This window comes from Pagrus pagrus, assembly GCF_965226575.1.
Source record: "Pagrus pagrus genome assembly, chromosome: 4".
NCBI lineage: Eukaryota > Metazoa > Chordata > Actinopteri > Spariformes > Sparidae > Pagrus > Pagrus pagrus.
The window spans coordinates 35351853-35423941 of NC_140188.1; the positions used below are offsets into that span (position 1 = coordinate 35351853).

General features: G+C 41.7%; 3 protein-coding genes across 5 annotated transcripts; 2 read left to right on the forward strand and 1 right to left on the reverse strand.

Moving 5' to 3' along the window:
• Positions 1–9575: 9575 nt before the first annotated feature.
• On the reverse strand, positions 9576–20829 carry LOC311255661 (uncharacterized protein). 2 transcript variants are annotated; one of them, XR_014622398.1, is made up of 3 exons: positions 20802–20829; positions 20386–20473; positions 9576–9927 (listed from the first exon to the last, which is right to left on the reverse strand). XR_014622398.1 is itself a non-coding variant. In XM_084350309.1 (2 exons), the coding sequence occupies exons 1-2, from the start codon at positions 13138–13140 to the stop codon at positions 9779–9781; spliced, it is 438 nt and encodes a 145-aa protein (XP_084206435.1). In that variant the 5' UTR covers positions 13141–13325; the 3' UTR covers positions 9576–9778. The 2 variants fall into 2 exon arrangements, 1 of the variants encoding a protein (XP_084206435.1); XM_084350309.1 differs by lacking the exons at positions 20386–20473; positions 20802–20829 and adding an exon at positions 12852–13325.
• Positions 20830–21559: 730 nt separating this feature from the next.
• mrps23 (mitochondrial ribosomal protein S23) lies at positions 21560–38136 on the forward strand. Of its 2 annotated transcripts, XM_084350307.1 has the most exons (5): positions 21569–21723; positions 24790–24969; positions 27067–27144; positions 27422–27545; positions 37597–38136. In XM_084350307.1, exons 1-5 carry the CDS (start codon positions 21680–21682, stop codon positions 37720–37722), a joined length of 552 nt encoding a protein of 183 aa, XP_084206433.1. In that variant the 5' UTR covers positions 21569–21679; the 3' UTR covers positions 37723–38136. The 2 variants fall into 2 exon arrangements, with proteins under 2 accessions (XP_084206434.1, XP_084206433.1); XM_084350308.1 differs by lacking the exon at positions 27067–27144 and having other exon boundaries at positions 21560–21723.
• A 20363-nt stretch (positions 38137–58499) lies between these two features.
• LOC311256156 (gap junction delta-2 protein-like) lies at positions 58500–61532 on the forward strand. Its single transcript, XM_084350998.1, has one exon. The coding sequence runs from the start codon at positions 58502–58504 to the stop codon at positions 59603–59605; it is 1104 nt and encodes a 367-aa protein (XP_084207124.1). The 5' UTR covers positions 58500–58501; the 3' UTR covers positions 59606–61532.
• Positions 61533–72089: the final 10557 nt, after the last annotated feature.

Below are 72089 nucleotides of genomic sequence, written 5' to 3' on the forward strand. Positions count from 1 at the left end.
TATCCTCAGTACCTGTTGAATATTAGTTGTAGATTTTAAGTTCAAATTTAAGATATCATAAAACCTTAACTAGAAGCCTTGCCTCAAATAGAAACAGGTCCTGGGGTGGGTACTGGTGTAAACAAATAAAGACCTGTCTCAATTGCAAGTCTGGGGGGTATTCCACAAAGGAGGTTCCACAAACTCTGAGTCTATCCCTGAACTCTGAGTTGACTTACTCTGTTAAGTGAAACTCTGAGTTTTCAGTTCCAGAACAGCTGATCTGAGTTAGGTAAGTCGACTCTGAGTATGTTGAGCTCGTGCCTGACGACTAGTAAAAAGCCATCATCAATGGAGCTCCAATATTGTGATTCACCATGGAAACAGGGGAGAAAAGAAAACAGGAAGCAGACATGTTCTGAAAAAAAAAGTAACATGGGCACGGCTGTGGCCGTAAGAATCACTGATTGAGTTTTAGATGTGGTCGTCTTTTCATTTTAATTTTAACATCACTTTCTTTTAATATTGAGGAAGTGGTTGGATGTTGCTCGATGTTTTGTTTTATTTTATGGTACCGGTATTTTATTTTATTTTATTTTATTTAATAATAATAATACATAGGTTTTATATAGCGCTTTTCTGGGTACCCAAAGACGCTTTCCAAAAAAAAATACAAAACAAACAGACAATACATACATACACATACAGGGACTCAAACAAAGGTAGATAAACAGCAATACAAAAAAAATAAATAAATAAATAAATTTAAAAAATAAAAAATAAAAAGAGTAGACAGGAAAAATAAGAAGAAAGATGGTGGAAGATGATTTTGTCAGGTCTTGTAAGTGATGTTGAAGAGATGGGTTTTGAGATGACTTTTGAAAGATGGCAGTGAATCAGAGTTACGGATGGCCAGGGGGAGGGAATTCCAGAGGGTAGGGGCAGCAATGGCGAAGGCTCTGTCTCCTATGGTGCGGTATTTGGTCCTGGTGATGGGGGTGAGGGTGTTAGTATCTGCAGAGCGTAGTCGGCGAGGGGGAATGTGGCGATGGAGGAGGTCTGTCAGGTATGAAGGGGCAAGATTGTTTAGGGCTTTGTAGGTGATGAGGAGGATCTTGAAATGTATGCGTTGTTTTACGGGAAGCCAGTGAAGTTGGTGGAGGATAGGTGTGATGTGATCTCTGGAGTGGGAGCGGGTGAGCAGTCGGGCAGCGGAGTTTTGAACATATTGCAGCTTTTGAAGAATAGAGGAGGGGAGACCATACAGGATGCTTTTGCAGTAGTCGAGTCTGGAGGTGATGAATGCATGAATTAGTGTTTCGGCGGCCAGGAAGGAGAGGGTGGGTCGGAGGCGTGCTCCTCCTATGTTCCGGAGGTAGAAGAAGGATGTCTTGGTGACATGGTTTATATGTGACTTGAAGGAAAGTGTGGGGTCCATGTAGATGCCAAGGTTTCTGACCAGGGGGGAGGGAGTGACAGAGTGGCCATCGATGCAGAGTGAGAAGTTCTGGGAGGTGGGGAGGGTGGATTTTGGGCCAAAGACTATAATTTCTGTTTTATTGCTGTTGAGTTTGAGGAAGTTGTGGTTCATCCAGGTTTTTATGTCGGTAAGGCAGTTAGTGAGGGTGGAGAGAATGGCTGGAGCGATGGTTTTGGTGGTGATGTAGAGTTGAGTGTCGTCGGCGTAGCAGTGAAAGTGAAGTCCATGGCGGCGGATGATGTGACCAAGTGGGAGCATGTAGAGGATGAAGAGGATGGGGCCAAGCACTGAGCCTTGGGGGACTCCGTGTGAGACAGGGGTGGTGTGGGATTTGTGATTGTTTATGGCAATGTAGTGAGATCTTTCAGACAGGTATGAGTTGAACCAGGAGAGGGCGGTGTCAATTTAGGCTAAATGCAATCAGCTGAAAATTAAATATAAAAACAGTCTCGTGTTGCTCCTCACTTTGGTTGTATTCATATTCAAAGTAAAAGTTCATACAGTGGATATTTCAATGTGTATGTAACCTGCAAAGTGACAGATTTAAAAAAAAAAAAATAAATACCAAGAGGATCTGATAGCACGTCAGCGGTGATATTCGATGAGCGGCCGGAGAAGCGGAAACGTTCGGCTCAGGGAACGAGAGCTTGTCTAAATGAATTTAAATTTTGCCCCTGTTGTAAAACTGTGTGAATAATTTCTGCTTCAACATGATCGGACTGAGAAGGAAAGGACAGTCCCGTTGGACAGCTCCGTCAGACTCAGGGTTTCTTCAGGTAAACCTGGCAGTCAGCAGGTTATGTTCACAGAGTCAGTTACCGCAGTAACAGATCCAGAGGTTCAGTTACCTCTCTTCCTGGAACTGAAAACTCAGAGTTTCCCTCATCTCAGGGTTCACTTACTCTGAGTTTTCACATAACCCACTTTCTGGAATATCCCCCTTGTTTCTTTATTACGAAAAAATAAAAACAAAACATGGTCATATGGTTGGAATACTCGGTCAGTGTGAATGCCTTCTACAATCCTACCTAATTATTAATAAGTTATCATAAATGTACTTGAAAGGCCACACCATGAAGAGATGCTTCTATGCAAAGTCCTACAAAAAATATACAAATATAAATATTCTTACAGAATGAGACAGCAGCTGCTGGAACAGTAGCAGTCTGTTTGCATCCTTCTTTGGCATTGAAATGTACCGCTCCAGGCAGAGGTTGTTGACTCGCAAGGAGTCCTCCTTGCTCCAATCATCCTTCAGCAACTTAATCAAAGTAGAATCAGTATAAATTAGTATACACACACATTTGTGGACATGAAAACACTGATGATCAATTTTCAACTGGCCCATGCCTAAATTCTAGCACAGTGCTTGGAACATTAGGGGTCTATGATCTTGCAAAAAAGAGTTATTTTTGTTTGCTCACTAGACTGATCAATCAATCAATCAAACTTTATTTCTATAGCACATTTCATACAAATCAATGTAACACAATGTGCTTTATACATAGCGACAACATGATTACAAGACAAGTGCAGAAAGTCTGTGCAATTATACAAAGAACCAGCGCATGCAGCTTTTACAAATCTTACAATATACAGAACAGACACATGCATGCGCACACACACACACACACACACACACACACACACAGAAACTTAGTCATAAACTTTAGAAAAAAGGAAGGTTTTTAACCTGCTTTTAAAAATGCTCAGTGTAGGAGCGTCTCTGATGATGAGACTGATGGTTTCCCTGTGTTCAATTTCTGGGCAGTCTTCCAGACAGAGCTTTGCTGTGGCCGTTTCCTTAGCCCCACATGTCAGGGCATCTATCACAGCTGGACTAAGCCCTGACAGAGTAGGACCACCATGAATGGCAGAATGGCCGACCATCCTTCCAGCCATCATGAACAGATCACACTCCAGTAGTGCTGCAGACAAACTGGGAACAAGATGGTCTGTCTGTCCTTCTGTAGTGTAATATAACCATATAACCATATATAAGTAGTTAGTGGATAGTGACAACTGGTAATATAAAACTGAGATGTTAAAGAAACTAATCAAAATGGGAAGGAATCGTAAATGAATGGTTAAGACATATACTACTCAGCACTAGTTGATTAAACATGCACCTATTGATTGAATTGATGATTAAACTACTGTATTGTGTTAACTTGGAATAAAATGTAACCACACATGTAAGTTTTTAAAAAACCAAGATGAGCTAATGGTATCAGGCACGTCCACAGCACGGCCAGGTGCAGTGGAAAAGTTTGGGACTTTCCATAGAAAAAACCCAGTGTCAGCAGAAACGTGCAAGAGTAGGGATTGGTTGAGGCCAAAAGGCCCAGCCCCCTCTTTAGTGAATAAAAGGAGTATGTTTTGCATTGAGAAGTTGGGTCTTATCAGATGAACTTTTGTCTGTATGATCTCATGCTTAATTGTCGACAATTAAACATTATTTGCACTCAGCTTTTGAGGACTCCTGGAGATTATTTCATTTTATTGGCATCTTTTTGAAACTCTGAAAAACCATTTTGAACAAACAAAGAAGAAGAAGTCGACACGACACTTCAAATAGCGCAGTTACGGCTGCATTTCCTGAACAATTAGACAAAATACCCAAGTACAGATTGAGATTATTTAAATCATAATTTCAGTCTCATTTTCATACATAGTTTATGTGCTTATGTTTCAACTATGCCTGATTCAACTGTCTTTCCACATATGACATTTTGGCCTTGGTCACAATTCATCTGTATTTCACAAAAATTACTATCAGGGTAAGTGAAGTACATCATGGAGGTAGATACATTTTATATAGCACATTGAGAATGACAGATTCAGGTTCAGGACATTTTTTTTACAGTAGTACCCATGTCTCTCACCAGCCTATAAGTTTGCTAGAAATTAATGTACAAACCCATGTTCTTCTTAAATCCATGTTTTAGTTTTGACATAGATGAGGACAGAATGTGCCTCATCACACCAACAACAACTGCAGCGTCCCCTAAAATGAAATTATTATATTAATAAAGACATCTCATCACATTTTAACCCCCACTGTCAATATGTTCAACTTAAATTTTCTCATGAATATGTTTTTTTGTGTGGAATACAATACCTAAAATGCGACAATTGAAAGGTGCAGCCCAGATGCTCTTGTCTCTCCTTTCTTTGTAGAAGCAAATCAGGGCGCTGTCCCGCTCCTCATCAGTATCTCCTGAATCCAAAGACAACTGCAGAGGTGGCAGATGTTTCCCTCCCTCCCTTGCTCCATCAAAGAACTTTTTCATTGCTTCAATTGGGGTTTCTGCATTTTTCCAGTCTGTATGGCACAAATGAGGAATATGAGTAATTAAAGTTCTCTGTGAAATAGTAATTATCCAGTTTCAAAAGAGCCTCACTGTCATCCTAATCCACAAATTATGTGTAGTATGTCACCTGTTGCTACACACTGGGGTGGGCGACTCAATGTAGAATGAGCTGATGATGGTCCTGGGACCTCCATATCAGGGTCCCTAATTGTGTCATTTCTTAAGGATCTTACAACATAAATACAACAAAAAATTAAAGCTGCAAGCAGCGATGAACGGGCCCTCGCAGTCCACGTACGTTGGGCTGTGGCGCCGTCGGAGGCCTGTGCGCCCAGTTGTGTGCTTGCCCGTTGCCTGTGGAAATGTCGTACCTAATGTAAATGGGATCCGTGTCACACAAAACACAACAATGACATCTTCAGTGACTTCCTGTGTCCAGAGGGTGGCGCTATAGATATGACACAGTATTGATGCAGAGTTGTGTTCAGGGCGAGCCCCTCTACATGTGTGAGCAATTTGATGCCGATGGGAAATTGTATGTTGAAGTTATCAGGACTTCCTGCTTGATGGCGAAGGATTGAATTTGAAGGAAAATGGTGGACTTCCTGTTGGACTGAGGGTATGTGTCCAGGAGGGTTTTTTGTGCGTCTGGTGATGATACATAAGCCTACCGAATTTTGTTCATGTACGTGCATGTAGGAGGCAGGGCTTCAATTTTGAAATATTCCAGGGGGCGCTATGGAGCCATTTAGCGCCACCTGCTGGTCATTTTTGGTGTGTGAGTTACAGGGGCCAGTATATACCACCCCAATGAATTTCATATCCATAAGTGTTATGGTGTTGGCACAGTGCCAAATCTAAGATGAAACTGCCACCAGAGCGCCACCTAGTGTGGGATCGGTAACACATTCGTCAGCTATCCTCTGGAGGGCACTGGAAATGAGTGTACCAAGTTTTGTGTTAATCACAGTAAACGATGTGGAGATATAAAAATCTTCAATTTAAAGAGCGCCACCTAGTGGTCATGTCCCAAAATTTTGCACAGAGCCTTAGGGGCTCATGGGGAAGTAGTATCTTGAGTTGCATGTCATTCAGAAGAACCAATGTGGAGATATGCAACACGTCCTGTTTTGAACAAAATCTGCAGGAAGTTGTTATGTAATAACTTGAGTATTCTTTGGCATATCAAAATTCTTTTTGTCAGGAGGGTCCACAGATGGTGCGTGCAAAGTTTTGTGCAAATTGGTGAAATTGCCTGGGAGGAGTTCGAAAAAGTAGGTTTGCGACATTTTGCGAGCTAGCAAAAAAAAACGGTAGGCGGAAATGGGCGTGGCCTATATCAGGATATTCAGCACAATTCACTGAACGCGTGGATATAAGGTTTTTGAATGTGCGACAAAGTATGTGGGAGTTATTAGCCAAAATGCATTTTCCTTGATTATAGCGCCACCTACTGGTGGAAATTCACAACAATGACAGATTATAAAATTTTTCGCCAGGAGTGACGTATGTTCCAAGTTTGGTGACTTTTGTGGTATGTTGCGGCCACCAAAAATGCGATTTTGGGGATGGAACAATAATAATAATAATCCGAGCAAATCCAATAGGTCCTCGCACGAGATTCATGCTCGGGCCCTAATAAGCAGAACCATTTTTTAAAATGCATTTTAAATGCATACCATCTACTGTAATTTGCTGCTTGGGTGTCCTGATTAATTATTAATGGGCAGAGAAAACTCAACTCATAATCCCTTACTTAATTTACCTGTCTGCACACAAACTGCCATGATGTGGGAGTTCTGTAGTGGGAAATTTTTTCTGGCATACACGACAAACCTGTACAAAAGAAAATATAGACTCAATAAAACTACGTATTGAGCATCACATATAATAGAGGGGGAAAATGATATACTGAACACAGAAAACATAAGAACAAATAAAATAAAACATTTTAAATCCAGGCCTGCTTTCTTTCAAATAGGTCTCTATTAATTTACAATTACCCCTTGCTCCTCTGATGTGCCAACAGCATCCTCGGCATCATCCTTGGCATCATCTATGGTCACCACATCCTCTTGCTCCTGTTAGATTTTTTAGTAGATATCACACCACACAAAAATTTGTATTTACATGCATAAGTTATTGATTTGTATGCCACAACTTCATAACTAGGCTACAGCCACCATAGTAACTCTGCTCAATATTGTATTTTGCTACAATACTAGGTGAGGGTACTTTCCAAAGTGCCCACCCCACCGCAAAGTAAACGTATGCCTATCGAGAGTAATCACTCTTTGCCCAAAGTAAAAGAATCAGATCAGGATCACAACTTCATATCATGATGTCAAATCACACAGTATAACACTTACATCTTCTGTTAGTTGGCATTTCTCCGCATGCAATGTCAACATTTGCAAGGGAATGGTGGCATTGCAAATATGGCAGGCCACCTGTGGCATTCGGGCAAATTCTGTAGAATTGTAAGGCAGTGGCTTTGTGTCCAGCTCCTCTTGTATAGGAACCAAAAAAAGAATGCTTTTTCCATTGTTGGATGCAGCTCTAAGCTGCTGGCCAGAGTAACCCTCGGCATCAAGCGGCACTACTGTCAGTCTCCTTCGGCCACTGCCTCCTAAATCAAAAAAAGATGTCAATACAATAAGACTAGTCGAGAAGTGGAGAACATTAAATCAGTCAATCAATTAGGAATATAGAGTCTATCTGTATAGATTCTGTGATCAGTACCTGTTGCCTTGTAAAACATCCAGCGACCATGTAAAGGCTGTAGTTTGGTGAATTGATTTTCCATCAGTGACACAATCTAAAGATATAATAATAAGGGTGATGAGTATCCAACTGAGTGGCAATGTCAGCAATGGACCAGCTAGAAATTGTTATTGTAAATTGTAATTGGTATTTAAAAACTAAAACCTCTGAATGATTGCTGTCCTCCAACACAGTGATCACCTTTCGACCTAACCCTGCACGGGAGAACTCAAGTTCTTTTCCTCCCTTTGGTGTCACACTTGTGGGCCCAGGTAATGCAAAAATTGTGATGGCAGTGTTCTTGACAGGAGCAGGGCTCCTTGCGGGACTGAAAAACCTGCCTTTTCCTCGCTTGACCTCCCTTTGCTGGAACATCCCAGTAAACTGCCTTCAAAGTGTGAGACACAAAACATACACAACACAAGGGAACTATCAGTATCATTCATAAATAAATAATTTCACAGTGGTTAAAACTTTGAAGGTTGTTATAAAAACTTGCAATTGTAGCCTACCTCTTTACAGACACATTAACCCGACTTGCCAAGTCAGATGCAGTAGTGGCAGTGGCCATGGGGATAGGGGTAACAGTGGGGGCAGGGGTAGCTGTGGTGGCATTGGTAGCTGTGGTGGCATTGGAGGTAGCCCTCGCTAGTGCGCCCAGTAACGCATGGGCCATACTCTCAATTGTTTTCTGTAATTGTTCTGTAGTTGTCATGTTACTATTTCCACTCAGAAAATACACTTATTCTCATCATCATTTCATTAATCATCATTTTTTAAGAGTTTATGACTCTCTGGCTTTGACCCTGAGAGAACAATTAGTTGGCGCATGGCATTTGTTTACAATTTTGAACCGCTTGGGACTGTTACCTTGTGAACACAAAATACCCAAAAGAGAAATGCAACAATTGTATCGTTTAAACTCTCTGGTTTTGTTCATTCACAAGAACAGAGACCACGGCGTCTGTAGACTCGGCTAACCAAACGGGCACAGTCACGGCATTATTGTTTTCATTTTATTTTCACGGTATAGGTCTTAATGTAGGTAGGGCAAGGAAAATCATTTGTAGGCTACTTACAGAGGATGATGGCTGTTCTCCTTCAGCCATGGTTTTACAGCGAAGTGAAAGTCCACTTAAGCACTATGCAAACCGGTAAATGCATAGAACAACACTGCCACCTAGTGGTGGGGAGGGTGGGCCATTTGTGAATCACGACCTATTTGTTTCAGTCAGGACCACTTTGTCAAAATAATCTTTATTTATTGCACAAGTTTCATTTGGCGGTATGGTACTGTTCTGGGACCCCCTGCTCTTCCACGCGCTTGCGTGGAAAGCCTGAGGCAGGAAGAGCACACCTTCCTGCCCTTCACGAGCCATCATGAACGGCATAAGCAGGGAGCGCAGCAGCAAAGAAAAACCCAGACAGAGCAAGATACAATACAGATACAGATACATACATCTTACAATGGTAAGATCATAATAGATGACGGGAGGCGCTGGGGTGGAGGTGGGTTGCAGAAAGCCAGCAGAGGAAGCAGCAAGTGAGGTCGGGCTAGAGCAGTTTAAATAGTGCGCTCTGAATGCAATTTCCCAATGGAAGTGGGCACAGGGAGTCAGCTGAGCCGTCAGCTGATCTGCTCCGTGTGACAGCTACGCTGTTGATGCTGATTAGAGCTTGACGTCGTGACCTGCCAGAACTAACGCTACGCTTGATTTCAGTCAGGACCACTTTGTCAAAATAATCTTTATTTATTGCACAAGTTTCATTTGGCGGTATGGTACTGTTCTGGGACCCCCTGCTCTTCCACGCGCTTGCGTGGAAAGCCTGAGGCAGGAAGAGCACACCTTCCTGCCCTTCACGAGCCATCATGAACGGCATAAGCAGGGAGCGCAGCAGCAAAGAAAAACCCCCAAAACGACCACACCGGCAAATCCTTGGACCCTCTTGCTACAAGAAATGTTAGGAGGCTATCTGAGTTGAGAATAAGTAGCCCATTAACTAACAAATAAGCCAATTCATTACTCCTCGGCTTGAACAATAAAGAGAGCCAGACGTATCCTATCATGCCTATATGTTTTATTATCCTGATATAATTACAATAATTGGCTCATGGCTTTTTGAGCATCTAGGATGGCTCCATCTCCAGGACGCAGATAACGTTCATAAGCAGACGAGGACCATCTGCCCATGGCTTTTAGGGTGGACACGGGAACGACCATTGCTGCTGTTGTTGCTGCTCCTATGCGGAACGAATGAGCCGTGTAGCGTTCTGGAGGGAAACCACAGAATTGGCAGAGGAGACGGAGGCGAGAGGTGAACCAGGCTCGTGACAGGGGTTCCCCTCCCTCCGCGATGAACAGCGGTTCCTGTGGGCTGGCTGGAGCACGGCTTTTCAGATGGCGGACCATAGAAGACAATGGACAAAAATCAGAATTAGTTTGCGAAATTGGGACTGATATTCCCCTTCTGTCTCTATCAGTTTTTGAACGTTTCAAGAAAACACAAAAGTAATGGCTGTGGACTGTTACATCGCCTATGGTGAGGTCTTGAGAGGGATCAAAAGATTGTGAGCGTGTGGTGAATTCTCCACACCTTAAAAACCCATAAAAGGCTGTGAGGAAGACAGTTTCTAACAGTGAGTCTGTATATGGACCAAAGCACCCGTTCCTTAAGTGAGTGATTAATTTGTGCAAAAGTGGAGGAGTGAAAGGGAGACGAATGTCATTGCCTTGTGGTTTCTCTCTTTTAAAGCCGTTTAGCAGGAGCTTAATGGATGGGTTCTCTAGCAAGCTGTTGGTGGATGGATCCAAGCAGCGCAGGTGAAACTGAACACCTGCGAGGAGGCCTTTGATGGAGGACGGCTGCAGTTTGCGGGACTCAAAACAGTGAACCAGAAAAGCACATACAGTGGGAATACTTATAGGAAGAATTGCAACAGAAAAAGTGGAACAAAATGCGGTGAAATAGGACCATGCAGAGTCATACGATTTTAATGTAGATTTTGCTAAACCATTACGCATGTAGTGAGCAGCTGACAGCATGTATGACTGCATGGAGGTGTCTAATCTAGCACCGTATGGCGGAAAGGAGGGCAAGGCAGGCTGGATGGCGCTGCTTCTGGACACAGTCTGTGGAATTTCTGAAATTCAAAACGAGACAGTGCATCAGCAATCTTATTATCCAATCCTGGGATGTGAGCTGCTTTAATGATGAAGTTCCCCAGCACGGATGCCCAAGTAAGGCGTCTTACAAATCTGTTAATTAATGGTATGGAGGAACGTCCTTTGTTAATGATGTGGACAGCTGCTTCATTGTCACAAAAAAATATTATTTTCTTCCTGGACCAGTGTTTCCCCCAGAGAAGACAAGCTACTACGATTGGGTATATTTCCATTAGGGCAGAAGAAGAAGCACTGGCTGGTAGGGATGACAATTCTTTTGGCCACGCATCAGCAAACCACTGGTTATTAAAGAAACCCCCAAAACCCACGGAAGGAGCTGCGTCGGTGAATAACCTAATGGCCAAAGAGGATTCGGTGTTGTCATTATAGAAAAAGGAAATGCCGTTCCATTTTTCAAGCAGCAAAGACCAGAACCGGAGCTCTGATCTGCACCCTTCATCAAAAGTTACTGTGTCGTGTAGATTTTCAACTGTTTTTGAGAGGTCGAGAAGCCTGGATATGAAAGAGCGGCCCTGAGGAATCACGCGCATGGCGAAATTGAGATGACCTAGCAGGGAGAGCAGATCTCTTTTTGAGATGGTTTTTGAAAACTGTTCCTTTATTATTTCCCTAATGCGATTTAATTTCTCGAGAGGCAGGGAAGCTTGCATGAAAATGCTGTCCAATTTAATACCCAGAAATTCAATGGCTTGGAAGGGACCTGCAGTTTTTTCCTCGGACAAGGGGACTCCTAGATTTTTAAAGGTATCTTTAAGTGTGGTGATAGCATGATCTGGCTTGGCATGAGCGTAATCTACGAGCAGAAAATCATCTAACAGGTGAAGCACGAATGGCAGCTTACAGTTATTTAACAGGATCCAGCAAAGGGCTTCTGACAACGTGTCAAAGATTTTTGGACTGCTGCGACACCCGAAGGTGAGCCTAACTGCAAAATACAGTTTCTCTCTCCATTTAACGCCGAACAGATGCCATTGAGAGGGGTGTAAGGGCATAACCTTAAAAGCGTCTGTGATGTCGGCCTTTGATAACCACGCACCTCTACCTGCTTGTTTGATGAGCTTAATGGCATCGTCGATTGAGGCATAATACAGAGAGAAAGGCAGTAGTGGAATGAGGCTGTTAACGCTTTGGACTCCACCCTGATGAGGAGCGGATAAATCAATGATGAGACGCTTTTTGCCGGAATATTTCCGGGTAGCAACACCTATGGGGTTGATGCGCGATACAGGAAAAGGTGATTTATCCAGAGGTCCGATCATGAAACCTTTCCTAACTTCTTTCTCCAGTAAAGTGTCTACTATTTCAGGCTCTTTCAGAGCAGACTGCAGATTACTACATGTATGAGACACTTTAGGCAACCACAACAGACCAGCCATGAACCCTTGAACCAGTCCAGTTAACAAATAATTGACAAAGCAGCGGTTTGGATGCTTCCTTAAAGCCTTCCCCAGCTCAGCCACGTTGACTGGGGTTGAAGGTTTTATTTTCTCTTTTCCTTCCTCAGGAGGCGGGTACGTCTGGGGCACACTGACTTTGGATGCCCGTCCCCACAATAGCTGCAAGCATGGATATATTTACAGTTGACAAATTTGCATACATTTTCATTGAAATTATGGCACATTGGAGTCCAGAAAGGTGTCACCTTATCCTCATCGGTTTTTGAGCCTGCCGGCGGATGGGCTATGGCCACAGCTTTGGGGCACATGTTGGATGAGTGCGAGAAAGAACAGCAAATGGAGCAAGAAAGAGCTTGGCGGCCAGTGCAGTGCCTACTGATTAGCGCCAGGTCGACCACAGACCAGTCCAGCCTTTGGTTGAACCTCTGAATGAACATAGCAGCCCTGGCAGAGAATGATTTATGGTATTCGTAGAACAGAGTTCCACCGTATGACATGGCAAGATCGGCAATGATGGAGAGATAAGTGTCCAGCTCAGCTCGACGGGATGGATAGACTTCACAGATAACATCTCTGAATACACCAAAAGCAACAGTGAATTCTGCTAGTGTCAGAGTCTTTGCAAGTCTAGGATCGCTATCCTTCAACATCACAGACACATCACCACAATCTACCACACGCTTATCACTTACATCTGAGCACAGCAGGATTTTGACAAGATTGACGTCATTACCTGCGAGGATTTGGCTTCTCAGGTTGCAGGAGATGGCAGCAGCAGGAGGGTAGAATGGGACACCGCTGGAGATTGGGACTGCACTTCCCAGAGTTCTGCGCGGGATTGAGATGCCGTCGAGAGGTGTAGGAGTGACGTCATCGGCCCGCGTCGAGGAGGAAGCAGCCGGTTCCCGGGGTGTAAACACGGCGGCCTGGAGAGGAGAGCATGAAGCGGTCGCGGCCTCTAAGGTCTGGATCCTGGAGTTCATGCTGGAAAGGGACGTCTGAATTGAAGACAGCGCTGCCATGATGGCCTCGTTTGCCGGAGCTGCAGAGGCGACTGCCGAAGTCGGGGCTCTAGCTCTTTTGGCCGGCGGGGCAGCGGCTGGCGTCGGAGTGACTGCTGAGTTCCGGGAGCTGTGATTGCGTTTAGCTGTGGCTTTTCGAGGAGCGGAGACAGGATGCTGATCGAGGGGTGGAGGTTGAAACCCAGCGCAATTTAGGAATAAAGCGAACAGTTCCTGGTGTGACGCTCCGACCGGAGCGGTAACATTGTTGGCAAACAGAAACTCCAGCAGCTTTGGAATCGGCCAGTCGTGGATCAGTGGAGCATCTGTGGCGTTACCTTTGCCTGCCAGGCGAGAGCTTCGACGGAGAGAAGGAGCCCTCTCATCGTCGTCGATGGCTTCCTCTCTTTCAAAGTTTTGCTGAGCCTCCAAGATACCGTCACTTTGCCACGGGTCCTCATCATGGACGGAGGGCGACGACATCGGGAGCAGCAGGGTGAGTAAGAACACGAACAGCGATGTTTTCTTCATACGGTTGTTTGCAGAAAGCCAGCAGAGGAAGCAGCAAGTGAGGTCGGGCTAGAGCAGTTTAAATAGTGCGCTCTGAATGCAATTTCCCAATGGAAGTGGGCACAGGGAGTCAGCTGAGCCGTCAGCTGATCTGCTCCGTGTGACAGCTACGCTGTTGATGCTGATTAGAGCTTGACGTCGTGACCTGCCAGAACTAACGCTACGCTTGATTTGTGGATCTGTGTGGATTTCGACAAGAACGTCTCAGAAATATGTCATCGAGGAGAGAGATGCGTGTGTGCGATTGGTGATCCACAAATGCTGAATCACACTTCACAAGCAGAATTTTCCGTTTCACAAATGGAAAATTATATATTTACAAATACACATTTTATTTACAAATACACATGTATTTGTAAAAAACAAAATACAAGTTACAAATTAGAAATTTGTACTTGTGGATAGCAAAACACATGTGCAAACCAAGGAATATTTGTAGATCACCCTCTGTGCGTTTACAAATATATATGAGACAAAAATAACTCCATAATGGACAGATTAGTGCTATTCTTAGCGTATGTCATCAACTGTTCAGAGCAAGCAAAAACCAAGACAGAGAAAATCAAAATAATAGTTAAGACTAGATTATGAAAGACCTAAACATGAAAGATTTATCATGGGAAAAGATACAGGCTGACCTTAGCCTAGGAGAAGGGACCTCGGAGGCAGCTTTGCAAATCATAACATAATGTTGATACTTCAATGGAACACTAGGAGTCTGATAGCGAATGGACAGGAGTTTAAAGGATATATTGATAATTTAAAAAGGAAACCAGACATCATATGCATTCAGGAAACATGGCTCAAATCAACTCTGGATTTCATTATTAAGGGGTATGCTGTTATATGCAAAGATAGAAACAATGGTAATGGAGAGGGATGTGCAATATTTATTAAAGAAGGTATACATTATAGACAGTTAGATACAATACAAGAGTTAGAGGTAATAGTTATTGAAATATGGAGTAAGAATGGTAGTATGAAAATAGTAAATTTTTATAACCCGTGCAAAAAGTTAGAAAAAGGAAAACAAGGGTTAAGATTGGAACACTGAAGAGGTAATAATATCTGGTGTGGGGATTTTAATGCATATAGCACAGTGTGGGGGGAAAAAGAAGATTTAAATGGAAAGATTTTAGAGGAACTAATAGATGAGAAGGATTTGGTGTGTTTAAATGATGGAGCAGGCACAAGGCTTAATTTGGGGAAAGGTACAGAGTCAGTAGTAGACCTTACTTTGGTATCACAGTCCCTGGTTGGGAAGAGTTAAGTATTTAAAGGAAGCACTATAGGGAGCGATCACTATCCAATATTCACAGGTGTTGGAGTTGAAAGGGAGATGAAACAGGACGAGAGAGAAGGAAGATGGAAATTTGAAGAAGCAAATTGGAACAAGTATAGATTATTAGCTGAAGGAAAATTAAAAGAGATCAATATAAACCAGACAATTGAAGATCTCAATGCAGAAATAAGCTGTATTATTCTAGGAGCAGCAAAAGAGTCAATACCAAAAAGAAGTGGGAATAAAAGGAAAAGGATAGTTCCATGGTGGACGCAAGAATGCACTAAAGAAATTAAAAATAAAAATAAAGCGTTTAAAGTCTTGAAAAAAACGTATAATTTTCAGAATTTAATTGAATATAGAAGGAAGCTGGCAGTAGTTAGAAAGACAATAAAAGAAGTTAAAAGGAACTTTTGGAGGAAGTATTGTGATTCACTAGGAAGAACTACACCATTAGACCGAGTGGGGTATGATTAAGAGAATGTCTGGAAATAGGAAAGAGTGTGGTTATCCTGTAATGAAAGATGGAGGGAAAATAAGGATAAAGCGGAAGTACTAGCAAGGACCTTTGTGAAGATACATAGCAATGAAAATTTGAGTAATGAGGAAAAGAGACAGAGGGAGAGAACAATAGGGAAAAATGTAGAGGCACTGCAGGATGTTAGGGAGGATGGAAGTACCATAAATATGAAATTTACAATAGGAGAGCTAAATAATGTTTTCAGGAAATCTGGGAAGACAACGCCAGGGAAAGACCAAATAAATTATTGTATGCTAAAAGACTTAAGTGAAAGGAGTAAAGAAATATTATTAAGATTATATAATAAGATATGGGAAGTGGGGTATCTGCCAAAAAAATGGAAAGAATCAGTTATTGTCCCTATATGTAAGCCAGGTAAAGATCCAAGTTAAGCAGAAAGCTTAATTGCTTTAACTTGTAGGGAAAACATGTAGGGAAAACTTTGGAAAAAATAATAAATTAAAGATTATGGTATTATCTAGAGACCAATGAGCTACTGAAGGATTACCAGAGTGGATTCAGAAAGGGAAGAAGTACAATAGATCCGGCATCATGTTTAGAAAATTAAATTAGAAAAGCCCAGATTAATAAAGAAAGTTTAATTGCTGTATTTTTTGATGTTGAGAAGGTATATGACGTGTTGTGGAAACAAGGACGAATGATCAAATTATATCAGATGGGAAAAAAAGGGAAAAAGTATAACTAGATTAAAAACGTTTTAATGGATAGGTTGATAACAGTAAGAATATGGAAAGAGTATAGTAACAAATATGTAGTGGAAAATGGAACTCCTCAAGGAAGTATAGTTAGTCCAGTGCTGTTTTCAGTTATGATTAATGAAGTGTTTAACAGTGTAGATAGGTCTATTGGTGTTGCGTTATTTGCAGATAACTGAGTAATGTGGAAAAGGGGAAGGAATATAGAGTATATGGTCTGTTTCACAAAAACGAAAATTCAGGATCAGATTCAACTTAAAATGTATGGAGAAAATTTAGAGAGAGTAGAATGTTTCAAATACCTAGGTATCTGGTTCGACAAGAATCTTACTTGGAAAATTCATGTAGGGAAAATTGTAAAAAAGTACTGAATGTTGTTAGATGTTTGAGGGGTAAAGAGTGGGGAGCAAATACAGTTTCTCTGAAAGCTGTTTACATCAAAGTTTTGAACTTTAGACGCTTGCTGTAGCACCACCATCAGGACTATTGGCTTGGGTTTACAGCTGAGGTAATCTGGCATGAGACTGGACCTTTGTGCAAAATTTGGTTAGCTTTCATCCATGGTCCAGTCCAAGCTATTTGTTTGTATTTAATTTATGTCTGTCATGCCACCATCAGGACAATTGTCTTGTGTTTCATGTTGAGGACATCTGACATTTTGATCTGTCATCATCATGATCATCATCCTTGCTGGGTCTTGAACCAACAACCCCTGACAACAAGCACCAGCTCCTACCTCACTGAGCTAATTGGCTGGAAGTGAGACCTGCTGTGTAGCTTCCTTTGTCGACTCAGGGAGTCACTGTCCGGGCAGCTGTTGTCAAGGCAGATTTCAAAAATGGTCAAAATGTCAGAAATTCTGTTACCTGAACAAAAATCTGATAATACATAAATTGCATCTTGACAGCATGGAAATGTTGGTGATTTGTTTTTAACTTAAAGTGTTTTGCTTCATAAGAGAAAATCTGATGTTTAAAAATGCCACTCTTACATTGACTCCAGTTGTTCCCATGAGAGCAGAATTCAAAATGTTCTCAAAAATTCAGTTTTTTAAATAAAATTCTGATATTTGCCAAACTCCATCACAATGACTCCAAAATATTCTCAGTTTTTTTCAAGAAGATTGAAAATGTATTTAGCAAGAATTTGATAGTATATGTTTACAGTACTGTTTACAGTCAAACATTTTGATGCACTGGAGGCTTAATTTTTGATCAATCAAAAATCCGAGTTTTGTGGAGGACGGTCTGAAGATGCTCTCGAGCAAATTTGGTGACAATTGAGCAAAAATTGTGGGAGGAGATAGGTTTTATAAGTTTTACAGGTTTTGAAAAAAACTGAGTGATGGACTTCATAATTTGTTATGAGTTTTCGCCCTTGGGAAGTATGACTTCCTCGGAAGAAAGAAGAAAGAATTCCTAGGAATACAATAGTGTCCTGGCAGCTTGGCTGCCCGGACCCTAATAAGAAGAAATCAGATTTCACTAACATACTAGGCAAAACTAAAGGGCCATAAGGAGAGTCACCCCACTCAGAAGGTGTTACAGCTGTGTCAAGAGAAGGAAAGAAGACAGTTGAAGAGCTTTGGTTGGATGATGGGGGATGCAGTAAAAGAAATAGGGATAGGGGATTTAGTGTTAAGCCCCACTATACCATTCGCCACTGTCCCACCTTGGCTATTAGGGGAGATAGAGGTAATAATAATAATAACTTTATTTATATAGCACCTTTCAAAAGCAAGTTACAAAGTGCTTTACAATAAAACAGATAATATAATGAGTTAAAATCCAAACACAAGATAAAAACATGATAAAATAATTTGAATAAGTTACAACACTTGCCAATAATTAAGAAAAGGCCTTAAAGTGTAACTCTGGCCAAAATGCAGCCTAGGCTTTTTTTGTGAATGTACCTGAGTCAAACCTTCGTGTAAAAGCATAAACACGACGAAAAAGCCACTTTTAAGATTTACCGTATTTTAGTTTTCGGGTCAAAATTATTTTCAATTGCGTGCTAGGGGCAACTGTATGGTAGTTAAGAAGCATCGATCCCCGAGTGCGGCGTAACATGGAGGAGAGTAAAGGTGGAAAGCTGTTACGGTGGACGGTGGTGAGCAGAGCAAGCGATTGCTAACGTAAGTTGTTCAAAAACCTTTTTAGTAAACTCTGTGTACACAAACAATGTTCTCAATGCTCGTGTTCATGTGTAGAGACCCTGGTGATACTACAAGCAAAGTTTCATGTTGTGTCGAGTCTTCTCAGTGTTTTAAAAATAGCGATTTTGATGCTACCATACAGTTGCCCCTAGCACGCAATTTGGGACCCAAAATAGACTCCTGAGGGACCCCACAGAAGAGAGGAGCACAAGAAGAGGAGGCTTCTCCAAGCATTACAGAAAATGACCTGTTGGACAGATAGGAGATGAACCAATCCAGAGCCACATCACTGATACCAACATAATACTTCAGACGGCTGATTAAGACATTATGGTCCACTGTGTCAAAAGCTGAGCTGAGGTCAAGGAGAATTAATATTGAGTACAGGCCTGTGTCGGCTGCAAGCAGTAAATCATTGGCGACCTTGACCAGTGCAGTCTCAGTGCTGTAAAGTGAGCTGAAACCTGATTGAAATTTTTCAAAAATATGATTGTCATTCATGAAGGAAATCAATTGAGTGGAGACAATTTTTTCTAAAATCTTGGATAAAAAAGACAGCTTTGAGATTGGTCTAACATTACTTAAAAGAGAGGGATCTAGAGAGGGTTTCTTTAAAAGAGGGTAAACAGTGGCATGTTTAAAATAGGAGGGTAAAGTACCAGTAGACAGAGAGCAGTTAATAATGGCTGAGATGTCTGGATCAACCGTCTGAAATACAGCTTTTAAAAACCAAGTGGGAATGCAGTCTGAAAGGCAGGTGGTTGATTTTGAAAGTGCAATAGTATGTTCCAGGGTAGACAGCGAGAATTCACTGAAGTTGGTTAACGTTGGGAGTGGGCAGAAGTCATCTACCATCTCTCTGAAATCAGTGTTAAAATGCTGCCGAATCTCCACTTTTTTGTGAAAAAAAGTGATCAAGAAATTCTTCACATTTATCTGGGGCGGATTCAACTGGCTGGCTAGGAGGGGGACAATCAACTCAGAAAAATAGTTGTTTGTTGCTTCTCTGATAAACACTGATAAGTGTTAGCTGTTTTATAGCTGTTTTAGAGAAGCAAGGGAGACACTGAGTTGATCCTTTTTCCATTTCCTCTCTGCCATCCTGCATTGTCTCTTCAAAATCCTTATTTCTTTGTTCAGCCATGGCAGAGAATGAGGTTTCAGGTTTTTAAGTCTGACTGGAGCTATAGAGTCTAAAATATTTGTGCAAGAGCTGTTAAAACCACTGACAAGTTCATCTATGGTGAGGCCATGTTGTTCACCTGTATTAAGAACCGTGCTTGAGGACATAAAAGCTTGGCAGAAGCGAGGAACGGAGAGTGAATTAAGGGGGTGGGAGTGAATCAGTGTGGGGGGTTTGGGGTCAGGAGGGAGGAGCGGAACCTGGAAAAGCACTGCCTTGTGATCAGAAACGGCAAAATCAATCAAGTTCACCTTATCCACACAGAAACCATGGGAGAGCACAAGGTCAAGTGTGTGCCCTTTGTCATGGCTGGACTGCTTCACATATTGGGTCAAATTAAAAGAATCTAAAAGTTTCATAAAATCAGAGGTAAACGAGGAGGAAGAAGGGCAACAGACATGGATATTAAAATCACCAAGAATGAGATCTCTGTCATATTGTAACATGATGACTGATAAAAGGTCTGAAAACTCCTGAATAAAACCAGAAATTAGTTTACGGGGTCGGTATATTAAGACACATAAAATAGGCAATATTATTATATTATTTGCAAGGGACCTTACATTGAGTAAACAGAAATTAGCTGATATAAAAGCAGGGATTAAAGAAGTGGTTTTAACTGTGATAGGGTTGTTTCTGTGTGGACTTCGAGTGGATGTTGGCAGTACACACTGCTTTGCAGTGATTCTTACAGGAATCCTAACCGGAATAAGTGATTTGATGAAACCAGCACCACCAGAAATAACAACAGGAATCGGACTCCAGTTAGTTACAGCAGTGGAGGTAGCTTTATGACAGTGGATCATGGTATGGGTGTTGAGCCATGGAGAGTGTCAGTACCTGGGTTGGTCACCAGGGGGAGCTTGTGAGAAACACAGTACTGTGTGCTGCAAGAGTAGGTGGAGAGGAAGAAGGCTCCAGGTGGGATCTGTTAGAAAGGAAGAGAAAAGTATAGGAATCAGGTTAATAGATATACAGAGGAACATTATTCAACATTTACTAAAGTATATACTGATGCATCAAAGACAACTAACAACAGAGTAGTAGTCAAATAAAAGAATCAGTAACAAACTATCGGTATTTACATGAGAAATGGTAGCTATTCATTTAGCACTTGAGTGGGTGGAAAGAAATAAACCAAACAAAGTACTAATAAGATCAGATTCAAGCAGTGCATTAACCAGTCTCAAAAACATGCAATCAGAAACAAGACAAGATATTCTGGTGAAAATAGGTCAAACTGTGTATAGAATTACCAAAGCAGGAGTAAATGTGAAGTTCACTTGGATTCCAGCCCATATACAGTAGGTGTAGACGGAAATGAAATGGCAGAAAGACGCAACAAAAAAAGTAGAAGTAAATATGACAGTTAACTATAGTAAGGCGGAAGTTAAAAGCATAATCAAAGTAGAAATGAAGAAGAAGTGGCAGGAGGGTTGGAACAAGGAAAATAAAGGTAGAGTGTTCTACAGTATCCAAAGGGAGGTAGAAAGATGAGAGAAAATAGTAGAACAAGTAAAAAGGAAGAAGATATAATATCAAGAATGAGATTTGGGCACACTGGACTAAACAGTACGATGAAAGTAATTGGGAAACATGAAACTGGTATGTGTGAACAGTGTAATTATCAAGAAACGGTTGAACATGTAATTATAAATTGTCCTAAGTATCAGTGGCAAAGGAGGATTCTAAAAGACAGACTCAGTAGGGAGCAGATCAAATTTAGTATTACAGAAATATTACAACTGAACTCAGGGCAGGTGGGGTATAAGGCAATATTTATGTTTTTGGAAAAGACTGGACTTATTAAAAGAATATAGGTATTATAATTATTATTATTAGTAGTAGTAGTAGTAGTAGTAGTAGTATTTTCCTTGTTTATTTATTAATTATGATTATTATAATTATTATTTTATTTTTTGTATTGATCCTCTACCAGTAGTAGTATTCCATCCTGATCAACACTCCAGTTCAGAAGGTGGCGGTAATGCGCACCTAAAAGTTGTTTGCCAACCGCCATAAAGAAGAAGAAGAAGATTACGGTGGAGCCTGTCGAAACGACCTTCGAAGAAGAAGAAGAAGAAGAAGAAGAAGCAATCCCTTTCTGCCGCTGCTGTCGATTAATGAACGCCAAATGGCTGGCAGCAGGCTAGAGAGGTTTGGAACTGTATTCACCCGGTAAGAGAGCTTCAGTTAACACCGCCTGTAAGCGTTCGGTAGCTAGGCAGCGAGTATTGACTAAACAACAGCATTGAATATTAACGATACTGTATTGGGCTTCAAGGATATCACATTGACGCTTTTGAAAGCCATCTGATCAAAGGCAATAATAACATTTCATCAGATGGCTTACTTGTTGGTTATTTGGAATACGCCATGCTGTTTTAATCATAATGAGGGGTCTTCATCAACAATTTAACTTGAAGTAAATAGGTTGTCCCTGCAGCAGCGATTGGATCAGTAGCTGTCGTTCATCTACGTCATCATCATGATGTCCGACTGCTAATCTCGCAACAATGGGACGATAATTAAATACAAGTGTTACCAGATGGTCAAAACAAGACTGAAATGAACACATGGTCAATTAGAATGGCACTCAGTAGAGCGCAGACCTCCGCCAAGGCCTAACAGTGTCCTTTAATTCAATCAAGTGTCATCCAATATCGTCAACTTTTCTGGCAGAGGCCTCCTCCAAGTTTAGTGAAAACCTGTTAGATAGTTTTAGCATAATCCTGCTGACAAACCAACAAACATGAGGCATTCGTAAAACACTGACCATGAGGAACTGAAGAAAATTTAAAAAAAAAAAAAAAAAGATAAATGTGGAGGCAGCTGTGGAGGAGAGGACAAGACAGAGTGATACAAAAACGTTCTAAATCCAATGTTGCTTTACAAAGTATCAGTGACAATTGACTCATGTGAACCAAGTCCAATGTGGGTTTTAATGCACATCAGTTTAGCAGGTACACTATATAGGCTATGTCTTGTGTATTACACAGCTGTATCCTCACTATACTGCCCTAAACTATGATATCTGGTCATGGGTCACCACTCGCCCACGCAAAAAAAATGACAGCTGGTAACCACAGGGTTGTCGGAGGAAAGATCACATGTAATATCCTGCCATTGTGTCCTCAGGCCCCTCCAGTTTTATGGATGTGTGTTTGTCTTTAGATGGGTTGATTCTGGGGCTTGTTGCACTAACAGGGTTTACACCTGGTCTTAAGTCAGTCATAACTTGGCATTCTAAGTCTGACCTGATATTTACGCCGGTTGCAGCACCTGGGCCTTAGTCTTCTTCTTGCTAAGACTCGTAACAATCTAATGCCTGGTCAGGAGAAGGCATAAAGTGCAAATTGAGGCTGTGAGGTGTGTTCAACTGTGCAGCTGATCAGCTGTTAACAAGGTATATAATTCATCTAGTCACAGAGTAGCTGTCATAATGGTACAAAAAGGATAAATAATCAGAGTTTTGTCATGTTTCAGTTAATCAAATTTACCCTAACTCAACAACTCTCAAAGGTCCATCATTTTATAAAGGAGTCTGGGATTGGACTGCTTGGCATTCAGTGTTTTCTTGTGATGGCTATACAACACTCTTGATTCCATGGAAATGCGTTTTTCTTTTTCTTTGATCATTCATATATTAGATATCCTAATTTACACACTGAGATTGTTAACAGTGTGTCTTCACTTTTACAGTAACTGTGACACAACACATGGGAGATTAAGCCTAGTTTGGTCTTGAGAAGCTGCAGCTTTTACTCACTGACAGACTATGATATTCACTGTACATTTACTCTTAAAATGACAACTTGCTGCTAACTTTTCTTGTCTGCACTGCTCGTTTTCTCTCGCTCCACCACAGATATGTTATTCACACACATTACGTGCTGCTTTATTGCTTAAAGGAGCTATGCCACTCCTATAACAAATGTATCCTACTAACACTCGCTGTTGCTAGGCAACAGCCATAGTCACGTAGTATTCACATGAGCGTAGATCACTAGCCCCCTTCAGACTACCCTTTCAGTGTGGGAATCATGCGCCAATTCATTTCGCTGCAGCTCTGATGTGCCTCTGGATATGTAGTATTAGAGCCGCAGCAGAGGTGAGCCAGCATCTTTTTGAATGGATAAGCCAGAGGCACAGATCAGGGGTGTGTCGATCTGATGGTGTTCACAGTCTGACAGCTAAACAGATCTTCACTCATCAAATAATGTCATCCCGTAGGTCCTAATGACTCTACGTCACATTTCTGCCTAAAAAACAGTCTTGAAAAATATCACTGCGACGGTCAGCCCTCCTGACCGAGACTTCAGTGAACTTTCCCCCAGAAAACAGCATCCCTCCCCACAACTGAGAGAGTCAGACAGCGTTCTGTTTACTGATGGTGATTGGGCAATTATATAATTTAGAGTGAAAAACATAACTTTGTCGCTATCGGAATGTTTAGATTAACAGGTGGACACCGGGGGAAACACTTTCCGTGTGAAAAGGGCTACTGAGACCAGGTGTAGTCAAGACTAGGCTTAAGTTCTGTTGATGCAACCGACTTAGAGTCCATCCTTATGACTGGTTTTAACTAAGACCAACTTAGCAGTTACAACCAGTCTAGTAAAGACCAGTCAGTGCAACCAGCTCCTCAATCAACCTTTATTTGTATAGTGCCAGTTAACAACAAAAGTCATCCCGTGACACTTTGAGCAGGTCTAAACCATATTCCTGATGAACGTTGACTGAATCACAACCTCACTTTCAATTTGGTTAAGTTACACTATCAGAAGTGTTGCTTCCCTCCTCTGATCTTTTTTGTCTAAGATTTAATACTTAGCAAGAAAGCTCATTCAGAATTAGTTTAAAGTTATTGGAAATTTGTGAATGCGCCCTGGCGAAGACAGAACATAGAACAATCACATGCTGCTGATGGAAGGTCTGACCTAGGAAGGTCTGCAAGATGGCGGGCAAGAACAACTTCTGGTTCAAGTGAGAAAATATCAAATGACCGAATTAAGATTTACGTTGGTGTGTACAATAAAGGACCTCAACGAAACTTTGATTTAAGTCTCAAGAAGTGATTAGTGTTCTATATGAGACTGCACAATAACAGAACTTTCAGAATTTTTGCACACCTGAGACCAAATTTGTTCTTATTTATCTGTGTGTAAATTTCAGGTTTAGAATTGATGACACTGTTGTCAAATGCCACTTTAATCATCAGCTGTGTAATGGCTTCATCAACAGGGTTCGCAATCTGATGCACTCTGGTGTCATAAAGCCGCCGGAAAAACCCATCTGGTATGATGTATACGAGGCTTTTCCACCAAAGAGGGTCCCACTTCATGTGAAGCCACATACTAGACCCTTTACCAAGAAACGGGAGACTGTGCCTGAGGTCTTCTACAAAGAGGATGACATTAGAGCGTAAGTCAAGTACTCAAAATGGTGACAATGGTAACTGTGCTTCCATACCATCATTGTGAAAATAACACATGGATCAAAAGTGCTTTGTTATTTGTTAGTGGTAATTCATTAAGTGCAACATGGCCTCTGCTGTCTTGTTTGAGAGGTTTTATTTTTGACTCTCTCCACTGATATTCAGTTTCGATTGTGACACTGACTTGCAGATGTGCTGCATTATAGCTGTAATTTAAAAAAAGGTCACTTCAGGTCGGACGTCTGGCATTTTATTTAATGTGTGATTTTTCAAGCATAAATTTGCCCGGAATCACCTGTTCTGGCACCTGAATTTATTAGAACACTGGTTAATTTGGCATCTTTTTGGGTTTTGTTTGATGGCAGCTCATTGATGTTCTTTTAGAACGGTTTATGGATTGACTGTAGTGCCTGCTGATACCTTAGAGGCACTAAAGTCACCACAGTGGTGGCACTACTGGAGAACAGTGCCCAGTTGAAGAGAAATTAAATCAAGAAAGAATACTGACCTCAGTTCTCTCACAGAGTCTGTCTATCTCTGTCCTGAACATCATTGCTAGAGGAAGCTTGACTCCCACTTCTCCTACTGAAGCAACATTGTAGACCTTTTTAAAGAATGGCTTGTTATGGCATCATCACTTTATTTATTAAAAAGGACACAAAACAGATCCTTTTTACAGTTTGGAATCAAACAAGCATGAAAAGCACTGTGGTAATTACTGATTTAATACCTACAGATGAATCACAATACAGATGAAAGATTGAACACATAATATGTCTTTTCTTGTGTTATCTAGCACATTTTTTGTTATATTTCATACAGTTTACAGTGTCCTATAGTCATACAGGCTATATATTAGTGACTTCTTACAAGTTAAAATGATCTCTCTCATAATAAAGAATCACACATAAACAGTCATAGTGGAACCATTGCTAACATTCTTAACTCACTACTTTCATCACAATTTATTAAGTGATTTACAGTAATTATAAGTTTATGAAATGTTAAATTTCCCTTTATTAACCCCTTTAATTATTATTTTTTTTTTTTTTTACAGTTTTTTGTTTTTTACACACACAGGCCTGAAATGCACACATGCACATTAGGGCTGTCAAAATTGCTCCAAAATGACGTTCGAATATTTGATCTAAAAAAACCAGTTTTAACACGTCTTTGAAAACATACCTACACATTACAAAATAAGTAAATGAACTAATGGCCTATACCGTAAAACTTTTAGGACCGTGGACCTCTCTCTCGCTCGCCCCCCTCTCTCTCTATGCGCAAACTCCCCTCATGTTGCGAGTGGTGGAATGGTAAGCTAACTGTAGCTTACACAGCTAGCATACACCTTTATCTTTAGGCTCTGCATTTTTGCTGTCTACTGACCAAAATCTAAAGTATTTCCAAACGGGGTTTTTGAGGTTGCTTGGAGTCCAAACCAATCTGCTGCCGAGTTGGGCTCTGAACTTTCTGCCGATTCGTTTTTCTCTCTGCCATCTGCGTCTGCCACGGTTTTTGTCGCATCTCACTTTCAGCAGGGAGTGACGCTGTGCAAGTGACCTGTCCCTGACCCGTCATGCAGTGGGCCCACTCGCAAAGCAGCCGCTGATGTTTTTTTTTTTCCACAGTCGAATATTAATTTTTACAATCGAATCTCCATATTCGAACATATATTCGAATTTAGAATATTCGTTGACAGCCATAATGCACATACAGGATTGATGCACATGCATCCATTAATGTATGGAGTGATGTCGGAGCAAGGGGGCTGCGCTGTTATTAGGCACTCCGAGCAGATAGGGGTTTGGTGCCTTGCTCAATGGCACCTTGGCATTGCCAAGAAGATGAACTGGCATTTCTCCAGCTACCAGTCCATACTCTGTACTGACTGTGCAGGTCTTGAACCGACCACGTTTTAGTCCCCAAGCCAAGTCCCCACAGACTGAGCTACTGCTGCCCCTCAGCTCACCTGGATTTACAAATAAAATATGCCTGGATAGAAATCAACTTTTTTCATGTCATCAAAAATGTTGTAAGATGTTTTTGCATGCTCAACTCACCTATGACTGTGTGCCTTTCAGGAAGTTCTATGAGCACTATGGGACAGGTCCTCTGCCTTTTGATCTGTCCAAATCAAACTTTGCCTCTACATGTCAGAGGTATGTTTTTTCACTCCTGGTTCAGTGTTTTATGAAAAGATCATATACAAGCCTAAAAACAAATGCCAGAAGAGAAGAGGGGCTTTACATTTAAAGTGTGATCTAAATTATTTGGTAGAGGAGATGGTTTTTGGAATGCCAGAATCTTTTGGTAAAGTTTGGTTGAAATAAATAAATTAATAAAAATGGATTGTACACTCTGTTGCAAAATACATGAAACAAATTATTTCCATTCCAGTGTTCCCTAATTGTTGTTATTCTCTCGTTGATCCTGCAGGTTTGTAGACAAGTACACAGAGATCAAGCGCAGCAATGAGCTGGATGACGCTGCTGCATTTGAGGAGACAGGAAAGGCTTTACTTGCCGAGCGCATTGTGCTGAGAAGGAGAGGAGCTCGTTCTGTAAGAGTCTTCGTAAAGTACTGACTAAGGCTGCCACCTATTAATGATTTAAATCATCAGTCAAGGAGCTCTAAATCCAAACTCATGTTGTTAGTGAAATCATCCGCCTTTGTTGCTAAATTATTGTACTTAAAGCAACACAATTTCAAATAAGGGTGTGAAACTTTGGCAATCTCACGATCTGATTCGATTTAAATTTTTGGGTGTACGATCTGATTCAGAATTGATTTTCTATTCAGAACGAATTGATTGAAGATTGATTGTTGATTTAATGAATAGAAAAGGGGGCACCATTTTTTTAGTCATCACGTCCAGTTTATTGTGTGCTAAACCATTAATTGGGGTCAGAAAACTACTAAAATACAATATGAGACACAACTGGAAATTAAGATAAATGATCTGCAGCCTTTTTATTTTAAAAATTAAATAGCATTATGTAATTATTGAAATAATGAGAAAGCATGCATGAGTGTATGTGGACAACAAAATTTAGGGGGGTGCTCTGCTGTGTTATTTACAATATGAGTCCAGGAGTGAGAGCAGCCTCTCACTGCTAGACTCATGTTGTCTCATATTGTACTTTTTTAGAAGCAGGGTTTTTGAGCTAAAACACAATGAGCGGTTATTTTCTTGACCACAGTTTCTTTAACATGTTGAATGCTGCGGTGCGTGTTTGTTAGCTTGTTAGCAGTTGTTAGCTAGTCTTGTTTGTTACTGCAGACAGCTGCTCTGCTCCATTAATGCTATGTTGTAACATCTCGTGACGGCATAAAAAGTCATCACAAACATGTTGCCTGCTTAATGTTGGTCTTGCAAAGGTGATTATCCAGTGTGATGGCCCTAGGCCTTGAGCCAGTCTCTGTTGTCCTTTTCCTGTCTGTGCTCCTCTGTTCAGGTTCTCCCTGGTAGAGGGATTGGTGTCACCTGAGCCTTTATAAGCCAGGTGATTCCAAGATCGCTCGCTCTCTCTCCCCCCTGGAAGGCTGGTGCCTGCCTGGGCACTTCATTTGGTTTTGTGTAAGGTTTTGATTATGTTTAGTTTGCTTCGGTTAAATTCCCTTTTTAATAAATGATTTTGAGTTACTTAAGAAGTTACTGTGTGGACCTCCCTTCTTTGTTGTGCGCCACACTGAGCCGGGCATAACAAGTGGGGGCTCGTCCAATTTTGAACCAGAAACATGTCAATTTTTTGAGTGAGTTTGAGTGGTGTAATGGTGTTGGGAGGCCCACAGTGACAGTTTGTTGGTGGTAAGTTGAGCATGTAGGGGTTGAGACAGTGTATGCTGTTAAGATGCATGTAAGCTGGGTACCCAAGGAGAACGGTGAGTGTGGGTTATGCAGTATATGGCTGTGTGGATGATTGTAGCTGGATGGCTGTGCCATATGTGCTGTCTGGCTGGAGCATTTATTGTTTCCCCCAGGTAGGCTGTAGCAGCAGTCATCTCACAAGGAGAGGTTGCTGAGTTTTTGTTTTCTGGGCTGTTTGTTATTTTTGTGTGTTGTAGCATTTTGCTCGGGAGCCCCCCGAAGTATTGGCTGGGGCAGTTGGTCTCCCCCAATGCAGACGGTTTGTAGGTGCATAAATCCCCACCGCCAGTACTCACATGAAGACTAGGGTGATGTTAGTCAGTTTGGGCTAGGCAGTTAGGAGGGGGCGCTCTATGATCACTCAGTCTCCCTGTGGTTGTGTATTGGGTGACTCAGACTACCTTATATTGTTCCTTTGGATGTGTTTAATGTATTTAACTCTGGCTGTTTATCAATGTGACAGTATTGAACATGGAGATGGAGCATAGTAACACAACACTGGTCTTAGAGCTTCTAAAAAGACCATCTCGTAGCACTTTGACTCAGTTTGCAAAGGCAGATTTGATTGATTTGGCAACATATTTGGGCTGGTCAAGAATGGAAAAGGTGCCAAAGAAGGCTGAGCTAAGGGCTATTGTGGAGGGGCTAGCCATTTCTGCCAAGCTTTTGGAGGGAGTTCAGACTCCAGGGGCTCAAAGAGGTTCTGAACTTTTTGGTGGGACTTTATCATTTGAACAGTATATGCAACTAGAGCAAGAAAAGGCAAAAATGGAGGAGGGGAGATTACAGTTTGAGTTGGCGCGTGAGAGCCGTTCTAAAAGCATATGAACTAGCTCCTGAGGCATATAGGCAGAGATGTAGGAATTGGAAGAAAGGGGACAAGCAAACCCATGTTGAATATGTACAAGATATTTTGACTAATTTCACTCACTGGTGCTCTGCTTCGGAGGTAGACAATTATGACGACTTGTGTGATTTAATTGTGTTAGAACAGTTTAAGGTCAAATAGACAACAAATAGAGACAGGCGAGACAGACAGAACCATACGTGACAACAAAGTGAGAGAGATATGTAATCACCTGTCTCTCTCAGAAGAGTGTATTCAAGAGCAAGTTGCAGATCCCACGGTGAAACCTTTGTTTGAGTTGGTCTGTCCAGAAAGGGAGCTCAAGTGTGTTCCTAGTGGCTACTTTATTAATGAAGGATTGCTGTTAAGGAAGTAGGCTCATGTAGTGAACGGTGTGCAGGTAGACAGGGTTGTTCAGGTTGTGGTGCCCTCAAAATTTAGACACCTTGTGTTGAGCACATCACATGATGGAGTTGCAGGTCATCTTGGGGTGAAAAAAAACTTATGACAGAGTGCTCCGCCATTTCTTCTGGCCTTGTCTGAAAAGGGATGTAGCGATGTTTTGTAAAACTTGCAACACCTGTCAGTTAACTGGAAAACCCAACCAACAGATTAAGCCAGCTCCATTGTATCCAATTCCAGTAGTGGAGAAGCTGTTTGAATATCTGCTGCTTGATTGTGTGGGTCCACTTCCAAAGAATTAAGGCTGGGAGTAAGTACTTGTTGACAGTAATGTGTAAAAGTGATCGCTATCCCGCTGCTTTTCCCTTGCACTCTATTAAAACGAAGCCGGTACTGAAAGCATTGACTTCCTTTTTGACTACCTTTGGCATCCCAAAGGTGGTGCAGACTGACCAGAGGAGTAATTTTATGTCTCACACTTTTTCCCAACTGGCGAAACAGCTAAAGGTTAAACATCAGGTGTCCAGTGCACACCATCCAGAGTCTCAGGGAGCCCTTGAGCGTTTTCTTCAGACAATGAAGTCAATGTTGCGTTCTTATTGTACAGAACTATCTCAGGATTGGGAGGAGGGCCTGCCATGGTTGATGCTTGCAATACGGGAGGTGTCACAAGAGAGCGCAGGTTTCAGTCATAAGGAACTGGTGTTTGGCCACACAGTTCGGGGTCCACTAGCTGTGTTGGGTGACAAGTTGAAGAATGCTGAGCTGCCTGATAATGTTTTGAACTATGTTAATGGTTTTTGCCGCCGACTTCATATTTCCTGTGCCACTGCTCACAGAAACCTTTTGTGGTACACAGAAAAAGTATTAGGAGTATTTCGATCGCAAAGCCGAAACCTGTCTGTTTGAGTCAGGGGATCAAGTTTTGGCTTTGTTGGCCATGATAGGTTCACCATTACAGGCAAAGTTTAGTGGGCCTTACACAGTAAAAAGCCATATGTCAGACAGGGACTAATTAGTATACACAACAGAGAGAAAGTGCAGTGGTGTTGTGTAAACTTATTGAAGCCCTATCATTCAGTTCACTCTACTTCAGGGGTAAAAGATGACTCGCTTTCCACAGACAGTCTCTCAGTGGGGTCTGTAAGGTCAAAAGCCACAGTTGGAGTCAGGCCTTCAGAGGATTTTGATGTTCCATCTGAGCCTATTCTTGCAGGGAGACTCAACAATTCTGAGTACCTGAACCATCTAGGCAGTCAGTTGGGATATCTGCCAGACACTCAGCAGGCGGAGCTAGTGAAGTTGCTCAATTGTCATTTGTCCCTCTTCTCAGATACACCTACACACACCAACCTGATTGAGCATGACATAGATGTGGGGATGCTCAACCAGTGAGACAGTGTTCCTACTGGCTGCCAATAGGGAAGCGCAAGTGGATGGAAAAGGAGGTTGAGTTTATGTTAGAACAGGGAATAGCAGAGCCAGCATGCTCTAGCTGGGCCTCTCCATGTCTGTTGGCAAATAAGGCTGATGGGTCAGATAGATTTTGCACAGATTTTAGGAAGGTTAATGCTTTCACCAAACTGGACTGTTATCCAATGCCTTATATGGAGGATTGCATTGATCAGGTTGTGAGTGCAAAATTTGTGACAAAGCTAGACCTTTTGAAAGGGTATTGGCAGGTGCCACTAATGGTAAGAGCCATGGAAATTTCATCTTTCATCACACCATGGGGGTTGTTTTCCTATTCTGTAATGCCTTTTGGGCTGAGAAATGCTCCAGCAACATTTCAGCGCCTTATGAACAGGGTGTTTGGTAGGCCGATCAGATCGGCGGAAATGGTAGGCTTTCCGCTGATCTGATCGGCTATATGAGATCGGTCTATATTTTGCATTTTATGCAATTTGTGAAATTGGCTGTAATGTCTTAATTCGCCAATCCGATCAATGACGTCATTGTCGTGCTGAAACTCCCCGCAGATGCTCCCATTTCATAGATTGCAGACGGCCTGTGTCCCACCCATCCCACCCACTCCGAAGAAGCTCCACACCACCGACACGCCTGCCCGAACCCGACAGCCAGTTTTGAGCCCTGTCACGATGTGATGGACAATAAAGTTTTTTTAATCTTGAATCATTGGCTGTCGGATTCAAACAAACACGCCGGCGGTGCAGGACCCCCCGAAAGCGAACGAGACAGACAAAACCCAAGCCACCAGCAATCCGTGCAACACTAGAGTACCTCGTGGGGGAGCATCTGGAAAATGCCCCAACACGAAAAATTTAATCAGGCACCTGGATAAGGAACACAAGGAGGAACATGCTGAGTTCAAGAAACAGAGCATGGAAAAAGAACAACAAACACCGAAACAGATGCTAAAGCAAACTACTTTAGACAGTACCTGTCCATATAGCCGTGACAGTGAGAAGGCAAGGGGTGGCACAAGGAAACTTATGGAGTTTATCGTGCTGGCCGACCTGCCATTTAATATTGTGGAGAGAGAACCCCGCATTTCAACGTTTGCTGGCATACTTTGATCCACGCAGTAAGTTGTTGCGCCCATTATTTCTGTCTCAAGTTATTTTGGTTTGACCTGACTGAACTTTGAACTTATGTCTGTCCAGTCCTTGAATGCCCTCTAGAGGTCATTGATGTTTTACCCTTGCATCTCTGTCAGTTTGGGGTATGGCAAAGATTGTTAAACATTGGCAAAAATGCTTGAATACTTTTGTTGATACTCAGTAAACAGTACATAAGTATATTCAGTAAGTTATTTAAATACACATATTGCTCCCTCACGTGATCGGATCGGTGATCGGTTTATTTTAACTCTCTGATCGGTGATCGGCCCCAAAAATCCTGATCATGTAAAGGCTAGTTAGTGGGTCTAACGGGGTGTGCGGTTTATTTGGATGATGTCGTGGTGTTCAGTGACATGTGGGATGTTCAACGTTTGCAGGCAGTGTTTGACCGGCTGGTAGAAGCAAATTTGACTGTCAACCTAGCAAAGTGTGAGTTTGCCAAAGCGACAGTGACGTATCTGGGTAAGGTTGTAGGCCAGGGTGAAGTTCGTCCAGTGCAGGCTAAGGTGGAGGCCATTGATAAATATCCTGTGCCAACATCCATAAAGGAACTGATGCGGTTCCTGGGGCTCGTAGGGTATTACCGCAGTTTTTGCCACAATTTTACCACTGTGGTGGCTCTGGTCTTTCCACTGTCAAGCTGCTTTCACTTGTGTAAGAAAGCTGATCTGTTCTTCTCCTGTTCTTGCAGCTCCTTATTTTGAAAAACCTTTTAAGATACAGGTGGATGCAAGTGAAATTGGTGCTGGAGCTATCCCCCTACAGGAAGGGGAAGGGGGAATTGATCCTGTCTGCTCCTTCTCACGTTTAATCGTCACCAGTTAAATTAATCAGTTGTTGAGAAGGAGACATTGGTGTTGATTTGGGCACTTAAGTTTTTTAAAGTGTATGTTGGACCATCATTGCAAGTTACAGTTTACACTGATCACAACCCTTTGACTTTCCTGTCCAGTGTGCAGAATAGCAACCAGAGACTTATGCGTTGGTTACTGTTTCTTCAGCCTTGTACACTAGACATACGTCACATTAAAGGTCGGGAAAATGTAATGGCCGACGCACTTTCTTGAGCTCCATGTTGAGATCACGAAGGGGGTCTTCGTTTTATGGGGCGGGGGGCGACGGCCCTTGGCCTTGGGCCAGTCTCTGTTGTCCTTTGCCTGTCTGTGCTCCTCGTTTTAGGTTCTCCCTGGTATGGCCCCACCCACATCGTCGAGGGATTGGTGTCACCTGAGCCTTCATCCACCTTATTCCTAGCCCCCATGATGCCTTGCGTGAATTATGGCCGCGATTTCCGGTGAGAACCGGAAGTCGCGTCTGTTTACATGGTAATGGTAGACGCTAATCCGGTTTTTATGAGGGTTAGAGAGGTAAAACATGTGGGAACACCAGCTGTCAGAGCTTAAACGAGACAACATTACAATCCCATTGCCTACTCATATAGAGGGGTGGGAGGATGACATGAAGAAGTGGCCTTAGATAACATACAGCTGCATTTTTAGCTACTTTCTTAACTCTGTCGCTTCGGACGGGGAGGCAATGAATAATCTGAAAAGTATCAGTATCTGCACAGTAATAAGCTTGGTCCCGTTTTGCTATAAGAGGTCGTGGGACACAATCTTATTTACCGTAAGGCAGACGTAGCGCCCAGCCAAAGCCTTAAAGTCCCTCATCACCGAGCCTGGGTGTCAGTGTCAGCATCAGGTGAAATCCAAATTGCAGGGTGTTCATGAATTGCAGGTAAAGGCAGATCTTGCAGCCATGCTGCTGCCATCCTTTGGAAGGTAAATGTTGATTGGTCTGGTAGTTTTTAACCCTCTGGGACCCTTTAATAAAAAATTTTAAAAAACTCCCACTTGTATCCTTAGGGACAACAACGGTTTCATTCCCACCGCAGTAACTATCTTGAACTCTGTACACTGAGGAACAAGCATGGCCCTACATGAACTGTAATTGTAATTGTATGTTTGACTATATATTAGGGGTGTAACAATACATGTATTTGTATTGAATTGTTTCGGTACAGGACGTTCGGTTCGGTACAGGGCTGTGCACGGGTGAGTTTCCAGAACGGAAGTTGCGTGTGTTTATTTTCTGCCTGTAGCTACACGTGCAGCCCGTTTACATCATGGCTAACGCTAGCGAGAAACCAGAGCTTGAAGACCCCCCTTGTTGCTTAAGTCTCCTGCTTGGGAACACTTCGGCTTCCTGTTTAAATATTGCAACAGAGAAAGACGAGTCCGGCACGGTGCAGTTCCGCCGAACAGCTGGAGAAACGAAACCGAGGAATTCCCGTGATAATTACATAATCACACACGACTGCAGTTATACGTGTTATAAACATAACACAAAGTGTAGAAGAAGAGCGCGTATTTGTCTCTTTTTTTGAGGTTTTTGTGCTTGTATCAACGCGGAGTGTTTTATTTTGAAAATCAACCGGATGTGTTGTTGTTGTTTCGTGTCAGACTTCCTGTCTGCTCTGTGCTAAATTCGGCTGAATTTCTGCGTTGTGCCGCCGCACTTGAAACGGCACCACCCGAGTGTGAATATCACTGCTACAAGAAAAAAAAATTACCTTAGTGCAAACGCAGCTGACTTTGGCAATCAAGCAGCCTCTCCCTAGCAACTCAGCCCGTATGAACAACACACCAGTGCAAACCTGGCAGAGGAACTTAAAGAGACAGTGAAAATAATTCATTTAACTTATTACCAGGCAGCACTTCACAACAGTATTCTATTTTTTTTTTTATTTTCATATTTTGTATAATGTTACAATAATTGTTGGTTTACAAAATTTCCGAATAAACAACAAGCAAATTTATGTTTTGCATTTTGTTCCCGTACTGTACCGAAAATGAACCGAACTGTGACCTCAAAACCGAGGTACGTATCGAACCGTGATTTTTGTGTATTGTTACACCCCTACTATATATGTTATATGTCTGGAACCTGTACCAATGAGCTGTACTGGAAGCAAATTCCACCAGCCTGGCTGTGTGGTCATTAAAAGAATCAATCAATCAATCAATCAAATGACGCCTGTAAAAATGTATCAGATAAATATTTCTTTTTTCCTGCTCAGATCTTTTCAACCTCAGTCCTTATCAAAACTGCCAAATATTGTTTTGTTTTTTTTCTCTGCATTTCCTTGTGTCTGGGTCATTCCAGTGTGTGGCCTAGTGTCCCTCCTGAGCTCTCTATTAATCCATCGGATCAAATTTCATTCTGTCTTTGTGGCCATCCAGCTCTCCATGATGGAAACGATTACCACGCACAAAACCCTCATTTAAATACTGCGGTTTGCGCGTGCTGTCATTTGTCATTGTCATTTTTTCGTGCGCTAACCAAACACGCAACATTTCACCAGCACGCAATTTAGCGCCCCTTAACTGGGATCTTAGTAGATCAGGCCCTTAGTGGATAGGCCTGGATAATAGGTAAATGACGTCATCTGATGATCAACAATAAAAATGATCAATTTTACCTCTTTCCAACCAGGGAGGGCACCGACATTGCAGAATGCACGATTATATCCTATTATAGCTTTGCAATGAAAAAATGCGGTTAATGTCAGTCTATGGGACAAAAACGTCCACTTAGAGTACATTAAGGTGAAACATTTTAATCCGATACTAAACAAAAGCTAATACTGCATCAAAATATTTTTTTTTTTAACTAATCTTTGACATATCCAAGGCTGTGATAACACGTAAAAAATCTCCGGTCTCAGTTATTATATTGAAAATCTGTCATTTTGTGTCAAGTCAGTTACACCCTACATTGTCATTTAAAATACTGAAATCCTAATATATCTAGAAAAGAAAACGGTAAACTTTCAAATAAACCGCTAGCAAACAATGGCTCATTGCTACTTCCGGTGAGAACCGGAAGTTGCACCCATAATCGTTTCTACAGCAACGACCCCAGGAATAAGGTGGATAAGCCCCCCCCCCCCCCCCCCGGAAGGCTGGTGCCTGCCTGGGCTCTTCATTTGGTTTTGTTTAAGGTTTTGATTATGTTTAGTTTGCTTCGGTTAAATTCCCTTTTAATAAATGATTTTGAGTTACTTAAGAAGTAACTGTGTGGACCTCCCTTCTTTGTTGTGCGCCACACTGAGCCGGGCATGACCAGTCATTAAATAAAAGAAACGCTTGCAACTGCTGCCTTGTTTGAAGATGAACTTCAACATAACCCTAGCATGTGTACTCTGTAATTTTTTTGGGTGCTGCACCACCCTTGCAATTTTGTTCCGTTGTTCTCGCTCCATCAACATCATGCTACTAATTAACATTTGGAAAGATTTTTGACATCCATGAACAGATGCTGAATTGTGGGAGACGAGAATAGCGAGTCAAATTGAATTGATTTTTACCCACCCCTAATTTTAAAGCATGGCAAGCTACAAAATCTTTCAAACCAAGCAAGTCTCAAAACAAGCAAACTGCAAACCTAACTATGTTAGCAAATATCATACTTTATTCAAATTCAAAGTATGGATAGATACAGGTAGTGGGTGTAGTCAACCTACGAACTCCCATTATAACTGTAGCTGCAGCACCTTTCAAATATTTTCCATGCCCAAAATGACAAACAGTTCAGAGGCCAAATGCATGGCTAACAGCCTTAACGATAATTTAATATAAGGTTATGTCTCCCCTTATATTTTATGTCCACCTCATCATTTCATCTGCAGCTATCTCTAGAAAACCTTGTGTATGCATTGTGTGAAGTATGCATGAGGAAGGTGCCTTCTCACCCTACAGTCTTCTTTTATACCAGTTTATATGTGGGATAAGGCATCAAATGATTTTTGGGTGCACACATCATTTATACATCTGTCCCCAGCTGTGACAAAACATATAGCCCCAGATGGCAGTTTTGAAAACTTGATCACAGCACCATTTTTATCCTGCAGGTTTCAGCAGAATCCAGGGATCCAGTGCTTGAGTTGAAGCTAACGGACATGTTGGCAGAGCAGCAGTCAGTCAGCGCTTCCAGCGAGGAGACGATGGGGTACACCATGCACACACAAGCGCCATAGACTTTCAACGGCTCAAGGACCATCTGATAAGCTGCAGATTCAGGACTTTAAGAAGCTGTAGTTCTGTTTGCCTCTCCTCTCTCATGATGATCATCTTCAGATAATGGTTTTATTTCGACCACCAAGTCTTGACATGTTATGTCAGGGATCCCAACATCAGAAACTTCCGTGTGGACTGTTGGCATGCCAGCTTCATGTTTCCTAGGTTGATGTCACTCAAATACAAATTTCCACGGTCCACTGCACCACCAGCAGGATGTTGTCATTAAAGGATCAAAACAGCTACAAATCAGGCTTTATTGCAATGGAAAATGGTTCCCCAAAGAATGGAAATTGTCCTTACATGCATCGGTAGAATTCTGTAACTGTGTTGAAATTAATTGTGAAATTAAAGTTACTCTTAATAACTTATAATGGTTTAATAAGTGTTTTACTTTTCCAGTAGTGGCATACATTGTGTAGACTGAAGAACTTATGTCACTGCATGGCTGGAGCATCGTCAGTCTTTATGTCCAGTTGTCTATGGTCTAAGCAAATCCTCTCAAATAAGTTGCTGGGAGTAATCAACACTCTGTTGTGTAATTTCCCTCAATCAGTTAGGAGACTAGTGATGGGAATTCCGGCTCTTTTAAGAGAGCTGGTTCTTATGGGTCGGCCCACTAAAAAGAGCCAACTCTTTTGGCTTCCAAGTGGCTCCTCAGATTTTTTGTTGCTTAAATTAATTTATTACCAAAAATAATGTAAAATGATGTGTAAATTTAATTACTAATGTACAAAACATACATTATATCAAATGTTTATTATTTATATGGCTTATTATACTCAACATGGAACAGAGTGCTCCAAAAAATACTTTCTAAGTACATGGCCTTTTGCACAAACTGTCATAGAGCTCTGGGTTGTAGGTCTAGGTGGTTGTGGTGGTGTACTGTAGGCACTGCAGCAGCAGCAATCGTTGCAGTAGACAAACTGGCACGTTCATTAGTTGCAGGTTCACTTGCTTGTCTTTTTTCTTCCAACTTCACTGTTGAATGTACAGTTCTAATGTGCCTGTGTAGGTTATTTGTAGAGCCTGCTCGATATCAGATTTTAACCTTGCATACGCTACACTCGTTTTACTGCGCTTCCTGCCGTCACTCATTTTCTCACCTTTCCAATTAAATTTTTTTCAATTCAAAGGGGGCTTTATTGGCATGAAAGTTTTAACAACAATGTTGCCAAAGCATCTGTCCAACACTCGGACAAAACACAACAAATAACAACATGAACAGCAACACAACACCAAGTGTGTGGGGGTGTGTGTGTGTGTGGGGGGGGGGGTCGGTCGGTCATTCGCTGTCCCTCAGGTTGTGGCATGTTGACACATACTGGGCAGCAAGATATGCCCTGTCTCCTTCTCCCAGGAGTATTTTTAATTTTGAGAGGTCATTCAGCTCTTTGAAATCTGAGATCGCAGAATTGAACTTGTTAAGATAAATGTTCCTCGTTTCGTTGAATGTTTTACATTGTAGGAGAAAGTGCATTTCTGTCTCAAACTCACCTGTCGAGCAGTGACCACATGTTCTGTTTTCTTTTGGATGCCATGATTTTTTGTGTCTTCCTGTTTGGATTGTCAGTTTGTGGTCACTGAGCCTGTACTTGGTTTGGATCTGTCTCTGCTTTCTATCTCTGACAGTGGAGAGATATTCTGCTAATTCATAATCTCTTTTTAGGGCTAGATAACATTATAATCTACTTTGGCTTTTAGTTTCTTCTTTCCAATGTTCCAGATAGGTTTCTTTACATTGTGTAATTTGTAGGGCCGGGACTTTAACGCTTTAATTAAGATTAATTAATTACACAAAATTTAATGCGTTAAAAAAATTAACGCATTTAAATCGCACTTATTTTTGCACCGCGGAACGTTTCTCACTGGATGAGTTTCAGGCGTACCGATTATACTGGAGCACAATTATTTAACGAGTTAAAAAGTCGACACTGATCACTGCCCATGGATCTATAAAGTTTTAATGTAGCCTGAACGCAGCTCAAACCGACCCGGTGCCTCAGCACTGCGACCAAGCTTTGATAAACACACCGGATCTGCGCCAGTTTACAGGATCCTCCTGTAGTTTAGCTGGTCGCTACTGTTTAAAAAGCGCTCGTCGCAGTGGAGCTGAGAACAGCGGAGTTTCCTCTGCTGCAGCTGAACAGCTGACATGTGGTCAAGACGTAGGTAGCCTACAGACCTGTCACTGTCTCACGTTGCATAAGACTTCAACCTCAGTGCTCTCTGTCTTCAGACTGTCCTGACCTGTCCCTGAACATCACACAGGGAAAACATAGAGCTGCCTGTGTTTTATTAATGTTTACATCAGGCTGACTTCAACAAATCAGTTTATGCTACTGTGATTTAAGTAGTTAAATACAGTAATCATAGTGTAGTGGAAGGAAAGACCATTTACCAAATAACGTGTTACTTAAACATTTTTCATTGTGCTGTGCTCTAAAAATAAACTAACAAACTAGTGTAGAGTCCTGTATAAGGAATGTTCAGCTTAAGTTTTCCCCTTAAATTTAGGTTCTCAGGAAAATCGCATCTTATCAGGTAATCGTTAATCGATCGATAAGGTCCATCAACTAACGATTAATGAATTAATCGATAATTTGCATCCCTAGTCGGTTGGTCTTGGTTAAGTACCACCTTGAAAAAAAAATAAACAATGTTTTGTTGCTTAAGCTTATGTATTCAGTCATTATTCAATGGTATACTAAAACCCATATGAAAAAAAGTGCTTCTCACTGTTCTCAGGTCAAATATTTATATGCGATTAAAAATGCGATTAATTTCGATTAATTAATTACAAAGCCTCTAATTAATTAGATTAATTTAATCGAGTCCCGGCCCTAGTAATTTGCTTTACTCTGATTGGTGTTTGGAGAGCAGTGTAATTGTGAGGCTGGTCAGACTGTCTGAGAGGGGGCAGTTAGCCTCAGTACCAACTGACACAGGGGACTCTTTTCTGGGCTCAGCTCTTGAGTTTGGAGTGCTTTGGAGTTGAGTTCAGGTGGTTAAAAAAGTTGAGCGTTCTCTTTTGAATGTTAATTATCAGTGGGTATCTGCCTAATTCTGCTTGTTGGTGTGTTTCTGTGTACGTGTAAAATGTGTCTGCAGAATTCTGCATATAAAGATTCTGTTGGATATTTGACCCAACGGGTATAGCTCTGATGACTGAGTGGACCCCATACTTCACTACCGTACAGTGCAATGGGCTGGATGACACTATCAAATATTTTAAGCCAGATTTTGACTGGAATTTGGAAATTATAAAATTTTCTCTTAATTCCATGTAGGGCTCTTCGAGCTTTTTCTTTTAGTGCATTCACTGTCATGTTGAAACTCCCTGATGCTGTAATGGTTATACCAAGGTAGGTATAACTCATGCAATGTGCAATGATATGATTATTTATGGTAAATTATTTATGGTAAATCGGTTCTCCTGACATCTGGGGCGTTTTTGAATGACATTAGTTTTTTTCATGTTTACTGCCAGGGCCCAGTTCTTACAGTACTTTTCTACTATGTCCAGCTGCTGCTGTAGTCCTTGTTCATTAGGAGACAGTAGAACAAGGTCATCAGCATAAAACAGACTTCACCTCTCTATCTAGGAGGGAGAGGCCAGGAGCAGCACATTGATCCAACTCAACAGCAAGTTCATTTATATACACGTTAAATAAAGTTGGACTTAAATTGCAACCCTGGCGTACACCTCTTCTTTGGGTGAAGAATTTAGTTTGTTTGTCTCCAATTTTAACAGCACACATATTTTCCAAATACATTGATTTAACCAGATCATACATTTTGCCCCCTATACAACAGTGTAGAAGCCTGTAATAGAGCCCGTCATGCCAAATAGAGTCGAAAGCTTTCTTGAAATCACTGAAACAAGTGAATATCTTACCATTTTTTGTTTGGTGTACATGTTTGTTAATTAAAGTGTGAAGGGTATATACATGGTCAGTCGTGCTGTGTTTTGGGAGGAAGCCAATTTGACTTTTACTCAAGATGGAGTGTTCCTCAAGGAAATCTAGTATTCTTTTATTTAGAATACTACAGAATAATTTACCTAGACAGCTGCTGACACAGATGCCATGGTAGTTATTAGGGTCTGATTTGTCCCCACTCTTATGAATGGGGGAAATGAGCCCTTTGCACCAGATGTCAGGAAAGCATCCAGACTGTAATACAATATTAAACAACTTTAACACTGCACCCTGCATCTCTTCCCAAGTAATTGGGAAATCAAGGGGTATTGGTTGTCTTTAATTGTTTCTTGTTTGGAGTTTTTCTTGTATAATACATTGATCTGAATTGATTTGATTTATTGGTATATCTTTGTACAGATTTTCAAAATGTGCTCTCCAGATGTCACCATCCCCCCCCCCCCCCCCCCTGCCGAGCTGAAGTCAATGATGTACCCGTTGTTATTCTCGAGGTTTGGGAAGACTGAGTGGAGGGCAGTGGATATGGCATCCCCTGTAGATCTGCTGGTTTTGAAAGCACACTGGTGAGGGTCCAGGCTAGCAGGAATGTTGTTTTTGAAGTGCTGGAGACACAGTTTCTCAAAACACTTACCACAATAGTGGTTAGACTATACACACACACACAGCATACTTTTTTTGGTACAAATCATCAACATATTGGACTAAAAAGCTATGTTTAGGGAAAACTTAACTGGACAAAATTTCTTGCAAACTGCTATTACAAATAACCCTGTGGACATAGGGTCTACTTTTTAAATTTAAAGATAAAAGTAAACCAGTATTGTTATGCCGGGTCAACATGAATGCTAAAGAAAGCATTGGCCAATCTATCATCATTAACCACTTGCCCACAGTTTTTCAGGAACCCCCTCCAATGCAGGATGGGCTCTTCATCACAAAATTATGGTCCATAGAGGGAAATTAATCAGAATCTGTCAATTTAACTGTTCTGTGGGCACTCAATGCACAGCGAAAAGGGTAAATGGTGGCTCCCCAGTCTTTGACCTTGTGACTAGTGACAAAGTTTAAGGTGGTCCCAACAGACATCTATCGACAAATGTGCTAACGTTGTAAAATGTGATGTCAGCTCTATTCCTGGGGGGTGCAACAGCAACAACATAATATGATATTCCTACAATTCTGTTGTCTTCAAGAAGATGAAACTTGGCACATGGGTCCTCTATGACCATGTGCATGTCATAATGAAGTATGGTACCAGCAGCGCTACCAGACACATTTCTTCTCTGCTGCCAGCTATGCCTTTTGATGCTCATCTGTTGTTATAAGTAATCACTGGCTGTGGTTCAGTGTCAGAGAAAACTGACCATTTTCAGAAGGTTGGTGGTTTGAGCCCTGGCTCCTCCAGTACAAGTTCTTAAGTGCACAAGCTGCAAGAAAACAGCAGCTTTCAGCAATCACATCTGGTCCACTTCTTCTCCTACATTTTTGCAGATAGACACATCATTCCAGTTTTCATATGTCAAGTGTATTTGTGTCATTGTGGCTTATTACTTTTTTTAGAGAATATATATTATGGTTATAGATATATATGAATTTGTTATTTAATATTTTTGTGAAAGGCTGTCTTTGGAGTCATATCTTCAACAATATCTCTGACTATATTTACTACAGTAATCATAGTCTACTTGGCACACAGATGTCCTATGAAGATATGCTCAATATATTAAAGTATTTATTCAATAGCACCACCAGGTTTCTCAGTTATTAAGCAATTTGGGTTTTTGCTAATAACTCACGTACTATTTGGAGTAGAAGAAAGATTTTTCTGCAATGGGTTTCTTGAATTTTTGATATCAGTCACTGTTTGTCTGTAACTGGATATATCAAACTTTTGAGGGTGTGGCCTGATGAACTTGACAGGCCTTCAATAGTATTTCTGATCAGTATCAAATTTGGGAATGCAGGTACAACCACACTGCATGAGTATGTAAAATATTGTACAAATCTACATGCAGGGGGTGCTACAGTATCAACAAGGTACGATATTCTTGCAAATCTGATGCAGCAATCCCACACATTTTCTTAAGAAAATGCAAATTTTTCTAGTTTCTATTAATATTTTATCTACTTGCTACCCATATTCTTTTTATTTCTAATTAAATAATCAAATATATTATGTATGTTAGCATTGTTACTGACTATTAATACTGTTGATGATAATGGTAGTGGTATTATTTTCATGATTTGTTTTCACTGTGTTTTTATTATATGGCCTTTACCAACATCATACTAGCTACATTTGCTTAATGGAAGTAAATAATTTTCTAGCCATGGAAGAATTTAGTATGTGTTTTAGCAGTTTTTCAACTGCAGTTCACACATAGAAGGGATTCCCATACCCACGTCGACACATTTGTTTGTTTGAGTCCCAGACAGCAGGTAAAGAGCACTTGTCAAAGTGGATAGTGGAGGCTATCACCTTGGCTTACTCTGTAACAAGACAGTTGCCCTCAGAGGGCCTGTTACAAGGCATCACAGTGGAGGATGTGTGTGTGCTGCTGCCTCTCAGGCCACCCCACATACCTTTGTGAGGTTTTAAAGCATTGATATGAGAGAGTCAGTGGTAGCTCATTTAGTTTTGAATGCTGCTAGACATTAGTTTATAGGTATTATTGCTGGTTTCACGACTACTTATTTTTACTAGTGTTGTGATAGACTACTCACGATGTGTTTATGATCTAACTTGTGCAACAAACCGGATACCTTCACTGCAACTCTGTAGCTGTCTGTAGCTCCGCTACTTTTTATTTCCGTTCCTTAGGCAACAGTAACCATAGATATATATTTGTTACATTCTACTCCGGTACTGGAGTTTCAGAATAAAAGCATACATGGAACATCATAGAATATTACATCTCCTTTCAACGGAAAAAATAAGCTGTGCTTATGCAAGTCACAGATAACAAATAATTAAATACTTTGACAGTCCGTTGGAGTCCAGAACATCAAATAACACAATATGCTGCTGTCTTAAGTTCCATAGTGCAAACAATTTTTTTTTTCAAAGATAAGTCTCAAAAATAATTAACAGTCTCCTGTTGATTCAGTACATATATGTAAATATTTCCAAACATGGCAATAGAACATTTTTAAATAAATGTGTCTTATTCTTTCAAGAACTTTTTTTTTTTTTTTAACACAAGTCAAATTCAATTTTCATTCAAACACCTATTCAAACTCAATTTTCATTTAAAATGCAATATTCAGTTTTCACAGCAGCATGACATACATTTTTTTTTTTTTTTTTTTCATAAGGAAGTTATAAGTCAAAGGCTTTCCTTGACTTAATCACACGGCCATATCTGGTACGATAAGGCCCAGAGTGATCTGGCTCACTCACAGACACAGGTTGTTGCTGGTCATTTTCTGTGTCTCGTCCAGCGTCATTCTCACTGATCTCTGGCTGTTGTATGACAGATATGTGGTTGCTGATCAGATGACGTTGGTTGCGCCTGAAAGTCAAATTAAATCAAATCAAATCAAATTTTATTTGTATAGCCCAAATTCACAAATCACAGTTTGCCTCAGAGGGCTTTACAATCTGTACAGAGACGACACCCTCTGTCCTTCGACCCTCGATTCGAGTGAGGAAAAACTTGCCCCAAAAAAGGCCCTTTTAACAGGGAAAAAAATGCGGAAGAAACCTCAGGGAGAGCCACAGAGGAGGGATCCCTCTCCCAGGACGGACAGACGTGCAATAGATGTCGCATGTACAGTGCAGATCAACGAGATCACAATGTATTCAATTATAAGCGATGGTTGACAGGAGTGAAAGTACATAAAGATGTATTACAGCAATAATAATGAAATGCACATGGAAATGTGATTACTAGTGATAACAGTAGTAGTGATTAATGGTAAGGATAGTATGTAGTAATGCATTACAATAATAGTAGTGGAACGTATGTAACAGATGTGACTAATATTAGCGACAGTAGTGGTGGGTGTCAGGCAGGGTCATGGCAGTAGGCGCATCCACGATCCGGCAGGGTCATAGCAGTAGGCGCATCCACGATCAGGCAGGGCCATAGCAGTGGGCGCATCCACGATCAGGCAGGGCCATTGCAGTGGGCGCATCCACGATCCACGACCCGGGCGCAGGATCCATGGGAGCCTGTAGGACTAGAAAGCACAAGGACTCCGGGGAAGAAGTAAGTCAGTGACATGCAGAGATGGGGCATGTATACAGGCATAATGTATACAGATGGAGAGGAGAGGAGAGGGGAGGAGAGAGAAGCTCAGTGTGTCATTGTCCCCCGGACTAGGCCTATAGCAGCATAACTAAGAGCTGGTCCAGGACAGGCCTGGGCCTGTACTGGCCCAGCCCTAACTATAAGCTCTATTGAGGAGGAAGGTCTTAAGTCTACTCTTAAAGGTAGAGAGGGTGTCCGCCTCCCGGACCAAAACAGGAAGATGGTTCCACAGAAGAGGAGCTTGATAGCTGAAGGCTCTGGCTCCCATTCTACTTTTGGAGACTTTAGGAACTACAAGTAATCCTGCGTTCTGGGAGCGTAATGCTCTAGTTGGGTGATAGGGTAGTATGAGCTCCTGGAGATATGATGGTGCCTGACCATTAACAGCTTTGTAAGTTAGGAGAAGGATTTTAAACTCTATTCTTGATTTTACAGGGAGCCAGTGCAGAGAGGCCAATACAGGAGTAATATGATCTCTTTTCTTAGTTCCTGTCAGTACACGTGCTGCAGCATTCTGGACCAGCTGGAGACTCTTTAGAGACTTGTTAGGGCAGCCTGATAATAGAGAATTACAATAGTCCAGCCTGGAAGTAACAAATGCATGGACTAGCTTTTCTGCGTCTTTTTGAGACAGGATGGGCCTGATTTTTGCAATGTTACGTAGATGAAAAAATGCAGACCTTGAAATTTGTTTTATGTGGGAGTTGAAGGACATATCTTGATCAAAGATAACTCCCAGATTCCTGACGGTGGTGCTGGAGGCCAAGTTAATGCAATCCAAACTCGCTATATCATTAGATAATGCATCTCTAAGGTGTTTAGGACCAAGTACTATAACTTCGGTTTTATCTGAGAAACAGACTGAGAAAGTCTGTCCATCGCCAGTTCTGATGTGGTAGCTACGTGGTGTTTCAGCTGGTTGGATGACTGTTGCTGGTTTTCATGTGCCATCTCCTTGCTGGAAACTGATGGGTGCCCCGGCATGTAGCAGTGATAGGGGTTTTGTAGATCTGCTGTAGTGCTCTTTTTGGCGCTGTTGGCAGCTCTCTCTCCTTGCTCGTACAGTGTCCTGGGGGGTTACCTGAGGTCGTAGTTGTAGAGTTGTGTTGGGCAGGATGGAGCGCAGCCTGCGACTCATCAGGATTTGAGCTGGTGATTTGAGTCCATCAACTGGAGTGTTTCTGTACTCCAGCAGGCTGAGGTACGGGTCTCTCTTGTCCTCCTTGGCCTTGGTGAAGATCCGCTTTGCAGTCTGAACTGTCTTTTCTGCAAGGCCGTTGCTCTGCGGATAATGTGGGCTTGAGGTGACATGCTGGAATCCTCACGAGTCTGCAAACTGTTTAAACTCATGTGAGCGGTAGCATGGCCCGTTGTCACTAACCACTTTTTTTGGGATGCCATGCCTTGCAAATACTGCTTTCATTCTGTGAGTGACAGCAGTGGTGGTGATGTGTTGCAGGCATTCCACCTCAAAGTACCTGCTGAGGTAGTCACAGATAAAAATATAGTTCTCTGAGTTCCATGAAAATAGGTCTGTTCCTACAGTCTCCCACGGGTTCTCTGGGATCTCATGTGAAAGCATGGGCTCTTTTGTGTTGGCACTGCGATGTGTTTGGCAGATGTCACATTGTTTAACCATTTCCTCTATCTGCTGACTCATGCCTGGCCAAAACATAGCGTCCCGTGCTCTGTGCTTAATTTTCTCCACTCCAAAGTGTCCAGTGTGTATGCAGCGTAGCATATGAGGTCTGAGGCTGTGTGGAATGATTATCTTCTCACCTTTTAGAAGGATGCCATCAGCCTCAGTGATTTCATCACGGTGGTTCCGATATTCACTGACGTGTGGGTGACAGTTTTTTCTTGTCTCCGGCCAGCCTGACCAGATGACCTGCTTGAGAGTGGACAGTTGCTCGTCTTGAGCAGTTGCTGTTCTAATGTCGTTCATCCTGTCTGCGCTTACAGGTGCTGCACTGATCACTGTGTGTATCTGAGTCTCCATAGCTTCAGATAGTGAGCTGTCCTCATCATCCATGGACTTCCTGGACAACGCGTCAACCACCGGGATTTCCTTGCCCGGCTTGTGGATGAGAGTGATGCTGTATTTCTGCAGTGCCAGCATCATGCGCTGTAAACGTGGTGGTCGGAGTATGGCCTCCAGTGGTTTGTGGTCTGACTCCACAGTAACATTTCGCCCATCGAGGTACTCATGAAACCTCCTACACCCAAATAAGACTGCATACAGTTCCTTCTCTATTTGGGTGTAATTCTGCTCTGTCTTATTAAGCAGTTTTGATGCATATGTAACTGGCCTGCCTTCCTGCATGATGGTTGCACCCAGGCCATTTTTTGATGCATCTACTTGCAGTGTCACTTCTTTTCAGGATCAAAGTAGGCCAACACCGGCCCTGGCTCCGCTGTGATGATCTCCTTCATCTGCTGAAATGCACTCTTGTGTGTGTTGTTCCACTTGAATTCTGTGTCCTTCTTTAGTAGCTGTCTTAGTGGTGCTGTTACCTCAGATAGATTGGGAGCGAACCTAGCTAAGTAAGTCACCATACCAAGAACAGTGTCCAACTCTCCCTCACTTTTGGGCGGTGGCATCTCTCTGATTGCTTTCACCTTAAGTGGGTCTGGTTTTAGGCCGTCTGCTGTGAGCCTATGTCCAAAGTAGCTCACTTCAGGCACGCAGATGCGACACTTTTCAGGGTTCGGCTTCATCCCTCGCTCTCTGGTCCTGCTGAGCATTGTTCTGAGGTTGCGGTCGTGCTCCTCCTTTGTTTTTCCAAAAACAACGATGTAATCAACTATCCCAGCCACACCACTAAGGCCTTCATATGTCTCATCTACTCTCCTCTGAAACTCATCTTGGGCTGATACAATGCCAAAGGGTAGCCTGAGAAAGCGGTATCTACCAAACGTAGTGTTAAATGTGGTGAGTAGCAACGACTCCTCGCTTAACTTAGCCCAATAGCCAGATCTTGCATCTAAGATGCTGAAAAATTTTGCCCCTGCTAACTTGGATGTTACATCCTCAAGTGTGGGTAGGGGGTAATGTGGCTTCATTATTGCCTTATTTAAGGGTCTTGGGTCTAGGCATATTCTAAGCTTGCCTGTCTTTGGTTTCTCACATACTACTAGGGCATTAACCCACTGTGTAGGCTCAGTTACTTTACAGATTATGCCTTCCCTCTCTATGTTGTCTAACTCTGTTCTTAGACGATCTTTTAATGCAAATGGGACCCTGCGTGGTGGACAAACCACTGGTGCTACCTCTGCGTCAATAGTGAAACTACATTCACCTGGGAATGTGCCGATGCCTTTAAAAACATCTGCATACTCACTTAAAATGTTGTCTGACTGAGTGGTTCTCTCTTTCTCACTGCTGACGGCATATATTACTTTAATAATCCCTAGCGCTTTACATGCTCTGAAGCCTAGGATAGGGGGGCCATTACAGTTCACTACATAGAACTTCTGGATGGTTGACCTCTCTTTATACCTCCCTTCTATGTTGCAGTAACCTCTCACTTCAAGTGAGTGTCCCCCATAGCCTGTTAACCTATGATCTGGGGCTTTCAACTGTGTTTTGGGCATGAGTGTGGCAAAGGCAGTGGCAGGGATTATGCTGGCTTGAGCTCCAGTATCCAGCTTGAACTTCAGCTGTCGGTTCTGTGGTCCCAGTCCGATGTCTGCATATGCACTTTCCTAATCCTCTCCTTCTGCAGTAACAGTGTCCACATACCGTTCAGAATCATAGTCCTCATCGACCCCTTCAACGGTGTGTACAGTCTTGTATCTCACTCTATTCTGAGTCTGAGGCTTTGTTTTACACACTCTTGCATAGTGGTTGAACTTCATACATTGCTTGCCTTTTGCAGGGCATTCTGTTGTGTAGTTATGGTTTCCTCCACACATACTACAGGCTCTCTCCTGATTCTTCTGGTGGTCATTTGGCTTATTACTAGCACCTCTCCTGGCGCCTGGCTTTACAATCTTGTGGTGGACTGCATGCACTTGACATTCATTTGCAATAGCCTTTAACTGTGCTTGTGATAGTTCATGGGAGCGCGCTATATCTATTGCTTTCTCCAGCGTCAGCTCCGGTCCGTTGCTAAGCAACTTCTTTCGCACTCTAGGTGAGTTGGTGGCGAACACTATACTGTCCCTGACCATTTCAACACTGTTTGTGTAGCCACAGTCCTTCACAAGCAACTTCAATTCAGTCACAAAATGTTCAAAAGACTCACTGCTTCCTTGTGTCTTTTCATGAAACTTGTACCTGGCAAAGATGGGGTTTGCTTTAGGGGTGAGGTACTCCGTGAATCTGTCGTAATACGTTTTTAACGTCTTTGCCTCGTCAGCCGTTAGTGTCCAAGTGTTGCTGATGTCGCGTCCTTTATCACCGATCCACAGCAGAAGAAAGCTGCATTTCTCCTCTTCTGACTTTGCTTTAAGTGGTCCAGTAAACATGAGCTCGACATGTTGTTGAAATCTCTGCCATCCATCCATTAAATTGGTCGAGTCCCAATCCATTTTGGGGGTAGGAACACCAAAGGCTTCCATTTCTTCTTACCATTGTTTTTTTTTCTTTTCAGCGAAACACTTTCTCCGACACTTTCTCACGTCTTCCTTTCTCTTTGTTTTACGTGGCGGGTCCGTAGTCTAATGACTAATCTCTGACACCATGTTGTGATAGAGTACTCATGATGTGTTTATAATCTAACTTGTGCGACAAACCGGATACCTTCACTGCAACTCTGTAGCTGTCTGTAGCTCCGCTACTTTTTATTTCCAACAGTAATCATAGATATACATTTGTTACATTCTACTCCGGTACTGGAGTTTCAGAATAAAAGCATACATGGAACATCATAGAATATAACAACTAGCTGCCAAGTTTGTCATAATAGCAGTCAAGTAGTCTTTATGTAAGGAAGACAGAGAGAAGAGTAACAGTAAAAAAAATAAAAATTGTGTTTTGTAAAGCAGAGTTCAGGCACCCTACTGGGACATGTCCACTATGTAGGATCAGGATGCCATGACAACAGACGTAAACACATGATAGCCTCACATTGCATATTTTCGCACCTTATATCTATATCTGGCATGGTATATGAAGTTACATTTAACACTGGAACAGTGAACAACAGCATTTACACTACATCCTCTATTTTTAGTGGATGCAATTTTGCAACGAATTTGCAACACAAACTGGACCCAAAATGGGTAGCTTAAACACCACAGCCACACACACCATAGGACTCAGTTAGCAACTGGTGAGCGCTAGTTACAACGACTGGGTAGCCAACGACTAGGTAGCCAGTCGCTCACCAGTTGCTAACTGTTCACTCTCCTCTTATCAATATCAATATGGATTTTAAGTGTCCTCTTGGTTAAGCCAGTACAACCTATTTTGGAGGTCCTGCCAGGAGGCCATTTGTGACTGAGGGGATAGATGGGCTGGTACCATAATAGTTTCTCGTACATTAGGTCTCGTGCTGAGTAGCCAGCCAGTCGTTGTAACTAGCGCTGACACAGCACTGTGTAGAGAGCAATATGGTAACAACGTGAGAATACTCACTCTGTCGTAGTGAGAAGTAGTCCATTAATTTTATCATTTGGGATTGTCTGTTTGTAATAGGTACTTTTTCTGTCATCCCATGGGGGGAGGACGATGCAGCGGCATTTGTTTTGAGCCCTACAGCTTGGGAGATAACAGCTAACGGAGCTAATAGTTGACTTAGTTAGTCAACAGCTTACAGCTAATGGAGCTAATAGCTTACAGCAGTGCTTTGCATACAGCAAGACTGAGTTTCTGTTCAGAGGAACATGAAGTGTTCTATATACATCCGTGTACATTTTATCAATTAACCAGGTACAAGCAGTGACTTGGTGGAGGAGTGGCTTAAGGGCACAAAGACCTCAGTACAAAGGTGGAGACAACTGAGACTGAGACACAGAATTATTCCCAAATTCTATGACAAATTGAATTAGTCATTAATCTCTTTTTACAGTTAAGAGATAACTTTCCATTTTGTTTCAAACCTATTACTTTAGATTGATGTAAAACATAATTATTTATTTTGTCAACATTTTAATGGTTATTTTACACAACAACTACATGACAATTAAGTTTAAAATCGTCCCTTTTGATCGGTGATCAGTATCAGCTGATACTGCTTTCTGGTCTGTGATCTGTCCCAAAAATTCCGATCAGAGTACCCCTAGCCCAGCTGCATTGTTTTATTTACATATTTACTATGATTATTCATCCTAAAAAGTGGACTGGATTCCTGGAGGCAACTTTTCTGCAACCTGCTCAGTACCAATAATGAGTCTGTCCTATATTATATTATATTATATTATATATATATATATATATATATATATATATATATATATATATATATATATATTTTGACTGACTCTATCCAGGATTTTTACATCAATTGAGCCACTGTATGTTGGACAGAGAGCTACACTTAGTCTAGCTGAATTCTGCTATCATTGCCCTGTGCTCTGTTTTGAAAGTATTTGAGGCACCATCTGCAAAACAAAGGAAAGGTTGAATAATTTATTCATCTTTTAACTTCCTTCCTTTTCTAGCTGGCTAAATACAGAACCTTTTCATAAGCCTGCATTGTGTTCCCCTTGCTAGCATGTTCCATACGCTTTTTGTTTGACTGTTCCCGGCTGTTCAGAAAAGGAGCCCCCCCCCGTTGTGTTTTCAAATCTTTGTTGAACTGTACATTGCCAGCCTTTGTAGCCACATAGCACAACACCAGTTTCAGAAAGACTGGCTCATTATGTTTGGTAAGCCCATTCTCTCTTGCCATGCTCAACAGGACTCATTTCATCAATGCTTAAAAATTGAAAATAGCCATGCAAAGTGCATGGCAAAGGCAATTTTGTAAGGATTTATTCTGGAAGGCTCAAGGTTACATTAAGGTGAGTTCACATTATATTATTTTACCATTCATTTTCATGTACATTCTCTACAAGGTCTATATTATATATATTATATATGTCTACATATATCATCTGACCGACTGTCTTCAGTCAGATGATAACATGACAGATTAACTTAATGACAGATGTTTTATACTTCGGTCACATGATAACAGAACCCCAGTCCTTGACAACTGGAAATTCCATTTGCTGATGAAGGCAGAAGAAAGCTAAGGTAAAAAGGTCTAGAAGAAGCTAATTAGAGGACCTTGAGTTAAAAATATTTAGTAAAACTACTATAGGTCAAGAATGGACTTTCAGGCTGTTGGAACTAAGTCCCACAGCAGCATGCAGAGTGACCATGAAATGAACTACACAGAGGAAAAGTGGTGCTGATTAAGGGGTCTGAGCAAATAATCTTCTCTAAGTATTTACCTTAAGATACTGGTATTTGAAAGTAGAGTAAATGGATAGAAGCAACTTATGACTTGTAACATACACCAATCAGCCACAACATTAAAACACCTGCTTTATATTTTACAAGTTCCTCTTGTGTCGCCAGAAAAGGTCTGATCCATCGAGGCACAGACACAAGATTTCTGGGGGTGTCCTTTGGTGTCTGGCATTAGGATGTTGGCAGTGGATCCTTTAAGTCCTGTGGGTTGGGGGGGTGGGGCTTCCATGGATCAGATTTGTCCCAGCATGTCCCACAGATGCCCGATCGGATTGGGATCTAGGGAATTTGGGGGCCAGGTCGACACCTTGGGCTCTTTGTCATGTTCCTTGGCTTGTTCCTGAGCAGTTTTTATAGTGTGTCAGGGCCCACTGTCTTGCTGGGGGGGCACTGCAATCGGGGAATACTGTTGCCATGAGGGGGTGTACTTGGTCCACAATGGTGTTTGGATGGGTGCTGTGTGTCAAGTAGCATCCAGATGAATGTCGGGACCCAAGGTTTACCAGCAGAACATTGCATTGTAACAAGATAATCACTGTTACTCACATCACCTGTCAATGGTTTTAATGTTGTCGCTGATCGGCGTATAGTAATGATTGTCTCAGAAACATATGAGTTAGCTGTGGTGACATAGCTTTACTCTGCTACTATGCATTGACAGTGCCTATAAAAAATATTCACCCTCTTTGAATGTTTCCCCTTGTATTGCTTTTATAAACGGAATCGTGGTCAATAATATAATAATATATAATTTTTCTAGGTGCTGTATCGTAGGCTCTGAACTCTCTTGGATGAGAGGTGAAATGTCCAGTTGCCTACGATACAGTACCTAGATTTACCATGACCTGGATGACTGAGAACCTTCAACAACATAAATATATGATTTGGCTTTTTTGACCAAAAAAAAAAAAAATTACTAACAAAAACTTTCGAAAAACAGATTTCAACAAATGGATGACAATTAATTGAAAATATAGCATGTAAAATTGTGATTGTGAAGTGATTGCTTAAGTATTCATCCCCTTCAAGTCAGTATTTAGTAGATGCACCTTTGGCTGCAATCACAGCACTGAGTCTGTGTGGATAGGTCTCAATCAGGCTTGCACATCTGGAAACTGCAATTTTACTCCATTCTTCTTTGCAAAACTGGTCAAGCTATGTCAGTTTGCACAGGGATTGGGCATGGACAGCCCTTTTCAAGTCCAGCCACAAATTCTCTATTGGATTGAGGTCTGGGCTTTGACTCAGCCACTCCAGAACATTCACCTTGTCATTCAGCTTTCTCCATATGCTTCAAGTCATTGTCTTGCTTGAAAAAAAAATCTTCTCCAAAGCCTGAGTTTTCTTGCTGACGGATTTCCCTATATTTTCCTACATTCATTTTACCCTCTACCTTACAAGCCTTCCATGGCATGCTGCCAAGAATCATCCCCACAGCATGATGCTGCCACCATCGTGCTTTATGGTGGGGATGGTGTGTTTGTGGTGATGCACAGTGTTTGGTGTCTGCCAATGTAGCATCTGAGCTGCTGGCCAAAAAGCTAAATTTTGGTCTCATCAGACCAAAGAACTTTCTTCCAGTTGACCTTGGAGTCCACCCACATGCCTTTGGATGAAGTCCAGTCAAGCTTTCTTGAACAGTGACTTTGTCTTTGCCACTCTCATAAAGCTTTGACTGGTGAAGAACCTGTGCAGCAGTTGTTGTATGCAGAGTCTCTCCCATCTCAGCTTTTTATCTCATAGGTGTCCTGGTGGCCTCCCTCACTATTCTCCTTCTTGCATGGTCACTCAGTTTGTGAGGACAGCCTGCTCTCGGCAGATCTACATGTGCCATATTCCTTCCGTTTCTTAATGATGGATTTAACTGAACTCTAGGGGATGTTCAGTGACTTGGAAATGTGTTTGTATCTGTCCCGATTTATACTTTTCAATAACACAGAGTTGCTTGGAATGTTCTTTTGTCTTCATGGTGTAATTGTAGCCAGAAATGCTGACTAACCAGTGACTCGACCTTTCAGACACCTGTGTCTTTATACTGCAATCACTTGAGACACATTCACTGCACTCAGGTGATCTTCATTTCACTAATTGTGAGACTACTGCTGCCTTCATGTGCTATGGTACAGATGGTATTTTCCACTTGTGATCTGGTATTTACCAGTGCGTTGTGTTCATGTGCTTTTGTTGTTGTACAGAGAAAATAAGCTCCTATTGACATCTGCTAGCATCTGCTCTGGGGAGGTAAAACCAAACCATAACGGTATTTTAAAAACTGACAACGAGTGTTAACTCATCATATTACAATTGTCAATGGAGCAACACTTTATAGGCTCCAAAAACTATCCACTAACAGTAGCAAAACACGTTTAGTAGTGTACATTGCTTACCATTCACAAATCTTTCGTTGCTCGCCGCCATGTTGAAAAGGTGACAGGTTATCTCATCTCGGCAACTCTGGCATCAAAAAATTCTACGAGTTGCCCAGTGGAAAAAACCACATGAGAGGGTGTTCATGTGCACTTTTCACGTCGTCTTTTGGTATTTACCATAAATACCATAGCACATGAAGGCAGCATACTAGCACCATAGGCTGGACCTCTGTTGAATTGGGTCAGTCACTTTTAAGGGGTGAATACTTCTAATAATCACTAATATCTATAATAATACTAATATCACTTCTTTTACAGTCTATATTTTAATTGATTGACATTCCTTTGTAGAAATTAGGTAGGTTTTTTTTTTAAATGTTTTGTCAAAAAAGCCAAATTATATTGACCATGATTCCATTTATAAAAGCATTTAAAGGGGACACATCCAAGGATGAATACTTTTTATGGGCACTTTAAATTCTGTATGCTGATGGTGCTGGGTGGCAGACTCATCGTTAAAGCGTCATGTAGATGTGTAGGAAAATATGAGGTTCACAGATGATATTCAGATTATTTGATTTTAAAAACATTACATTCGGCTGGACTTGTTTTCACTAGCAAGGATCATGCCAGAAGAATGTGAGTTTAAAGGTTTAATTCAATGAGGGCAAATTGGTTGTTGAGGATGGATTAATAGGTGTGAGGAAGGGAATAAATGTGAGAGAAGAAATTGTCTGTTTAGGCCACTCTAGAATGTATATATAGGCAACTGAGGGGAGGAGAAGGCTCAGTGTGTTGGGATCCATTTTGGTAGTTAAGCCATCCAAGTACTGGCCTCGGACACTACCTGGAATAGGAGAGTTTTTTTTTTTTGTTTTTTTTTAAACCTTTATTTAATCTCGAGAATCATTGAGAGCAAGCCCTCATTTTCAATGATGTCGAGAGTACAAGTCAGATATTTACAACACAAAATACAAATAAGACAACAACAACACAGCATAAGTTAAAAGAAGGAAAGAACACAGAAGACAGTTTCATCCATTTAAAAAACAATTACATTCATATACAGAGGAGTTTGTTATCATAGTTTTAAATTGACCCAGAGACACAAGTGTCTGTAGTTTTAATGTTAGTTGTAAATGATTCCAGGTGGATGCTGCAGAGAAACTAAAAGCAGTTCTACCAAATGAGGTGTTTGTCCGTGGAATTTTGAGTGTCAACCAGTTACTTGAGCGAGTTGAGAATGGAGTATGAGACTGGTTTAGCAAGGAAGTAATATATGACGGCATTTTTCCAATTAAAGCTTTATAAATAAATAAGAGCCAATGCCTGTCCCGTCTTTAAGCTAGAGGGACCCAGCCCACCTTCTTATATAAAACACAATGATGAGTCAAATAGCTGTTACCAGTAATGAATCTAATCGCAGAATGGTAAATGGGGTTCAGGGCAGCAAGTGTGGAGGCAGAGGCATTCCTATAAATGACATCACCATAATCTAAAACAGATAAGAATACGGCTTCTACGATCCGTTTTCTGCTGGACAATGGGAAGTTGGTTCTGTGTCTGTAAAGGAAACCGATTTTTTGTATTAACTTGTTTGACAGAGTATCAATGTGATATTTGAAGGTGAGTTTTTGATCTAACCAGATACCCAGATATTTATATTCAGAGACTCTTTCAATACTGTGTCCTGTGAGAGTGGTGATAAATAACCCATGGTCATTAATGTCTTTAACTTTAGAGAATAGCATGTATTTGGTCTTATTTGAGTTGAGAACTAGTTTCAGATGAGATAAGGTATACTGCAATTGATCGAATGCTTGTTGAAGGGTTTGAATGGCTGAATGTGCAGTGTCAGCAGAGCAGTACAGAATTGTATCATCTGCATAAAGATGGGCATTGCAATTTGTTATGTTGGACGTAATGTTATTGATGTATATTGTTAACAAAACAGGACCCAGTATTGAACCTTGTGGGACTCCCTTTGATAGTGTTAAATATGTAGAACGGCTGTTTCCTAGAACAACACATTGCTTTCTTTGTGCCAGATAATCATGAAACCATTTACAGGAGTCAGAGTCAAAACCCACCTCACTTAATCTCCGAAGGAGCAAGGAATGGTCGACAGTATCAAAGGCTTTTGATAGGTCTACAAATAGTGCAGCACAATATTTTTCTTCATCAAGTGAGGATACAATATCATTTGTAACAGAGGTAATGGCAGTGATGGTACTGTGATTGGTTCTGAAGCCGGATTGGCGTGGATTTAAGACCTGGTTTTTGTGGAGAAACACTTTAATCTGATTATAAACAGATGATTCTAAAACTTTTGCAAGACAGGACAGTTTAGAAATAGGTCGGTAATTATTAACATCTGATTTATCCCCACCCTTATGTAATGGGACTACATGTGCAGTTTTCCATGCTTGGGGGAAGGTCTTTGTTGGGAGAGGTATGTGCAGGATTGAATACAAGAGGGTGAATGGATGTGAATGGCGATCGGCAGAGGCAGGGTTGAGGTACATAGATAAATGGATGATCAAGAGGGTAAGAGAAAGGGAGTGTGGATTAATTACTTAATTTAATTTGTTTTTCCAACAACTTCCCTATCATTGTTGATGGTTCACAACATCTAAAGTGGGTTATAGTTGGATGTTTTTTTTTCTGCCTTCAAAGATGGACAAGAAAGAAAATGTCTGTTCAAACCACTGAAACACAATATTGGTAACACTTAATACACCATCTTTTATTTTTTTCTCTAAGGTTAAGCCATGGGTGATTGGTCCATACTTGGTCGCTTCCTGTCTGAGGTCCAGAACCATTCTACAGTGATAGGAAAGATCTGGCTCACTATGCTGCTCATTTTCCGTATCCTGCTGGTGGCCTTGGTCGGTGACGCTGTGTACAGTGACGAGCAGTCCAAGTTCACCTGTAACACTCAGCAGCCAGGATGCAACAATGTCTGCTACGACACCTTTGCTCCTGTCTCGCATCTACGGTTCTGGGTCTTCCAAATTGTGCTAGTCTCTACTCCATCCATCTTCTATATAGTTTTTGTTCTGCATAAGATTGCCAAGGATGAGAAGTTGGATGGTCAAAAGGCACAAGTAGCACAGAGGCCTCCCAGACAGATATGTCAGCACATGGGAAAGGATTGCATGGAAGCAATGAGGGGTGGCATGCCTACCTACTGTCCTCGCTACAGGGAGGAATGGGATGCAAAGGACAGGGAAGGTGTAGAACAAAGCTTTTTGGAGGAGGATTATGGCGAGGTAGGAGAAGACCCCACCCAGCAGTCCAACCAGGTTCTGCTCATCTACATTCTTCACGTGTTACTACGATCAGTCATGGAAATAACATTCCTGGTAGGCCAGTACTTCTTATTTGGGTTTGAGGTGCCTCACCTGTATCGCTGTGAGACCTATCCTTGCCCTACTCGTACAGACTGCTTTGTATCTCGTGCCACTGAAAAAACCATCTTCCTGAACTTCATGTTCAGCATCAGCTTGGGGTGCTTTGTGCTCAACATTGCAGAGCTCCACTATTTGGGCTGGATCTACATTTTCCGCATCCTCTGCTCAGCGTGCTCCAATTGCTGCAGTCAGGAGAGGGACACCATCAGACTCTACTCAAACCACAACCCACTTCTTCTACAGCTAAGGCATTCTCTGAGGGGCCAACTGGTTTTGCAGACCCCAGCCGACATGTCCCCAGAGAAGACTGGAGGCCTGCTCACACATGCACCAGCTATCTCCTTCGAGACAGACTCAACTGTAGAATGCACCTCCAAGAGAAGCCCAGAAAGCAGAGATAGAGTCAAGGTCAAGCTGGCCAACATGGCCAGGCTGGGACGAACTAAGAAGTCTTGGCTATGAGAGTGATATTTTTCTGTAATGCTATTATATTTTTGATAACATGATGATAACATGACACATACCATACATGCAATTGTAAACATAGACACTTTACAAACTTTAAAACATTGTGGTCAAAATTGCTACCTGGAATTTCTAATGCAATGCAAGAATTTGAAGCAGGGTGGTGAGGGTTGTTATATCAGGAGACAACAAGATGGAGCTATTTATTTAGCTTTGTCATATGTGCACAATGCATGGCAATTGTATATTTATTTTCATAATGATTATTGTTTTGAGTGCCAATTAAACAAATAGTAAGTCAACTTAAACAAAACAATCTGCACAGAGGAAGAAGAAGCTCAAGTGCTCTCTGTCTCTTTTTCATTTTGTCCTTCAAAACCTTTATCCTTTGTAATTACATTTATATTGGCTAACGCTCAGCCTCATGATTTATGGCCAATGCCAGCCTTCATTGCTAGTGTACAAAGAACAGTGCCCTTTATATAGTGAGGTGGAATGTTGTCAATTCAGACTGAGTTTGAAGAAGACCAGCCAGCTCCAAAACGAGCCCATCAGCAGCCAACCACAGGACCAGCCCATCAGTGGCCAGCCACAGGATCAGGGGTCTCATTTATAAAACACTGGTAGGATCCATACTAAAAGTGTATGTGCGCCCAAAAGCCAAAAATGGAGTGCGGCAAAAAATATTCAGATTTATAAAACCTGGTGCACACCCAACAATGCGCAATTTACTTTTATAAATCCCAAATCAACCTGGAAATGTGCGCACATGGATCCGCCTCATATATGTTGATATATGATCGATGTTTTTTTATAGTAAACCAACCTCGGTGTTTGTTGGTGAGGTGGATGGTACAAAGCACATATTGTATACGTTCATTCACGTTGTCCACTAGCAATGCGAGGACAGTGACAGTCTGTGCAGTCCATGCAGCGTTACGCATTAGTGTCACCACAGTATTTCTATCTTTACAGCAATCTGACAGTTCCACTTGACAAAACGATCGTGACTATCAGTGTTATTCCTCACACCAGGATATCATTTGAAAGTGGAAGTTTGATACATGAACAGTTTATGAAACATTTTTAATTTACACAATCCATATGTGCTGGTTGTGAAAATTTACCGGGTGAGGTGGAGAAGGCAGTGTGTGTCAGGCAGCCAAGGCACTGTCTCCAGTGCGCTCCGTGATCGCACAGTCGATGGGTGTTCACTGCAGCGATTTACACACAACTAGGCTCTATGAAAACTAAAAATCGTACTTATGTTTTATGTGTACCATTTTCATTCTTTGATGATATATGAAGTAATCTTGGATTTCTACAATCGATGATAATTTCGTAATCAGACAGTCTGGCCCTCTCCACTGCACTCCGGGGGAGGGAAAGTGATGGTGAGACAGCGCTGAGGAAATATGACCTCAGATTTGAGTTAACTTAAATCTTTTACATTTAAAAGTTGTTTTAATAGTTCACTACATGCACAAGAACAAATGATACTGCTGGTTTGAATGTTTATAATAACGTGGATCTATAAATAACTTTTGATGTGAAGTGAAATCAATTGTGAGATGTATCACTATGCACAGAATAATGCCTCTCACGTTTAATTTCTACAATCTGCTCCAATTCACCAACTCACCGTTTGTGTCGCCAATTCCCCTTGCCTCCAAAATGTCTGTATGCATGGGTCAGACTTGGCTTACAGGTGCGCACAGTCTCCCGTCAAGTTTGTTTTTATAGATCACAACTTTTGCGTGGGAAGTGGCGTACGCGTCTTTCAGGCCCAATTTTGCTTAAGCAAGCTTTATAAAAGACCCCAGCGCCTCAGCAGCCAACCACAGGACCAGCCAATCAGCAGCCAGCCACTATGCCCATCTCTGGCTCTACTGGCAGAAACACTATCTGTTCAATGGGGCTTGTGTTATATACCGACATGAATGTGTTCAATTTCAAATTAAGTTCAAAGAAATAAACATCAATAGTGATGAACAACCTTGTTTCATTTATATTTGTTCAAGGTAAACATGTTTTTTTTTCCCCATTCATATCTTGATTATTATGGATTTCTCCATTTTATTACATTTTAATCGCAAAAAAGAAATAGCACTTTTACTCATAAATGTGATCTAACAGGAAAATAACAAATTTACCATATATGCTGTCTATATTGTAATTGCGATAAAGTAGACATATTTTAAGTATTTTTACATAAATTATTTTGGCTGTATTGATTAAAAAACCCAATAATGCAATGGGTCCACATTGGTTGAGTAACAAAAACAAGACCACCACATAAGGATTAACTTTGCCTCAACTTTCCCAAACCAACGACCCAACATTCGCACCTACTCCAGATTAGTTCTTCCCCAGCTGTGTGGAGGTAAGAAAGCAGGTGGACTTTAAACTTTTTCTTTGTCTAAAGAATGGAAAAGTTTTCTGTATGAGGATACATGTAATTTACAACCACACAAATCTTAAAAGTTTGGGTTTTGTACAATGGTGCCTAGCATTGTTTTTTGCATACCTTGTATTGCATGCAAAATTGGCTTTTGAGAATATTATCTCATATGTGGCACATGAATAGTGTATTAAGCTTTGATTGTCTCTGCCTGTATTAAAACACAAAAAACACTTTGTTAACTAACATGTTTCTAGAGACCATGGAATTCCACTAATGGTGCCTTTTGGTTTTGATTTTTTTTTTTTTTTTTTTAAAGAAAGTGTGCTGTGATTATGGAGTCTGGAGTGCACCACTAGAATTATAGATTCTCAGAGTGATATTTATTCAAACTCCAAAATTCTTGGCCCCCATCTCGGCTCCATATTTGAGGAATATCTTTTTTGTTTTGCTGTGTATATTTGTGTTCTACCATTTATCCATAGCAAAGTTCTATATATTTCCAGTATCTAGTAACTTGAAAAAAGCTGTGTTCAGTTAAAACCTGAGTACAAAGACATTCTAAAATGTTCTCTCTTTTCACACAAAATTATTCAAAACTACTGGCTACTGATAGAAACTTTGTTTTGTCATACTTTATATTTTTTAATACAGTAACACTGTTTTTAAAAGGGGAGCTCTAGTTGTTACTTTGCAGGTTGCATTTGGCTGTCATTAACTGATGACTCAACAGAAGTTGTCCACACTCCCACAACTAAACAAAAACATCAGTTTGTACCAAAATCCCTATGTAGTTCTGTCTGTTTCAAATGTCACCCTGCTGCTTCTGCTGTGTTATATTATCAAAGACGATTGCACAACAAAATGTGCAAATGTGTATTTAGAAAGTGGGGAAGATAGATAGATAGATAATTTTTAGGACCCAAATGTAGAGAACGGAGACAGGAAGTCAGTGAGTAAAGGATTTATTTTACAAACCAATTTCTGGAGGGTAATGTGGAGGAGACCAGGCAGGCAGGCAGGCAGGCAGGCAAGCAGGGTTGATGGAGCCGGCGGGGAGGAACTCAGGAGAGCAGGCGAGCAGGAAGCAGAGCAGAAAGGCGCTGGAGGTTTCTGCAGACGAGCTGACAAGGATATAAGCATAAGCACAAAAGCACTTGCAGAAACAAGAAATACTTTTACTGCCATCTAGAAATAATGACGAGTGGCACAACGTAGTCACCATACGGGACGTCGACGACGAATCTAGCGCCGAAGTGGTGGAGAGACCAGGTAGATAAAGCCAGAGGGTGATGAGTTGATCAGATGCAGGTGCACCACTCTGCTGCTGCTGCCACGCCCCCCCCCCCCCCCCCCCAGGCCTATTACCGATCGCATGACGGATGCAAGTGGAATTGTAACACGAATACTTTATTTGCAGTATAAAAACAATCTAATGATATTAAACATAACACACACAGATTAGTCAGTCAGTAGAGTGTATTGAAGTACATATGCTCACACATACTATGCATACTCATACTCACACACTATGATTTTTCAACAATCAAAACTACTGTGTGTGTGTGTGTGTGTGTTTAATGATAAGTGTAAAAGAGCTGTATGATTTAAAGGTTGCATGTGGTGGAGGATGAAGGGGACTGGACCTTATAATTAGGGCCCGAGCAGGGAACCTGCAAGGACCCTATTGTTTTTGTAATGATTATTTTTCGTTATTTATTTTTTTCTTTGTCCCAAATGATCGCATTTTTCACTGCCTGAACATACCCCAAAACTCAACAAACTTATACGTCCCACCTGCTGAAAAATGTTATATTCTGTTGTCGTTGTGAATTTCCACCACTAGGTGGCGCTATAATCAAGGAAAGTGCGTTTTGCCTAATAACTCCCATATACTTTGTCGCACATTCAAAAACCTTATATCCACGTTCAGTGAATTGTACTGAATCTCCTGATATAGGCCACGCCCATAACCGATTTGCACCAAACTTTGCACACTGCATCTGTGGACCCTCCTGACAATATATATATTTTAATTATTTTATATATTTATATTTGGCACTGTGCCCACACCATAACACTTATGGGTATGAAATTCATAGGTGTGGCATAGACTGGCCCCTGTAACTCACACACCAAAAATGACCAGCAGGTGGCACTATTATCAACACAAAAGCCTTTTTGCCTTATAACTCCCACATAATATGGCGCACATTGTTTAACCTTATATATACGTGTTCCCTGCATACAGCTGAATTATGTGATGTCCAGAATGCTGCAGCACGTGTACTGACAGGAACTAAGAAAAGAGATCATATTACTCCTGTATTGGCCTCTCTGCACTGGCTCCCTGTAAAATCAAGAATAGAGTTTAAAATCCTTCTCCTCACTTACAAAGCTGTTAATGGTCAGGCACCATCATATCTCCAGGAGCTCATACTACCCTATTACCCAACTAGAGCATTACGCTCCCAGAACGCAGGATTACTTGTAGTTCCTTAAGTCTCCAAAAGTAGAATGGGAGCCAGAGCCTTCAGCTATCAAGCTCCTCTTCTGTGGAACCATCTTCCTGTTTTGGTCCGGGAGGCGGACACCCTCTCTACCTTTAAGAGTAGACTTAAGACCTTCCTCTTCGATAGAGCTTATAGTTAGGGCTGGCCCAGGACAGGCCCAGGCCTGTCCTGGACCAGCTCTTAGTTATGCTGCTATAGGCCTAGTCCGGGGGACAATGACACACTGAGCTTCTCTCTCCTCCCCTCTCCTCTCCTCTCCATCTGTATACATTATGCCTGTATACATGCCCCATCTCTGCATGTCACTGACTTACTTCTTCCCCGGAGTCCTTGTGCTTTCTAGTCCTACAGGCTCCCATGGATCCTGGCCACGCCCGGGTCGTGGATCGTGGATGCGCCCACTGCTATGGCCCTGCCTGATCGTGGATGCGCCCACTGCTACGGCCCTGCCTGATCGTGGATGCGCCCACTGCTACGGCCCTGCCTGATCGTGGATGCGCCTACTGCTATGGCCCTGCCGGATCGTGGATGCGCCTACTGCCATGACCCTGCCTGACACCCACCACTACTTTCGCTAATATTAGTCACATCTCTGTTACATACGTTCCACTACTATTATTGTAATGCATTACTACATACCATCCTTACCATTAATCACTACTACTGTTATCACTAGTAATCACATTTCCATGTGCATTTCATTATTATTGCTGTAATACATCTTTATGTACTTTCACTCCTGTCAACCATCGCTTATAATTGAATACATTGTGATCTCGTTGATCTGCTCTGTACATGCGACATCTATTGCACGTCTGTCCGTCCTGGGAGAGGGATCCCTCCTCTGTGGCTCTCCCTGAGGTTTCTTCTGCATTTTTTTTTTCCCTGTTAAAAGGGCCTTTTTTTGGGGCAAGTTTTTCCTCACTCGAATCGAGGGTTGAAGGACAGAGGGTGTCGTCTCTGTACAGATTGTAAAGCCCTCTGAGGCAAACTGTGATTTGTGAATTTGGGCTATACAAATAAAATTTGATTTGATTTGATTTGATGTAGGCCACGCCCACTTTCGAGCTACATTTCCATTAGCAAATTCGCAAAATGTCACAAACCTACTTTTTCGAACTCCTCCCAGGCAATTTCTCCGATTTGCATGAAACTTTGCACAGAGCATCTGTGGACCCTCCTGACAAAAAGTTATTAAAATAATTGTGATAGTCCAAAGAACGGCCAAAATATAAAACAACAATTTCCTGCACATTGTGGTCAAACCAACAGTCTTCCATATCTTCATGAAATACAGTCCCATTAACACTAAAGTTTTTTTAATTGTCTTCCATGGCCGGATGAGGGTTTCTGATAAATTTGGTGCTAATTGGCCAATAGGAGGCGCTTTTATTGCTAAATGACCAAACAACAGCTTGACTGCCTTGACTTTTGATTGTACATTCAGGCTTTCTCCAACAGACGGCACTACTGCATTGCTAATGGATACAAACCTCTGTTTAACAGTTGTCTCATTATTTGTTCTTCATGTAGATTGCAGGGAGTTCTTCCAAATTCAGCATACATTATTTACTACAGGCAGCAGAAGCCCACCCAAATACGGACAGTTAAGACATGTGTGCACAATAATTGGCCAATGGGGCCGGGTAAGCAGGACACCCCGACGCGCGTGGACTGCGAGGGCCCGTTCATCGCTGCTTGCAGCTTTAATTCCTAACTGGAGTGCACATTCAAACACGCAGGATCCAAAAGGACCTCAAAACATAAACGCCAAAACTATGTAACCCCAATGACCTGTTTCCCCACTTGACCTTCCTCGCAACAATCATAATACAATCGAGGATTGACAAGGTGCCTTTCTCTTCCTTTAATATTAAATCCCTCTGGTATTGGTGGGACAGTTGCGACTCCTTCTGGGTCCTGGCAGAGTGTGTCTAACACCAGTCCCAAAATTCCAACAGACCAAAATCACTGTAAAAATGATTTCCAATCAATTTACTAGAAAACAGACATGCAAAGAAACACATTAGTTTATTTTATGGTCTTTCTCAAGTTGCATCTTACTTTTCACTCCCTCACAAATTATGCACTTACAATATTAAATATATAGATTTTAAAAATCCATATAATTCTGCTTTAATAATGTACGTATAAAAACATTAAATATATAAAGCAGAAATGTCATACATATTCACAATAGTATATCATTTTAACTGGTGACAAATTGATGACATATCTACAGCAATTCAACAGCATGGTCAACATCTTTAAGGGGTAGACCTTAAGGTCACATCAGATTCTTGCCATCTTCTCTGAATGCAGTGTTTTTCCTTTGTCAGCAGAGTTCTCAATTCTACAGTGGTTAGCAGTAAATATTTGTAACATTACTTACACACTTGATCAGACAACAGTAACAATCAGATACTGCTGACTGACAGTCAGTTTCATCCTCGATATACAACACCTGAGTCCCGCAAGTCTATACATTACAAAAAATAGTAGTACAGCACAACAATTCTGTAGTTACCAACAAGAAAGTATTTCTGTGGTACACATGACCAAACACTGTATAAGTTATAAGGGAAGCCCAGGTGGTTATTGATAATTAATCACACCATACTCATTCATTGCAGCATTTTAGCAACTCATCATTTATAACATCATTGTGACAGTTTCCTACAACCATATGCTATGTTATTGTCTGGCTCATATGCCATCATAATTTTTCCATTGCATCTGCTGGCCTCTATTCCATTTGACTCGGCGTGATCTGCCGCCTTGTCTATGTGAAACAGAGGTGTAATATTCCACCATTTGCAAAAAAGCCGCCACTGGGGTAGTCATAAACATGTGACGTGACGTGGAGCACGAAGTTGGGCGTGAACAGTGACGTAAAACAACTGCTTTTTCTCCCGGCGAAAGCCACTTCGGCTAAGCTCTTTGGCGACCTTTTCGTACAAAATACCATCTTTCACAGTCCCCGTGATCTGGTTAATGATTCTCTCGGCTGTGATGGTTAGCATCTCCCGGATCTCAGCGGCTTTTCAGTTGCTCATCTTGACATCCGCGGATGAAGTGATGAACTGACAGCTGTGATTAGCTGTTTCCTGCTTTTAAAACTCCCGGCTGTGGGTCGCACAACAGTGCACACGTCATCGACACCTCCGCCCATGTCACGCAATTGCCGGCACATCGACGCCTTGGATTTACATAGCAATGGAGGCAGCAAAAAATTTACCCTCCGAGGCGTCATGGTGGTGGACCAAAACAGACCCCCAATATGCCGCGGTCTGTCTAAATTCGCGGACCTAGCCGCAAAAGGGACAGCCAAATTGGCGGCTTGCTGTCCAGTATAAAAACGGCTTCTGAGACGGTGGAAGTCATCACTTTCCAGGATGTTTGGTGGGTCAGGATCTCAATCACAACACATTATAATAGCATCCATATGATTATAAACAGTCAGCAGATACATGTTTAGATTAACAGGACACCGGGAAGCACGTTGAAAAAAAACAACGGCTGAGAATTGGTGAACCGCCACTGTGGCGATAATGTGGCATCTCTGTGTGAAAAGGTCTCTGAAGTACATTCCTTGGTAAGTATTGTTAGCCCTTTTCACACAGAGAATTATCGCTGTAGCAGCCGTTGGTTGTTCACACAGAGCCAAGCAGCTCTGGCGTAAAGACACGCTAGTGTGTAATTCACACAGAAAGCCAGCGCCATGGCTCCAAAAGAGGCGCGACGGTACACGTCATGATGATGATGTGTGTGTTTTTTTCAACGTGTTTCCCGGTGTCCACCTGTTAATCTAAACATGTACCTGCTGACTGTTGCACTGATGCAGTTATAATGGGTTGTGATTGAGATCGTGACCCACCAAACAATTACATAATCACCATCAGTAAACAGGATGCTGTCTGACTCTATCACTCGCGAGGAGGGATGTTGTTTTATGGGGGAAAGTTCACTGAAGTCTAGGTTGGGAGGGCTGACCGTTGCAGTGATTTCTTTCACCGCAACAAACACTTGGTAAGTTAAAGTTTTTTGCCGGGGACAGACGCTGTTTTTCCGTCAGAAATGTGATGAAGAGTCGGTCGGACAGACACTTATCCACGCATAACTGCGTTTTGGTTTTTTTTCTCATGTAAGTTGCCAAAGACACTACCAGTTACTACATTACTCCTTACTACTTGTTTGGTCCTGTAACATTGCTTTGTGGGACATTTCTCTTTATTCTGTTGAGTGAAGGACCTGTTCCGTTGTTAGACAGTGAGCACCATCAGATCAACACGCCCCCACTCAGGATCCCGCACTCAAACGGCAGTGTGAATGGGGCTCTTGTTTGTAGTTGTTTAGAATGTGAAATATGTGCAACAGCCGTAATAACGTTAAGCGAGGCTCGTCTTCATTCAAGTCCAAGTTTGCAGGCTAGCTAGGTAGCCAACGCAGTTAACATTATGGACCTGACATGACCGGAGATGTACACTTTGCTGCTAGCACGGTCCGAGCAGGTCATTGTCAGCAGATCTCACCGCGAGGGGCGGGCGGTCCAATGCCGTAGCGACATCGACAGCCGAAGAACAATGGCGTCTATAGCCTGTTATTTCCTCCACTGCGGACATTATTCAGCAGTTATAATACAGACGCAACATTTAAGTATTCAGATCCTTTCCTTCAGTAAATAACACAATAAAAATACTACGTAATAAACGACCTGCATAGAAAATGCTATTTAAATAAAATTATACAAGTATAAGCAGGAAAATGTACTATAGGAAATCCCTTCCGATCTCAGGGAAACTCAGTGTCCTCTTTAAATCTCCTCCTAAGACTCACTTTTATCTCATGGCTTTTTCATAACTGATGGTATTTGTTGTAACTATTTAAATGAGTATATCTTGTTTAAAGCTTACGTTTTGGATCTTATTTTCTTTTATTGACTTTTTTATTGTAAAGAACTTTAACTTTGTTTTTGAAAGGTGCTATATAAATAAAGGATTTTACTGTTGTAGTTGAGGTGGAGGTCATTTTGAACTATTTCATAAAGAACTGCAAGTAATGATAATTTTCCTTATGGATTATTCTGTTAATTATTTTTTCAATGAATTCAGTGTTTGCACTTGTACTCACACCTCTAATATATTTATCTCATCTTTTGCAGTTTGATCAGCATTAAGCTACTTGTGGCAACCTCCTAGTGATTGTAAGTAATAGTCTACTTGCTCAATACTGGCACAAGCTGGTTTGTATCATTGTCATTTGTGATGTGCTAATTCTCTTTATTCTCTTTTTTAGGATGGATGTGGCAGTGCAAAGTATGCAGTTTGGAACTATTCTAGAAGATATCTGTTGTTACAACATTTCAGGCACTCTTTGGGCATTTTAGGGGAAGTTTTCGGGAACCATGTCCATACATAGATTGCCCTTGTACATTTAATACATGGAATAAGCTTTTGAACCACACATACAAAACACATGGTAAACAGCAAACTCCAAAGCCAGTAGAAGGATTGACATTTCAGTGTCACGTGTGCTCCTGCAAAGAGCTAGCAACGGAGAGAGCCTTTTTTCAACATATAAATGGACATCTCAGGCATGATGAAACTGTTCAATGTGTGTTTTTAGGATGCACATTTAAAACAAATGTTTACAGTACATTCAATACATACAAAAACAGGAAACACCACCAACATTCATTAAAAGACTTTAAAACTAATGTCGTTAAGGCCAGTTACATGAGTTAGACAACTCTGCAGGTGGAACAACAGAGTCTGTGGATACAGGTCATGAAAGTGATACACTAAGTCGTGGTGATGCTGCAGAATTGCACCTGCCAAATTTTGTTGAAGAGAAAATTGCTTGCATTTTATTGAAGTTGGAAAATGTTGTTCATATTCCAAAGACAGTAATTGATGAAGTCCTTTCTAAACTTCACTAAATATTAAGTACAAAATCTTTGCCTTTCACAAAAGCTATTGTTTCTGATGTATTCCAAAGTCATAAACTACAAATTGAAGAGTCACTAGTTGATGAGCTTTCCACTGTTCTATGCAAATCTAATCCATTGGGCATAGCTATTGCAAAGGATGGCCCTCTTGCCACTGCGTATAAACATACACAGTACTATACCTCTCATTTTGGTGTTTTAGAGCCAGTTGAGTACATACTAGATGCCCAGAGAAACAGGACATTTCAGTACATCCCTATTCTAGAATCTTTGCAACAATTGATTTCTCATAAAGGTTTCCTTGAATATCTTGATAATCCAAGAATACAAGACCAGTTATTGGCTGGTCTCCAGGAGTACAGAACCATAAAGGTGCATTCACACCAGACCTATTATTTTTGTCGCTGGCAACAAGTTTACATATTAAGTCAATGCAAACGAGCGACTGAGCGATTAATTGCTCAGGCGAAAAACCGCTGGGGCTCCGAGTGACAGCGACCGAGCGACGGAGCGAAAAATCTGTCAATCGCTCTGTCGCTCAAGATGAGGAACCCCAAGTCTCTGACTCTCCGTCGCTTGTCGCTCAGCGCTGATTTCCTGCCGTAATCTATGTGTAACTATGACAACAACTGAAACCATGGAAACCTAATACAACTCCACCGGTCCGGAAGAGCAAAGCCGGCTTTACGTTGACTTCTGGATAAAGACTATTTTCTGGATACAGAGACAAGACAGTGGACGTGGACAGGCTTATTGTCCTTGTGTGGTCCCACAGAATCCTGTGTGGGACATCTGAGACAGACTCCCCCACCTCAGTGCCTCAGACCACATCACTTTCATGCTATTACCAGCATACAGACCACTGGTTAAAGTCACCAAACCAGTTCGGAAAGAGGTGCGAATGTGGCCAGAAGGGTCTGGAGAGGCACTAAAGGACTGTTTTAACACTACAGACTGGGAGGTGTTCAGGCAAGCTGCCTCCCACAACTCCACCACCGACCTCCAGGAGTACACTGACACCGTCACTGCATACATCACCAAATGCATTGATGATGTAACTGTCCTCAAGACCGTCACTGTCCGGGCCAACCAGAGGCCATGGATGACAGGGGAGGTCTACAGGCTCTTGAAGGCTCGAAACGCGGCCTTCAAAGCAGGAGACCAGGTCGGCCTGAGGACAGCAAGGGCCAACCTGTCACGTGGCATCAGAGAGGCTAAGAGGCAGCACTCCAGGAAGATAGCCCACTGCTTCAGTGACAGCAGAGACTCAGGTAGCCTGTGGCGAGGGCTACAGTCAATCACGGACTATAAGCCCCCACCGCAGACCTGTGACAGCTCCACCTCTCTGCTAAATGAGCTGAACGGGTTCTTCGCTCGTTTTGAGGCACAGAACACCACACCTGCACAGAAGTCCCCCCCTCCTCCAGGCGACCAGGTGATTACACTGTCTACGGACAGTGTCAGGAGAGCACTCAGCAGGATCAACGCCCGCAAAGCTTCTGGTCCTGACAACATACCTGGCCGCATACTGAAGGACTGCGCAGGCACAGACATCTTCAACACCTTGCTGTGTCAGGCGGTTGTCCCCACATGCCTCAAAGCCACCACCATCATCCCGGT

Excerpts from the sequence above, each read along its gene's own strand:
- LOC311255661 (XM_084350309.1), bottom strand. The coding sequence starts at position 13,140 with ATGGCAGCGCTGTCTTCAATTCAGACGTCCCTTTCCAGCATGAACTCC. Across the intron at positions 9,928-12,851 it reads GAGAAGCCAAATCCTCGCAG|CCGTGCTCCAGCCAGCCCAC; the intron begins GTAATGACGTCA and ends CCATCTGAAAAG.
- mrps23 (XM_084350307.1), top strand. The coding sequence starts at position 21,680 with ATGGCTGGCAGCAGGCTAGAGAGGTTTGGAACTGTATTCACCCG. Across the intron at positions 24,970-27,066 it reads AAAGAGGATGACATTAGAGC|GAAGTTCTATGAGCACTATG; the intron begins GTAAGTCAAGTA and ends TGTGCCTTTCAG. Across the intron at positions 27,145-27,421 it reads TTTGCCTCTACATGTCAGAG|GTTTGTAGACAAGTACACAG; the intron begins GTATGTTTTTTC and ends TTGATCCTGCAG.
- LOC311256156 (XM_084350998.1), top strand. The coding sequence starts at position 58,502 with ATGGGTGATTGGTCCATACTTGGTCGCTTCCTGTCTGAGGTCCAGAAC.